Genomic DNA, 72,089 nt, shown 5'->3' with positions numbered 1-72,089 from the left:
ATTTCATCCTTTTCATTCCCAATTGCATAGATTTGGGCCTTTTCTTTCCTTTTTCTGATAAGGTTGGCTAAGGGTTTGTCAATTTTGTTTATTCTTTCAAAGAACCAACTCTTGGCTTCATTGATTTTTTTTGTATTGTTTTCTTAGTCTCCATTGCATTGATTTCTGCCCTGATCTTTATAATTTCCTCCCTTGTATGAGCTTTGGGTTTGTCCTGCTCTTCTCTTTCTAGAAGCTTGAGGTTTAGCATCAGGTTGTTTAATTGGGCTCGCTCTGTTTTCCTAATATGAGTATTCACTGCTATGAATTTCCCTCATAAGACTGCTTTCATTGTGTCCTATAGATTCCGATATGTTGTGTTGTCATTGTCATTTATTTGAAGAAACTGATTTTTTAAAATTTCCTCTATGACCTATTGGTTATTCAGAAGTGTGTTGTTCAATTTCCATGTATTTATGAAATTTTTGCAGTTTCTATGGCTATTGATCTCCAATTTCATCGCACTATGGTCTGATAATATACAGGAGATAACTTCAATTCCTTTGCACTTACCTAAATATGTTCTATGAGCACGTATTTGGTCTATTTTGAGAACGACCTATGTGCAGCTGAAAAGAATGTGTATTCTGAATTTGTAGGGTGGAACACTCTGTAAACATCTGTTAAATTCATTTGTTCAAGAGTTTGATTGAGTTCTTATATTTCGTTGCTTGTATTTTGTCTAGTTGATCTATCTATTTGTGACAGTGGGGTGTTGAGGTCCCCCACTACAATTGTATTAGTGCATATATGACTTTTCATGTCCATTAATATTTGTTTTATATAGTTGGGCACACTAGTGTTTGGTGCATAGATATTTATGATTGTCATCTCTTCCTGTTGGATTTTTCCCTTTACAAGGACGTAGTGTCCTTCTTTGTTTCTTTTAATCAATGTGGGTTTGAAATTCACTTGGTCTGCGAAGAGGACTCCTGGTTTTTTTCAGGATCCAGTCACATGGATTATTGTTTTCCACCCTTTAACTTTCAGTCTATGAGTTTCTTTTTGAATTAAGTGTTTTTCTTGTATTCAGCATATTGTTGGATCTTGCTTCTTGACCCATTCCGCCAGTCTATTTCTTTTGATTAGTGAATTGAAACTGTTAATTTTGATGGTTATAACTGATACTTACTGACTTATCATTGTCATGACTTTTTCTTTTTGTTGGATTCTCCCCCTTTGCTTTTAATTTCTTGTCATGCCTGGTGGATTCATTTTGTTGGGCTTCCTTATGTTGTGGTTCTCATTGTCTTTTCCTAGGATTTTGTCTAAAATTTTTTGGAGTGCTGGTTTGATATTCATAAAGTTCCTCAGGTGGTCTTTGTCATGAAAGTATCTTATTTCTCCATCAATTTTGAAAAATAATTTTGCAGGGTACATTAATCTGGGTTGGAGGCTGTTCTCCTTTAAGGCTTGAAATGTATCACTCTACCCTCTTCTTGCCTTGAGGGTTTGCATTGAGAAGTCTGCTGTGATTCTGATGGGCTTTCCTTTGTATGTGATTTGTTTCTTTTCTCTCACTGCTTGTAAAACTTTGTTCTTCTGCTGGGTTTCTGGAATCTTAACAATTATATGCCTATATGTAGTTTTTTTTGATCAAGGCTAGTTAGAGTCCTATATGCCTCACTTACCTGTCTGTCAAGTTCTTTCCCCCTGCTTGGGAAGTTTACTGCCATTACTTCTGTGAACACTTTTTTAAATGTCATCTGCACTCTCTCCTGTTTCTTCCTTGACTCCAATCAGTCTTATGTTATTTTTCTTTGCATAGTCCAGCAGCTGCTGGATTGATTTCTCGTGGTCTCTTACAATTTTAAAGAAATTTTTCTTTTCCTGGTCACTAATTGCAATCTTATCTTCTATATCTGAAAGTCTGTCTTCTCATTGGATCATTGTGCTGCATAGACTTTCAGTGGAGTTTTTAATCTCCTGGAAATCTGTTTGCAACTGTTTTATGGATTCCATTTGTTTCCTATGTTGGGATTCCATCATGTTCCTCAGCTCCTCTATTTTTTTAATCTGTGTCCTCTAGATGTATTAATCATGTCTTGAACTATGGGCATAATCTCTGCTATTATATGAGAAATTATTTCTGAGTTCATTTTTTCCAGATCCTCTTTTGTTGCTAGTTTAGGGAGTCCATGTGGTTGAGTATCAGAATGTTCCATCTCATTTCCCTTTGGAATTGCTGTAGATGATCTGGCAGTCTGGTTCTGAGGCTTGTTTACGTGTTCTCATTTCGACGGGGGGGGGGGGAGCAAGGGGGGGGTGCTGCTGGCACCCAAGCAGCTCACCTCCTCTGTGCTGGGAGCTGTGGCACGCTGACCTGGAAGCCTCCTCTGCACTGAGTGCCATGGCACACCTACTCAGAAGCCTTCTCTGCCCTGTGAGCTGTGGCACGCTGATCCAGAAGCCTCCTCTGTGCTGGGAGCTGTGTACATGTGCTTTTCTATATGAATATGCCTAGGCTACCCAACAAAATCCTCAGGTCTTTGTTCAGGGAAAGCTTTTCTTATCAAATAACCCCAGTGCTGTCTTTACTTGCTACTAATAATAAACGTTTCTTCACTCTTTTGTCTACTGGTTGTGCTTTTGGGTTTGCATTTACTGAGATGCAAGTTTACTGTGGTCCTGTACATTTATAGTGAACAGAACCATGGCATCAATGGACAAATCACCACACAGAGGAGGGGGAGAGAAAGTAAGAGATCTGAAGAATGCAAATGCTTCGTGTTTATTTCCTTAAAAATTAGGATTGCCTGTAATGCCTTTAGGAGGATAAAAGAGAAAGCTGTGTAACAAGGAAGTTATAGAAAGGAGAACAGAAAATCTCTAAGTTGCTAACTTCACTTAAAATAGCAGAAAGAGTAGGTGTTACACAAAGGTATTTGGTGAATTGTTGCAGCACAAGCAAATAAGAGTGTCCTCTAGCCCTTCATTCCATCCCATTGGGGCTCTGACTACAAGTCAGGCTGGGAGCTGAAGTGAGATAATGTTCTCTCAGCACCAGCCCAGAAAGAGCCCAATAGGAACAACAGATTGAAGGTCCTGGATCCTGGATTCCTGCAGTGAGGCCGCTGGGGAGATATAGAGCTGACTTTGCACTGAACTTCACCAAGCCCCTTCCATAAAACCCTGCATATCTGGCTCCCAGCTAGGGATGTGCATTAAGGCAAGGGCTGTGCCTTCAAACCTAAACTTAACCCTCTAGCTTCACATGCTCTTGGTTGACTTAAAACTCACTTATTTTGGAGGTCATAAGTTATTAGTCTCCCATTAACTTTGCTGTAGATACCACCTCTCATGAGGATTATGATGATTACAGTTGCCCAGGGAACTAAAAGCCACTTTTGTTGAAAATACTGACTCTTCATTTGGGCCTGCAGATATTCTATGAATGACTGGAACAGGATGCAAAGCCTTGGCATTTCTGCCTTCATATTGTGCCTGTCTCTTGTGCTGCCTTAACCTCTGGGTCATATTTCTACTAGACAGGCAAGAGGGACTATAATACACTGATGCAGTCAGTAACTCCATCTTGCCTGTTTGATTCCTGGTTATGTTCTTCACTCTGCACTTCTGTGAGCTTGCTTATTTTTCTGAGTTGGTACCAGAAACTGACTATTGACCACAAAACTAGAATGTCCTGTCCTCAAGAATGGCATGGCAACAAAACCTGCCTGACTCAAGTTCCTAGGAGATGCTGATTTCTGCACATAGACCCTGACTTGGTCTTCATATAAATAGTCCTGCTTCCACAAAGGCTTGGAAGCATTAGTCCATCTCCTATCCAGGTTGCCAGTATCCTCAAAAAGGTCTATTCTCTTTCCTTCAATACTTGTGTCTCATACATAGGTTTTTCTATGTGAGGAGCTTCCATATTTGAGTTTGGTAATGGCTGGAGGCATGATATCCACTGTCTTGTATGGGAGCCTAGAGGTCCTGACATGGCATGACAGGGCCAAGCTGAGCTCCACTGAACCCCAAATCACTGTAGACTTCTCGGAAGGATAGTGCTGATCAATGATGTGTTCATGTCAGAGACTTACTGGTTCCATTGCAAGGGAAAATGTTTTATGCAATTGAGTGAGTCACTGTTTATTCTTCTGTACTTGTTTATGAGGTTTTAAAAAATTTATTGTTGTTGTTGTTGTTAGCTGTGTTGTGAATGGAAGCCAGGGAATCATGCATGCTAGGCAAGTGCTCTAGTGCTGAGCCACATGCTCAATCTCTCTTCTGTATGTTTTCATTGTCTGGCTGATTCTTTATGTCTCTCCCATTAGACTATCTGCTGATCAAATGCAGTGACTTTGGTATTGGCTATATAATCAGTGCTCAATGACGGTCACTGTTTGGTCCCCTTCTTTAAGATGTCACGTTTTCCAGGATGGTAGAGCTTAAAATACTAGTATAGATTCTGTACCTGTCCATACATTTCAGCAAATACCTTTTGTAGTAATAAGAAATGTATACTTGATCTTTGTCTTGAAGTCCTGGCATGGAGCTTCAGATGCTCTCAGAAACATCTTCTGCTGTTCATTGTCAGGCCCTCTCATCAGTACCTGAGCTTATGGTATGGAGACACCCTAGATAACTTCAGAGTGGGACCTGGTAGTGAAGGGGACCAATGCTGCAACTAGAAGTCAGAACTTTCAGCTGCTCCTTCAGCTCCACAGAGAGAGAGAAGGATGGGAGTTCAAGCTCCTCAGTCAGCAGTGGTCAGCACTATCATCAGTGATGCCCAATAGAACAGCCTCTAAAAGTCCCTAAGCACCACGGTCTAGAGATTTCCTGGGTTGGAGAACACAGGGTGGCATCAGTAGGGTGGGGTTCCAGGGGAGGGAACAAATGCTGCCCACTCTTCCTGCTTCATCTGGTAGCTTTTCCTTTTGGCTGTCCCTGAGTTGTGTTGCAATAGGAAACAATGTTTTCTTGAGGAAATAAGTAAAGTGTGTTCTTAAGTTCTGTGAGCCATTCTTGCAATTTATCAAACCCAAAGGGAGTCATTAGAATCCTTATGGTCATGTGAAAGAGAAGTGTGGGACCTTGCAACAGCTTTGGAAGTGAGGGCAGTGTTTGGTACTTAGCCCTTAAAACAGGACTGAAACTAACTCGAGGTAATTTAACTGAACTGTAGGATGCCCTGCTAGTGTCAGTGCTGTGGGGGGAAACCTACACATAAGTGGTAACAGAAGCATGGTGAGTAAAACAGCTCCAACCAGGACATGACGCTGATCCCACTTTGTAGAAATACCAAGAGAAGAAAAGACGTTTTCAATCTCTAAAACTTACGAGAAATTCATGTCAGGCACAGTTAAGAAAGTCATGCAAAGAAACAGAAAAAAATCAGAAGATCCATTAGAATATTGGCAAGGAATATGAACTAGCCATTCACAGAACTGAATAGCTAACAGGTATTTAAAAGAAAGCTCATAGGTACTAGAAATTAGAGATGGAAAAATTAGAATAGCAGTTCAAAACCATGAGACTCTTTTTTTTAAAGTTAGATGATATTAATTTCTACAGGGTACTAGAAGAGACAAAACTCCTCACGAACTACTGGAGATAATGTAAATGGACATGGCCTTGATAGAAAATGATTTGTAAGATATAACAATGCAAAATGAAATCAGATGTGTGTATTGCTCTAGCTCATAATTCTGTCCTGGGAACAGACCTTATGTATATTAGTGTCCAGCTCCATGAAGAGAGATATCTGGGAAGATTTCTCACTACATTGATGCTGTGGATAGCAGTAGAGAAATTCTGACCTTAGATGGACAGTAGTAAAATGTTATGTGCATGTGATGCAACATTTTGTAGCTGTCTGAAGAAATGAAGGCTACTCAGATGGTTTGCTGAAACAAAGCAAAAAAAAAGAAAAATGAGAAAATATGTTTTCTGATATTATATCTTTTAAAAATATTTAAATTAAGTATATCATACGTTAAAAAAGCATTGGATGGATTAATAATATATTTAAATAACCATTAAATTATATTCATGGGCACTATTTAAAATCATGAAAAGCAGATGTGGCATGGGTCAGCCCACCCGCATGGGCTTCCCCTGGGGTCTATGCCCATTGTACAAGCTGCCTGCCGGCCAGATGCCTGGACAATAGACAGCTAGAGTGAATATTCTGGAGACAGAGGTGTGACAGCCTAGAGTGAGTCTGTGCTGGGAGAGGCAGGAATGGGAGCTGAGCAGGTAAAACATGCAGCCCTTTCATGGAGCAGGGGCCAGTAACTCAGTTCTGTGAGGTAGGTCCTGAGGAGGATGAGAGACTCTAAGGAGGAACTGCAATGGAACATTGTGGAAAGGTACACACAGGCTCATTGTGTACATTCACAACCCAAGCACAGAGTTGCCACGACAAGCAAGTTTGCTGTTCATCTGGTGCAGAAGCTGTCTCTCTACCTTCATCTCTCTGACCCTCCTTTGCTTCTCAACTGAGAAATTTACCCATCCATTCTGTTGTTCCTTTATTCAGTAAATGTTTATTGTGAAGCCCCTACGTGCCAGGGTCCGATCTGAAGACAGAACTGTGAGGCACAGGGAACCCTATCTGTTGTCACTAGCTGGAGTTCCAAAGGTGTGTTTTGCAGCAAGCAGGTCCAGCTTCCCTACTAGGGGGCTTCAGTGGCTTCCACGTGGTGACCATCTGTATTCATCTATGGCTCCTGACAGGCAGGTGAATGCAGTCTCTTGCTTATGCAATGAGCTGCAGCAGGTGTGGGGAACCACATCACCCTGCCAAAAAGAGTGCCTGTCACCACAATGAGACCCCACGGCCAGCTTCCCAGTGACCTGCTCTCCTGCCAACAGGATCTCTTCCATCTCTGAGGTGGCCCAGTCTGTCTCTTGCCAACCTCTGGGACAGTAGCCTCTGCCCCACCTTGGCTCTATCCTACAGTGACATGGGGCCTCACGGGTGCCATTTGGAACTCACAGGCAGAAGAGCCACAGGTCACCTGTTCCTCATTCTCACAGCATCACACAGGTGTTTGCGGGAAGTCATCACTGGATGTGTTATGGGTCAGTGTTTCAGCAGAGCCACCCATTTTATAAAGTAGAAGTGAGAGTGACCCAGCTTGGGAGGATAAATCTAGGTTCAGGCACATATCAGTCTGACTTTAGGCAACAGTTCCTCAGGTGAGGGTTAGAAATCACCTGTTAGTCTGCATTTTAAGACCCAGGGTTCCCTTGTTCCTAGAAAGTTGAATTCAAGGATAGGCTTTCATCCTCACTGGCTCATTGCCAAAGGCAAGGCTGGCTCACGTGGAAATTCAGCAGCTAGTTTTGCTGGCCTCCATAGAGAGACAGGTGACACACAACCCAACAAGGGGCACCATAACATTAAAGAGCGGTAAATGCAGTGGAGAAATTCACATCTTGGGAGGGGACATAGCTGCCAGAATTTAGAGGGAGAGTGTGGTGGAACTCTGTCCCATCATTCCACTGAAATTGCTATTGCCATGGTAACCAACAATCTTCTAATCATCAGTGATGACCCTGACTTTTTAGCCCTTTTATGCTCTCTCTGCAGCATTCGACCCTGTGGAAACTCCCTCTTTCTTTAAATTCCCATAGCTATCTCAAATTCATTATCATTTCCAAATGAGTTTTAAAATCATAGCAAAACTGAGCAAAAGGCACAGAGATTTTTCATCTATCTTCTGCCTCCAGATATGCAGAGCCCCACATTGTCAATATCCCATGCCAGAGACTTGTTTGTTACAACTGATGACCCCACACGGACACCTTCTCTCTTGAGTTCCCAGGTCATATAAGGGTTCACTCTCCATGGTGTATATTCTACGGGCTTAGTCAACTGTCTGATGACATGTATCCATCATTGTAATATGCAGAATAGTTTCACTTCCCTCAAATTCCTCTACACTTTGCCTATTTACTTGTCTTTCTCCCAGTCTCTAGTAACTCCTGATCTTTTTGCTATCTCCATGGCTTTGCCTATTCTAGGATGTTATATACTTGGAATTTTATAGTATGTAGACTTCAGAGTCTGGCCTTGTTCATTTTGTACTAAGCATTTATGTTTTCTCCCTATCTGATCATTGCTTGATATCTCATTTAGCATTAAATAATATTCCATTGTCTGATGGTCCACAATTTATTTATTCATTTACCCTCTGACGGGTTTTGATAGTTATGAATAAAACTGTTGTGAATATCTGTGGCCGGGTTTTTGTGGACCTACACTTTCAGTTCCTCTGAGTAAATGCCAGGGGTACGTTTAGTTTTGTAAGAAACTGTCAAACTTTCTTCCAAAGTGGCTGTATCAACTGTTTATTCTCACTTTCTACCCCCTTTCTAAATTTTCTACTGGTTAATATCATCACTGTCCAATTAAGTTCCCAACCCAGAATTCTCCATGTCATGCTTACTTATTTTCCACAAATATTTACTGAGTATCCCTATATATCTGACATGGGGCTAGGCCCTGGGCAAAAGTTTGTCAATAAAGAGACCTAATCTCTTGTGGCAAGGAGTTCACAAAGTGTCACATTTGAGATAAACATTATGGGATCTCCTGGTTCATATTTTTAAATGGATATTTAAGTGAACATGGAAATTATTTCCTATGTTGCTACATTTTACTCTGCAATTTAGTCAATAAGCATTTATTGAGGGATCAGGGCATGTGGGATAATATTTAATGTTCAAGATATCTTCCCAAGAGACAGTTGAATTTCTGTATGTGTAATACATTCCAGAGTGGTGGTCATCAGTGAGGAAGTTTGGGGATCAGAAATGGAAGACACACTTTGCTCAACACAACATATCCACATGTGTATTGACACAAATGTTGCACATATGTTATACTTAGGCTTATATATATATGTCTAAAGTCATGTTGAAAAGTGCAAATATTGGAAATATTCTGAAGAATCTGGGAATCCATTCACAATTTTATTATTTTCTTATTTATAATCACTTATATTCCTGAACAAAGAGAAATATTAACTCCATAATGGCCTGCTTGATTACCCAGAACCTTGTCAGGCAGCTGTAAAATAAAGAGCATTCTAATTGTGAGGAGGAAGAAAAGGATCCAGGGCTTTTTCTGTATTTAATTTGTATTAAATTAGTGATATACTATATCCTTTTCAATTTGCCTTTTCTGTTCTGAGTTTCAGGCACAACTTGAAAGACTGCCTATGAAAAGTTCATGACTCTAGTGGACAAATATTCTTGCCTACCAGATATGTGATGTTAATATTTCAATTTTTTGCCCCAGTAGCTGTCTGCAGAGCCACAAAGAAATATGGACCAAAAGCCATTCCTTCCTGAATTTCATTAATTTATCTCAAGATGTCGGCATTTTTAACAAATATATATTGGGCAGTAAATTGATGACATAGACTTCAGAAAACTACAATTGTTACTGAGGATGTGGAAGAACCAGGAAAAGAAAAGTTGGTTGGACTGAAGACCAACTTTGCTCAGTTTTGAATCCAAGACACAATCTTTCTGCTATTATGGGCTAATTTAGAGCATGCAATTTTAACACGGCTTTGAGTTGGGAAGAAAAAAAAGCTAAATCATTGTAGTCAGCACAGGGTCAAGTGCAGGTATTAAGATGTTCAGGGAGTAAAATAAATGAGACAATTGCCTTTGATGGCCTTTAGAAATGACATCGTATGGTAGTAGGATGAACAGCTAGATTGAAAATTCATGTCCTAAGGAGTCACTTTAATACTTGCCAGAAATAGCTAGGTTTCTTTTCATGTCTACAGTACTATAGTCAGAAGAAGAAAGATTATCAGTTTTGAGTATTTAAGTCTTTTTATAAAATACATACAGAGTTTATATATCAATTACCTTGCTAGATGATGAAAAAAACCAGAGAATACAATACTTTGTTGAGGATTTAAAGACAAGGAAGATTTTTCTACCTTGAGGCTCACAGTGGGGTGTCTGCATTTGTAAAGATCTTTTGACTTTTTAAAGCCATCTTAAAAGTCATTAAAGTTGTTTGAAATAATTACTAGAAACTTCCCTCACTCCTCATCCCAGTATTTTTCAAGGTGCATTTTTCTAAGGCCTATAAAATTTGGGCTGGATCTTAAAAGCCAGACCATATGTTTTTTGAATTAATCTTTTTAATCTTGAAAAAAATCAGATTGACATGCAGTTATAAAAAAAGCAAAACATAGATACGACATATCCTTTATTTGCTGACTCCCATAGTAATGTGTGCAGACTCATAGTCCCCTACCTACCCCAGGACATACTCGCAGAGACAGCAAGATGTGGAACATTTCCCTCAGTGCAAAGTCCTTCCCATCACCCTTTCATAGGCACACGCACTTCCCTTCCATTCTCTGCTAATCCATTCTCCACTTCTATAATTTTGTCATTTCATAAGAGTTACATAAATGGAATCATATAGCATACAAACTTCTGGGATTTTTGTAAAAAATTATTTTTCTCACTAAGCTTCATTTTCTGGAGTTTTAGCCAGGTCACTGTGCATAGTAATACTTCACTTTTTATTGCTGAATTCCATGGTGTGGACCTGCCATGGTTCAGTGAACCATTCACCCTTTGAAGGACATCTGTATTGTTTCCAGGTTTTTATTGCATAAATAATGTTGACCTAGACACTTGTGTGCATATTATTTTGTAAGCATAAATCTTCATTTCTCTGAAATGAGTTTCCAGGTGAGCAATTACTAGGGCATATATGATTGTAGGCATAATTTTTATAAGAAACTGACAAACTTCTCCCAGAGTGGTAGTACCATTTTAACATTCCAACCAACAATGTGTGACTGCTCCTGTTACTCTATTTCCAGGCCAATGTATTTTGGTGTTTTACTATTTATTTAATTCATTTTTATGGGTGGGTAGTGATAACCTTAGTGGCTGGTGATGTCAAATATCTTTCCACATGCTTATTTGCCATTTTCCCAGTGATATGTCTCTGAAACTTTTGCCCATCTTCCTAGATTATTTGGTTTTGGACTGTTTGATCTTTGAGAGTTCGAAGTTCTAGAATCTAGATGTAGCCTTTATTGGAGATATTATTTGCAAACTATTTTCTCCCAGTCTACAGCCTGTGTTTTCAGTCTATTACCAGAGTACTTGCAGAGGAGGATTCTACAAACATTAATTAGATCTTATTTGTGAACAACATTCAGAGTTCATTTATATCCCGTTTTACATCCTTGCTGATTTTCACCTAGTTGTTTTGTACATTACTGAGAGAGAGGTGTTGAAGTCATCAGCTACATCTGTGGATTTGTCCAGTTCTCCTTGCAGCTCTCAGTTCACTTGAGTTAATTTTCACTTCTTTACAGATCAGTGGTTTGATACATATACAAAGATGATTGCTGCATCTTCTTCATGAATCAACTATTTTTCATAAGTGCATGTCTCTTTTCCTGTAATTTTCTTTTCTCTACATGCTATTTTATATATTAATGTTGCCACTTTTGTCCATATTTCACGATATATTTTCTGTTCTTTTACAGACAAAGCATAATTGGTTTTTTAAATCCACTATCAATCTGTCATTTAGTTGATGATTTTTCATTCAGCTTGAGATTGCTCTGATTCTGTCTAATGAGAGATTTTCTGTTGAAAATAGGGTGCTGTCCTATTATGCAAGGAGACTGGATCTTATTTTAGTCTTCTTGTTTATGACCTTTTCTGACACCATCTGTGGGAGAAGGGAGGTGCTGCCTCACCACTACTTGGCTCAGGCAGAAGTTGTTGCGGCTTGATCTGGGTGTGTGGAGGGAGGGCTCTTCACCACTGCTGGGCAGGGACATGCATTTGGCCCCTCACATGGTCTCACTGGTGCTATGGTGGAGTCCTCACCACTTGGTGATGGTAAAAGTCTCCATTCTCTATCAGGCCCCTCTAATACCATCCACCAGGGAGAGAAGGATTTGCAGGTACTTCTGAGTAGGAGTAGAATCCAGGCTTATGTGAGGATTGCACTGACATCGTGTTGGAAGGTAAGTGTATTAGAAGAACAGAATCAATAGAAAAATTTATGTATAATTATGCAATGGTATTAATCATGTAGGATTGCAGGAGCCCAGGCAGGGGAACCCACAATGGCCAACTTTGGATCAGAGGCAGAAGAATCCACAAGGGTTGGCTGCATGCTGGAGAGCTGGGGGAATCCAGTAGCTTCTCAGCCCAAGAAGATGGAAGCCTCAGAATAAGAGTGATCAAGGGTGCAGCATCAGTCTAAGGTCAAAGGCCTGGAAGCTCCCTGGAGAGTCACTAGTACAAATCTTCTTTGGAAGGCCAAAGAAAGTAGAGCTTGTTGTTCAAAGGCAATAGCAGTAAAGGATGTACCCACCTCAAAAGACTGCAGCTTTTCCAAAATGGGCATACTTTCTTCTTTCCCTTTTTATTCCATCCAGGCTACAAGCCTATTGGTTGGTGCTACCTACAATGGAGGTAGGTCTTCCTCTCTTAGCTTGCTGACCTGCATGTCAGTTGTTCACAGACCCACATAAAACTGTGCTTTACTGATCTGCTAGGCATTTCTTAACCCATTCAAGTTGACATTTCATGGTTAACAGTCCAGTGGAGATGTAGTGGGAGTGGTTTCAATTCCAACCAGAGCAGATGGGATCCCTATTTCCTTTTCCTTTGAAACCTCCTGTGGGGTGTTAAGACACCTTGCTGCAGCCCTGAGGCTGAAAGTTGATTATTTCTTGGCCTTTGCTGGTACCACTGGTGAGAGGACCTGTGGTGTAGCACTGGGCTTATCTAAATTCTTTCCATTGTGCCAGGCTCTCCTTTTCCTGGCCCTTCAGCTAGAGAGAACAGACCCTGTGAACACTTTCTTTGTCTGCTGTTTGGTTTTTCTGGGTTGTTCTTCAGCTCAAGGTCTGGAACACATGAAGAAAGAAAGAATCCAGAGAACTCACCATCATGTCATTCTACCTTGACCCAAAGTCCCTGGTCAGTCTGCCTTCTTCTCTTAACCTTTCAGAGTCTTCTATGTTGCTGCAGTTAATTAAGACAATTAACATAGCACAAAACTCACCTTTTAAAAGTAGACGATTCAATAGTTTTAGAATATCCACAAGGTGCAACCATCACTGCTATCTAATCTCAGAACATTTTTAGACCCCATAAAGAAGCCCTGTAACTTCAATAATCACTTCCTATTACCTCCCACCCCACCATCAGCATTATTTTGGACATTTTATGGGAATATACGAATATAATGTGCTGACTTTTGTGTCTGCTTTACTTTCATTTAATGTAATGTTTTCAAGATTGAGCTATGTTGTAGTATGAATCAGGGTTTTTGTTTTTTTGTTTTGTACCAGGATTGAACTCAGGGCCTCATGCTTTCCAAGCAGGTGCTGTGGAGGTTTCTTGCTTTTTTGTGGTACTGAAAATTAAGCCCCAGGCTTTAGCACTAAACTGTATCACCAGCCCATGTCCCTGTTTTTCTGAGTCAGGTTCTTGCCCTGGGCTGGGCTTAAAATTACAGTTCTCCTACGTCAGCCTACCAGGGTGCTGGGATTACACAAATGTGACACTGTGCTTGGCTGTGAATCAGTATTTTGTTCTTTTTATAACTAAATAATATTACCCTGTAGAAATATACCATACTTTGTACATCAATTAGACATTTCTCTCTTGCTAATATGAATCATACTGTAAAAACATTCATGCACAAGTATTTGTGTGAACATGTTTCCATTCTTTTTTATTCTACTAATAACAGTAGAGTTTCTGGCTTATACGGTAACTCTATTTTTAAAGTTCTGAGATAATGCCAAACTATCTTCTAAGGTTGTTGTGCCACTTTACACTCTTTTCAACAACGCATGAGGGCTCCAAGCATTCCACATCCTTTTCAACCCTTGTGATTACCTGTTGTTTTAATTTTACTCTTTGTTTGTTTTGCATTTCCCTTAAGACTAATGGTGGTTTTTTTTTCTATGCTCATTGGCTCATTTGGCTATATTTTCTTTGGGAAAAGGTTCATAAAACCCTTTTTCTGTTTTTAAATTGAGTTACCTTTTAATTGTTAAGTTGTAAGTCTTATTCATATATTCGGAAAAGGAGACCTTTATCAGATATATGATTTTCAACCATTTTCCATTATTCTGTGACTTATTTTTTAACTTTTTTTGTAGTTTTCTTGAATTGGTGCACCTCATTATGTATGTTTTATAGATAATGACCAGGTACTTGGTGGAGAGACAAAAGAAAGCTACATTTACTCCATTTCCCAGGAGCAAGTTTAGGCTCTAGACAATGTTATAATGTTTTTTATACAGCAGAGAGTGAAAATTAAAGGAAATTAAAATATGGAGGTAGGTCAAAATTTCCTCATAGTCACATGTCCTCATCAAAGGAGGGTGGAGGTGCCCCTGGCCTATCAGGTGGGAGATTCTTCAGCCTCCTGGAAGACTGGTCCTCTGATGACTGGCCAGACAAGGAAAACAGAGGCATTTTCATCAGAGCACAGAGGTAGCACCCTGGGACCACAGGGAAGCAACTTCAGTGGCCCTGGAGAGAAGAGACCATGTTGTACCCTTTTGTATCATTCTCCTCTCCTTGGGGCAACGACTGTAGACCTATGTGACACATAGTCCGCTGCTATGAACTCCATTGGGAAATGTAGAAGTAGGTTCTTCCAATTCTCCCTTTTAATTTAATTTAATTTAATTTAGGGAGGTTCTAGACATGGTACCCAGGGCCTTGTGCATTCTAGGTAAGCACTCTACCACTGGGCTACATACCCAGCCTCTTATTTTGTAATAGCAAACCTAAAAGAAAGCAAACAGGAGTTCTAATCCCGTATTCTTTCTATGGGGAAGTAAAATAAAAAGCATATATGTGATGGCCCCCAGTCCCATACAGGAAATCATCTCTCCATCTCTTCCACAACTCAAATGACAAAGATATGACATTATTTCACATTAGCCAAATAAAAAGCATTTTTAGCATTATTTACTGTGAATAAACTGAAATATATGGCTTCTACATCATATTAGATGGTCAGGTGGTTTGGTTTAGATCTAAAATGATCCCCAGAAATCTATATTCAGAGAAAGTCCTTCTAGAATATGATTGGATCGTGAGGGCTTTAATTCAACCTTGTCAGTGGATTAATCTATTGATGAGCTCATAATTTAATGATGTTATTAGATAGTGGTAGAAGGAGATGGGGTCTAGTTGAAGGAGTAGATCGTGAGGTGTGACCTTGGGGACTATATTTTGTGCCCAATCCCTTCCTCTCTGGCTCTTTCCATCTCCCTCTGCTTTGCAGCTGCCATGAGGTGAGCAGCTTTGCTCCACAACACTCTTCCACCGTGATGTTTCTGCCTCACCACAGGCCTGGAAACCATGGAGCCAGGTGACCATGGACTGAAACCTCTGAACCTGGGAGCCAAACCTGTCCTCCTTTAAGGTGTTTATCTTAGGTATTTCACCACAGTGATGAAAAACTGACTAACTTACCAGCCCTCCTCCCTCCCCACATATAGTTTCATACTTGAGATTTCAAAACCAATGAACTTACTCTTTTACTTTACCATGAAACAGAAAGCTCTGTGGGATGGTTAGTTTCAGGGTCAATCTGACTGGATTGAGGGTAGTCTCGAGAGCTGGTGAAGCCTCACTTCTGGGTATATTCATGAAGGTATTTCTTGAGGAGACTGTCCTGGAAGTGGTGGTCTGAGTGGGAAGATCCTCCTTCAGTGTGCATGGGCACCATCCCCTGGTGGGGGCCCAAACAGAAGTAGATGGAAGGAAAGAGATTTTTTTTTTCTGTTTCCTGAGGCCAAGCCACACTCTCCTTCCCCTTCCCTTGAACATGGGAACTCCAGGCTCCTCAGCCTTGAACTTTAGGACTCACACCAGTGGCCCTGGATTCTCAGGTCTTGGCTTCAACTAGAGTTGCACTGCCAGCTTCCCAGTCCTGAGACCTGCAGACATGGAGTGAGCCACCACACTCCTGGGGTCTCCTGGTCCCCAGGCTGCAGATGGCCAGTCATGGAACTTCTCAGCCTCTCTGAGCACATGAGCCAACTCCCCTAATAAATCCCTCCTCGTATATCTATAGCTATATCCATCTCCATATCTCTAGATCTCTATTTCTTCTCGGTTCCTTCTCTCTGGAGAACCCTGGCTTAAACACCCTGTCATTTTGATTAAAAGTGTGACATAACTGTGATAAATGTCCATGCATTAAAACCATAAATCAAACCTCTTCTAGCATTTCTTAGAAATGCAAGAACAGCGGAAAGAAAAACACTCAGAGTTGTTAACCCACTGCCCACTGCTGCTCTCAGACACACACCACATGGGCCCTGTTCTCGCCTTTCACCTCTGACCCCTCCTCTGCCCATCCCTCCAGCTGTGGGAGAAAGGGACACCCAAGCCAAGGTAGGGTGACCTCTCAGCCCCTAACCCTAGCTTGCACTCTGTGTAATTCCTGGGACCCAGGAATTCCTGCTCAGTCAGCTCCTAGAACATTTTCAGGAGCTGCGTGGGTGTGATCCCTGGTCTGCTTTCTAGAGGACAGATACTGTCCTCTAGCTTGAGCACCCCGGGACAGGGTCTGCCCCAGGGGACTGCCTTGAGGACTGTGAATGACACTTGTGAGTTTCTTCCTGGTGCAGGACAGAGTCCCAGTGGGAGATGGGTGGGAGACTGACCTTCTCACTTGGATGTCCTCCAGTGTGGAATATGAGCAGCCCATGACCTTGAACTTTCAGGTCATTAGAAAGATAGATTCATCAATATCAAAGCATGAAACATATCTAATGGTCACTTAGGTTGCCTTGTGAAATTTCAATCCATAGGAGGTTCTGACTCCTGCATTGGACTTGCCTTCATGTAATTGTAAGATCTTATACTGAACAGTGATATCTCAGTTGTCGAACAGCTTCAAGCTCAAACTTTCCACAACTCCAACAGCAAAGTTCAAAAAAATCTGCTTGGTATTTATAACTTTGCTTAATAGTCAAACCAAAAGTTTGACTTGAAAAGCCCCGTAAAGCTGTGTGAATCATGTATCATGTCTCTCCACGGACACAAAGGGGTGACACTTCAATTTAAGTGTAGTTCTCACCTGCACAACATACAATATTTGTGTTAATTTGTTAAAACATTTGTCATTGTGCATTTTTTTGTTCTTTATTTACATAAAATATCATAACCATGGCTCCAAAGAAAGTAATACCAGCAGTAAAGCTAAGAGGAAAACTGTGAGAACCACAATAGAGTTAAAGGAAGAAATCATTGCAAAACATGTTAAAGTCCTGGAAAAATGAACTTATAATTTTGGGGGCTCAGAACCAAATATTTGGTTTTCCATTGTTTCTTATAGGAATAATATGTTCAGTTCTCAAATTTTTGGTGTTCAAAACAAATTTAAGAAGTTTGAAATCACACCAAGTATCTCTTTCTAGTGTAATGGGGTAAAAATGGATATTAATTACCATAGAAAAACTGTAAAACCCACAAGTATGTGGAAATTAAATAATGTACTCCTGAATAATCAATGGGTCAAAGAAGAAATCCAAAGAGAAATTAGAAAATATCTTGAAACAAATGAAAATGAAAATCCAACATAACAGGTAATATGGAATATAGTAAAAGCAATTATAATAGAAAAATTTAAAGCAAAAAGCACCTACATTGAAAAAGGAAGATCTCAAATAAACAATTTAATTTCATACTTTAATGAACTAGAAAAAAAGGAACAAACTCAGCCCAAAATTAACAGAAGAAATGAAATAATAAAGAATACAGCAGAACTAAACTAAATAAAGAATAGAAAAACAAAAAGTCAACACAAGGCTAGGAGGTTTTTGACAAATATTTAGATAAAATAGTTAAGAAGTCATAAACAAAAGACAGTACAACGCATATAACAGATATGAAAAGTATCAGAAGAGACCAATATGAACAATTATATATCAACAAAGTGGATAACCTAGAAGAAATAAATTCCTAGAAACATACAACCTACTGAGAGAGAATTATGCAGAATTAGAAAGCCTGAAAAGACATAATTAGTGAGCAAATTGAATCAGTAATCAAAACTCTCCCAACAAAAAAAGCCAAGGATCTTTTTAGACAGAAGCATCTTGTTTCATTGACAGGTTATCTTGGAGCAGGTGACTGCTATTTATTATTATTCTACCATCAAAGAAATCTTGTATGTGTCTATTCGCATGCTTTCGGCCTCTCTCTATACTGTTCCGTCCATTGAGCTTTTGGAACTCCTATCTTCTCTTTGGGGCAATTGCAGTGCCACATCTTTTGTTCACCATCTCTGCAGTTCCAACTCCAGCCAGGCTTCTCTTGCCTCTCTGTATACTTCTCTGTCCTTGGCCTGTCAGTTTCTGTCTCTTTCTGTATGTTTCTCAGGACACAGTTGGCTTTCTCACTGCAGCTGGACAAAAGCAGTCACTCTGAGTTTCCAGTTACCTTTTCTGTGCTGCAGACTCCAATCAGGAGCTCCAGCCTAAGTACCTCCCGACTCCTCCTGGGATGGCTGATAGGTGCCACCCAAGATCGTGTCCAGGTTGGCTTAGCCTGCCCTATTCTGCAACTTCTGCCCACTGCTCCCTTGGAGGTGCACCATGAGGCCCCACTGGAAACGATCCCTTTACCTGTTCATCGAAACACCTCTCTCCCCACAACAGTTTTTCCATGGAGGAATTCCACTTGCTGTTAATTCTGTTTACCTGAATCCCACATAAGCAATTCTCCTGCTCAGATCCAATTATCTCATAACTTTTTAATGAATGAATCATGCACTAAAGGCCAAACTTTTTTAAAGCATCTGGTGAATCCTTTCAGGAAATGAGGAAAAGAGAGCTGATGATACTGGAAACATTTTCTTCAATATTCTCAAATCACCAAGCCTTTTTCCTGCAGCATGCCGTATTCATTAATATATTCCATCAATGAGCATTAAACATTATCCCCACTCTGGACAGATTCAGTGATGAGTGCAGAGGGTGCAGAAGCAAGGGTTGTCTTTGCTCCAAAGTTGCTGCCAGAGAAAGAGAGGAGCTGGATAGGCACTGTGTGGCCTCTCACCAGGGAAGCCCTACAACAGTGAGCCCAGGAGCCAGGGGACCCACGGGCAGCATGGACCACAGAGGCTGGGAGATCTAAGATGAGTTCTGAATTCTATCATGTATTTAATTCACTTGTCATTCAATCACTTATTAAATGCTTTGTTAAATCGGCTGCTTCACAATTAGTTTTTCTTTTATCAGCCACCTTCTCTGATACAAAATCCCCAGTACCAACAAAACCTTTCCTTTAGAATTCAAAACTTTGAAATTCCAGAGTTTGACACAGAAGGGAGAGAATGCAAGTCAGAGCAAATTAAGAAGAAAAGCGGCTTCCACAGCTTGCCATGATACTTCCAATGGAGCTGGACCTTCAGGCCAACTGCTTGCGTTTGGTAGGGAGTCTGGGAGCAGCGTGGTACATGCTCAGGTTGGCATGCCAATGTTTTCCAGATGCCACAGCCTGTCACTGTAAGCCCACAGTGCCCTTTTTCTGAAGAAATTATGGAGCAATTACATTCTCACAGAGGGAGTGCTCCCTCTACCTTGCTGAGTGTGCTGTGGCTCAGAACTTCCCAGGGCCACTGTGTGGGAGGAGCTTAGAGTCAACAGCCCCCAGTACTGCTGCTAATTGCCTGCATGGGTGACAGACAGTGGAGGACTTGATCCCAAGGTTCAAGGTGCCACCCTGCTCTGGCTGATGACATAGAAGGTAATGTAAAGTGACAAACACTCAGTCAGAACATCTATGCTTTCAGAATTTCAGATCTCCTGGTTTTCTTTCCGCTGCTGCTCCCAGCACTACTGAAAGACTAAGTAGTCACAGGACAGTGACCAGACCACAAGAAACAGAACTCTGATGACAACCTGCCAGGAAATAGGACTCTCCTCCCATCTATAAACAGTATCCTGGAAGCCAGCCAGCTCTAAGTGACTGACTCTGAGGAGGTCAGACTGCCATGTCTAGTGAGAACCCAGGTAATTATCAGCCCCCAAAGGACCAGGACTGATTAGAAATGACAATTTCTCTGATTTTTGTGCCCACATTCAATTTTAGGCCAATCAGGGAAAGCCAAATGTGCTGCCCTAACTCATCACATAGGAAACCATGTAGTTGGCTGTCTAAACCTCGATAAGCCAACAGCTTCTGCCCAGGTGCACAGGAGGCCTGCCTTCCTACTGTAGAGCTCTCCTGCTCCCCTGCCTGCCTCTGAGTCTCTGCTAAACCCAGATGCTGGTAGCGGACTTGGCCACAGCCAGCTCTGGATGAGACCCCTACAAGCTCTTCTAGAGCACTGCCTCCTCTGTCCCCACACTGTCACTGTTTAACTGCAGCCCTGAGCTCCAGGCTCCAGACTTTATCCTCTTAGATCTTTTGCTGAGCTAAAGGGTCAGTATCTGAGAACTAGTAATGGAAATCTAAGTTTGTTTGAAAGGAGCAAGAGAGGGTGGGATTCCTGGTTTGGAAAAAAAGTAGCATTTTCACCTTTCTAGAAAAAGTTTTTGTTGAGAGACATTAGTACCAAAGAAAGATATGAATATAGGCATATATATATATATATATATATATATTTCCTTCTCTAGGGCGAAGGATGAGTTGAGGGAAGGCAAGATCATACTGAGAGAAAAGAGGTTTACCCCCTGTTAGACAATAAGTGGGTGAGAAAGCAGAAAGGAAGGGGAAATCGACTCTAACCATAACATAACTGACGGCTCTAACTAGCAACATTTCTCTGTGAAAACTGGCCACGTGCTGGCTGGCTTGTATGTGCACTCACAGACTCACACACAGATTCTATTTTAACATCCACCAATATTCCCTTTACTTTTCTTCTTATTCATAGTCAATCCCATGATCCTTTAGAGTGGCATCTAAAATTATTATATAGAGCAAAATGTGAATATTATCAAATAGGTTATTAATACTTAGAATACTCTAGATAGGAAACTACAGTGAAGGAAGCAAAGACTAACAAAAATAATTTAAATCAACATTCTATTCTTATTCTCTTTATGAAGTAGTAGTTGTTGTCACATGGCAGTAACACTGAAATTTAGGAACCAGGAGGAAACTTGAAGTACTAAGTTTCTAAATGGGCTACATGATTTTCTTACCACATTCCACTCACCACCTGTGTTAATAAGCTTTCCATGACTGTAATAAAATACCTGACATAAAATCAGCTCATAAAAAGAAAAGGGTTGTTTGGGCTTACAATTTTGGAGGTTTCAGTTCATAATGAATGGGTTCTATTGTTCTGAGGCCTATGACAAGACACCACATCCTGGTAGGGAGTACATGGGGGAATAAAGCTGCTTATCCCATGACCAGAACAGGATGAGAAGGAAGAAGAGAAAAGCACCCCAGCCCCTTTGAGGACACACCCCTATGACTGAAGGAAGCTGTAGGTCCCACCTCTTAAAGGGCCCATTACACCCCAACAGCTTCAAGCTGGGCACCAGGACTCTGACTCATGGGCCTTTGGCAGATATTCCAGATCCAAACCACGGCACCACCCCATCTGTCTCCACCACCCTCAGTGATCTCCCATCCAGTTCTGGGTCTGTTACTGAAGTCTTAAAAATTATTCATGTTTAAAGTCTTGTTTTGAAATCCAGAAAATGAAAAATCAGTGGTGACATATGAGGGCAAGATAGTGTTTAAATCTCTCTGAGGTAAAATCACTGCTCTTGTGTTCGATGTGGATGCTCCCTGGATTCAGCACAAAACCTCTTGACAGTTCCCAAAGTCCCTCCTCACACACCTCTCCATGTGTTCTTACCTGGTCAGTCTCGTGACTCTCTGCTCCACAGTGGTGTGAACACTCAGGAAAAATCACTTAATGCAACTCAGTCCTGGTCATTTTGCCTGATGACCCTCCCCAAGTCTACTGCATGTCAGTGACTCTGTTAGTACAGAGATCCTCCATCAAGTCTTCCATCAAGTATGTGTCTCAGAAGTCTGCTCTTTGCCTCTTTTCTTCAAAATGTGACCTCACTTCCTTTGAAAATCCAAACACATCTCCACTCAGCTCTCCCAGATAAGACCCTCATTAAGGGGACTCTCCATTTCACATGTGCAATCCTTCTCTTTCTGACAAGTTCTTCTCCCCTCTCCAGCCTGTGATTGTAGATGTTGCTGTCAACTAATGAGTGACAATATCAAATTCAGTCCTCAAGGAACATAATTTCTGATCCCTTGCCTGTGTTTATAACCCTAAGAGAAGCAGGGAAAGTTTTGAAGACTGTCTTCCAGCCAGAGCCTGGACTCATGGCCTTTATCTGCGGGAAATGCAGGAAGCAGAAAGCAAGTTGAGAGGCAGCCAGGGCAGCAGGGCTGGCTTGAGGCTTCCATTGTGGCGGAGAATTATTCCTGTCTGTTCGGTGGAGCAAGAGTGTGAGGGTCTGATAGAAAGAAAAACAACACACGTTCACAAGTTCTCAATAGGGCCTTAAAGTGCAGTTTAGCTAAGTGTGACAGGGAGAGAAATGCTGAGGATTTTGTAGCCTCATCCTCTGTCCCTAACTGGTCTTTCCAAGGAAACCCACCACCTGCCTCTCACTTGTCAGGTATGCTTTCTTTGAATGGAGCAAGAGAGGCAGATGCAAGAGGAGCAAGGGGGAAAGACTGAATGCATCTACATGAGGAAGGCTGTCAAGACAGACATGGAACAAATCACAGCAACAGCTCCTTGCAGCCTGTGGGAAGGCTGAGTGGCTGGCCAGAGTGAGCAGATGTGGAGAAACCAGGATTTCAGTGGGCAAGGGCAGCAGGTGCTAGCCATAGTCCACACGGTAGGCAACAGCTTGGGGAGAACAGTGCCTGCCACAGATTTCCTAGAAGTTTCTCCTGTGTTGTGATGAAGTCAGTGCCCAGCGCACCTCACATGCTCTTTGAATTGTTTACCAATGCTTTCTTAAGATTGGATTCTGCCTCACAGATGCACCATCATGCTGAGTCTACCTTCCTGGCTGGAGGAAAGAGCCCCCTTGTTTTCTGACAGACAGGCAGCCAGGATGTGGGGCCTCAGTGCCCCACAACACTTCAACTGAAATAGGCAACCTAGAACTGGTCAGGGAGTCACATCACCACAGCCAGCTCTTGGACTTGTGTTTTGAAAGGTTTGCAGAGTTAACAACCTCCAGCTGTGATAGCCCAGAGGTGAGCAGCCCCTCAAAGCAGAAGAAAGAGAGGAATCTCCTCTGTGTCCAGAAGATCAGCTTTGGGAGAAGATCTCCTGCCCCCCCCCCCCGCCATGCTGGGCATTTTGGCTGCGCCAAACCTTTCCATAGATGTGTGGCTCCAAGGCAGGAAGTCTGTGGAAATTCCCCCAGTGGTCTTCAGGCTAGATATTAGTATTTAGGAGCGATAGTGGTGCACAGTGCTGTTGAGTTTGGATACTTCACAGGAAGCGGGAAGGCTAGGCTGCCCTTGAGACCACTACCCAGTGTCCTGACTGAGACCCCTGCAGGGCAGCCATGGCAGGCCTGGGTTACACAGGTGCCCTTTGTTGGAATAAGGTCAAAAAAGTTCAACAGAGTTGCGGCTGATCACTGCAGGAACTATTTACAGTAAGGACCTAAAAATGTTATCCTTCTTTGGCAGCTGTGTGAATTTTAGATGCTGGCAAAGCCAATTTAGATGAAGACCACAATGTCTGTGTTCAGAAAACAAGAACAAGTAACAACACTGTGACCCAAATTAACAGTGTAGACCTGGGGTGGGTTAAGTGTCACATGTGTGATTAAGCAAGCTGAAGGCAAAATTTTGACAAACAAGGATTGAACAGATGATGGTAGATGCATTTTCCAGGCCTAATCAAAGCCCTTCCACCCCTGAGCCATCTGGTTTGGGTATGCCATGTTTCCAGTTCACTCTCAGATGATGGAGGACACAGTGGTCCCTAAGCCCTGAACCCCTGGTGCTTCACTTGGCTGAGAACTTGGTGAACACACCTGGTAAGAAACCAGCCCTGCTCAAGACTTGGGACAATGGGTATGACCAGCCCTGTAAAAAGCAGAGTGGTGGAACTCTACCTGTGGGGTCGTCAGCAAGGGGCCTGATGGAGATGCACATTCAGAGACCCCAAGTCACTCTTTGGGACTCAGAGGAGAGATGGGATGTCTATGGTGTGTGGATGGGGGCGGGCAGTAGAAAAATTTTAATAAGTAATTTATGCATAGGCTGGGGAGCCCTGAGGGCTCACTCAGATTTGAAATAGCACTTGATGGTTTAAACAAATAATACAACTTGCTCTGCTTTCATAAGGATGGCACTATCCATCTGATACTGGGAGGACATTCATCTGGCATTTTGTCATTATTATTGGCTTTTATTGTTGTTGATGTCTGTTTATTGCTGTTGTTATTTAGCAAGTGACAGATGATCAGCAAAAGGCCCAAAATTCCTTATGAATGAGAACATCCAATACGTATTGGGCACTTGCTTAAGGTTAGGAAGGTGACTGGGATTACAGGAAGAGTGAATTGGCACATATGAAGGTAAACTCTCTTACCTTGGCCCTAATAATAATTTGTATTGTTTTATTCAGTAATCTAACCAACTCTTAGTGAGGTTCTTCTTGTGCCAAGCTGGCAGAGACATAAAGATGAGCAGTGCAGTGTCTTTATTTTTGAAGAGAAACACCTTGAATACAAGTAATTTCAATGCTAAATCTGCTAGAATAGAGCTACTTTTGAAAAACGAGGTGTGAAAAAATTCTTTGCCTCCTCAGGCATCTCACAGGGTTTTACAGAAGAGAAAGTAGGATGTATTTTGAAGAATAGGAGTGAGATTTACTTAAGGAGAAAAAGAAAGGGAGAACATCTTATACTATCTACCAACTCTCAGCATTCCTTATTCCTTGTTGTAACCATCTCCCCTTTAAAGACAGTAATCCTAATGGCTTTACAATCAAATAAACTGTGCTCATCTATCAAGAGTTTGTCTAGGGCCAGGGATTTAGCTCAGTGCTACTGTGCCTGTTTCAAAAGTGCAAGGTCCTGAGTTCAATCTCCAGTACTTGGAAAAAAAAGAGTTTGTCTATATGTGCTTCACATTCTGCTAGATGCCTCTGGGCAGTGCAGCAAGGACAAGATTCACATTTAAGAACTGTATGATTTGTGTCTTTTGAGTATCTAATAGTCACAGAATAAAATAGTATACATTCGGTTCCCAATTTGGTACAATTTTAGAGAAAGATAGGATCCCATGGCTGCTCTGAACAAGTTATGTTTATTTTTTCCTTTGTGTATCTGATTTCTCCCCATGTTTTCTTGGCTATCTATTGTTTTTTAGTTATGATGTTTTGAAAGATAAGGGTTTTTCTTGATATTTCTATTTGAATTAGTGGGCAAGTGTGGCATAAAATGTATTGTGTTGCTGAGTGACCTCTCACTTTGCCATTTTAGACATCAAGTTCCTCCAAATTTATATCTCCATGGTGATGAGGGAGCCATCCAGTCCTTTATCCTCCAGGAAGTAGAGACAAAGGCCAAACAAATAGAAAACATAAACAAAAATAAGTCCTAGTGTTTGAAAGAGACTTTGTACAAAAATCTCTAGCAGCAGAGTTGTAAGATCTATTCATTTTGAGAATGATCTTGAAGGAAGGATCTTTAGCAAAGGAGAAAAGGAAGTTAAGTGAAAATTAACTAACAAGGATTAAAAACCACCTACAGACAGATAAAATAATCATACAAACATTCAGACAATAAGTCAGAAATAGAGCATTTTGATGGACAATGGATTGAACCAGCATGAGACCATCACAGCCCTATCAGTTTGCAATCCAAATACATAAAGGCCTATAAGCAGAGGGAATAATAGCGTTCGTATTTCTTACTATAGCCAAGACCAGAGGGTTCAGAACCATCAGCCCAGGAACTGAGTTCCTTTCTTAAACATGTGGAAACACTTGCGGGATTAGAAAACATGTATGGTGTGGGTACATAGGGATCACTCAGTACATGACATAGCATGGGAAATTATTTCTGCTGGCTTACTTGACTTGTTTTATTTTGGAAATGCCTTTAGAATCAATGAAAATGTCAGCTGCAGCACAGTTTCAGCAAGGAGAAGCTTGCCTGTGTCTGAAGAAAACACTAAAAAAAAAAAGCGTTCAAGAATTCCAGGAAAGATATGACTGTGTAGACTGGGTACCAAATCTCTGTCTCTGTCTCTGTTTCTCTCTCTCTCTTCCTCCTTCTCCTTACTTCTTTCTTTCCTTCCCTTTCTCCTCCCTCCTTGTCTCTAGTTTCTATGTTTTGAGCAATTTTAGAGTTGCAGAAAAAATGAGTAGACAATACATAGAGTTCCTCTATGCCGCCTCTAGCTTCGCCCTTCTAATTTTCCCTATTAGTGTATTAGTACGGTACATTTGTTACAATTGTGAACCAATATGAATACATTAGTCTTTAACAAAGTCTACAGTTTACATTAGGGTTCACTTTTTGTGTTGTGCATTCTATGAATCTTGGCAAATATATGATGACATGTATCCAACATTATAATATCATACAGAATAGTCTCAGGGCCCTAGTAATCTGTGTTCCACCTATTCACCCACCTCCATCTTAATTCCCAAAACCACTGACCTCTTATCATCTCCCTACGTATACTTATTTCACAACATCATATATTGGGGATTATGTAATTTATAGCTTTTTTTTCAGATTGACTTCTTTTACTTAGCATTATTGGCCATTTCTCTTATTTCTAAATTATTCCTTTGCCCAATGTATCCCAGCTTATTTTTCTAATAACTTACCAATGGTAAATAAGGCTGCTATAAATATTTTTGTGCAGGATTTTGTTTGGAAGTTAAGTTTTGGGCTTACTTGGGTAAATACCATGGGGCATAATTGCTAATTCATATGGTATGAGTATGTGTAGTTTTGTAGGAAATGTACAAATTCTCTTCCAAAGTGGCTTTAATCTTTCTACATTCCTACCTGGAATGATGTCAGTGCTTTAGATTTTGGCCATTTAAATAGGTTTGTAGTGGTATCTTCTTGTTTTAATTTGTAATTCCCCAGTGACATACATTGTTAGACATCTGTTCAAATGCTTATTTGCTATCTCTACGTCTTCTTTGTTGAGGTGTCTGTCCAATTATTTTGTTCATTTTAAAGTGGTTGTTTTCTTATTGTCGTTTTTAAAGTTCTTTGTGTATTGCACCAGTCCTTTATCAGACATGAGTTTTGCAAATATAGTTTTCATTTCATTGTTTTATAACCTTTCATAATACAAAAGTTTTTAATTATTTCAATTTATTCATTATTTCTTTAAGGGATCATACCTTTTGTGTTACATCTAAAAATGTCATTGCCCAAATAAAAGATCATCTCTTTTATCCTATTTAATTTTCTAGGAGGAGATTTGTGTGTTTGCATTTTGCATTTAACTTAATTTTTGTGAAGGGTATAAGTTAATTTTTTGCATATGGATGTCCTGTTGTTCCAGTGACATTTGTTGGAGAAAAAACCTGTTCTTTTTCCACTGTATTTCCTATATTCCTATGTCAAAATAAGTTGGTTACATTAGTATGAGTCTATTTGTGGGTTCACTATTTTGCTCTATCAATTTATTTCGTAATTCTCTTGCCAACATCCATGGTCTTGATAATTGTAGCTTTATAGGAATGCCTGAAGTAATGTCAGTCTTGGTCTCCCAAGTTTGCTTACCTCCTTCAGTACTGTGTTGGCTATTTTGGGTCTCTTGCCTTTCCATATAAACTCTAAAATTAATCCATTCATATATACATTTTGTGTGCTAATATAAGTGATATTATGTCTTTAATTTCAAATTCCAATTGTTATTATTGGTATATAGGAAAGAAAGACTTCATATATTAACTTCTAAGGCTGAAAAGTTGTTATAATAACTTAATTAGTTCCTAGAGACTTCTGTTGATTCTTTGGGACTTTTTACATAAACAACCATGCCCTCTGTGAACAAAGATCATTTATTCATTTCTTCTCAATCAGTATACATTTTCTTCTCTTGTCTTAGGGCATTGGCTAGTACTTTGTTGCTTTCCTTGGCTCTCAAGTTAATGGGAAAATGGAGCTTTTCACTGTTAAAGTGATGTTGCCTGTAGATTTTTTGTAGATATTCTTTATCAAGTTGATGAGGTTCCTTTCTATTTATAATGTACTGAGAACGTAAGATTTTTCCTCTTTAAATGGCTGCTATCAAGAAATCAACCAATAACAAATGTTGGAGGGGAAGGAAGCATTCTCCATTGTTGGTGGGAGTGTAGACTGGTGCAACCACTGTGGAAATCAGTGTGGAGATTCCTCAAAAAACTAAAACTAGTGGTTCCTTTTGACCTAGCTATACCTCTTCTTGGTATCCTCCTGAAAGAATTAAAAGCATCATACCACAGTGATGTATGCACTCCACATTTATAGCAGCATAGTGTGTAAGAGCTCAATCTCAGAAACAGCCCAAATGCCCATCAACTGATGAGTAGATAAAGAAGATATGGTTTTTTAATACATTAGGATACTACTCTGCCATAAAGAAGGATGAGCTTCAGACATTTATAGCTAAATTGATGGACCTTGAGATCGTACTCCTAAGTGAAATAAATTGAACACACATGTTTAAATACTGCATTATTTCTCTGATGTGAGAAACTGAAAGTGGAAATAAGGACTGAAATGTATAATGAATGTTGGGAAATGGGAAGAAAGTGTTCAAAAGGGAAGGGGAACAAGGGAGGAGGGAGGCAGAAAGGAAGGAAGGGACACGGAAAAAAGTGAAAATAGAAGGAAAAAATGGAAATAAAACTTTCGTATATAGGCAGAGGAAGGGGCTTCAGGGGGGAATGGGATAAAATAAAATTTATTTTTAAAAAGACTTTTCCTTTTTACCTAATTGATGTGGTTGATAACTTTAATTGCATTTTTCAAATGTTGAACTAATTTTGCATTCCTGAAACAAATCCTAATTGGTTATGGTATATAATACTTTTTATACATTGTTGGATTGGACTTGCTAATATTTTGATAAAGATTCTAAATTTATGTCCATGTAATACTTAGTCTTCAGTTTTTTGTTCTTGTAATGTCTTTGGTTTGGGTTCAGTAGTACCTTGGTTCATGAACTTAATTCATCCATGATTCTGGGGAAAGTGGCCAGGTTGGGGAGTATGTGAAAGGAAGCAAAATTTTGCTGAATACTTCTGTTCAGGAGCCAAATTGTTCACAAACAGAAGTGTTCATGAACTGAAGTATTACTGCAGTGCCAAATAAGTTAACTTTCCCTTTGCTTCTATATTCTAGAAGAGATTATAGACAGTTGGTATGATTTCTTTCTAAAGTATTTGGTAGAGTTCATTAGTGAATCTATATGTGACTTGGGCTTTTTGTTGGAAGATAATTATTGACTTTTTCTTTAAAGACATAGACCTGGTCAGATTATCTACTTTCTTTGCGTGAGCTTTTATAAGTTGTGCTTTTTAAGAAATTGGCCCATGCACCAGGCATTGTGACACACACCTGTAATCCCAGCACTTTGGAGGCTGAGGCAGAAGGATTGCCCAGAGTTTGAGGCCAGCCTTGGCTACATAGTGAGTTCAAGGCCAGCCTGCACTATAAAGTGAAAGTCTGTCTCAAAAAAAAAAAAAAGGGCTGGATATAAACTGGACATAATGGTCTTTTATCATCTTTTTAATGTCCATGAGATCAATAATTATGGCTCCTCACTCATTTCTATTATCAGTAAGTTGAGTCTTCTCTATTATTCAGATAGACTGGCTAGAAATCTATTCATTTTATTGATCTTTTTGAATAACAGTGTTTCCTTTTGGTAATTTTTCTCTCTTGTTTTCTCATTTTCAATCCCAATTCTTTTTCAATTGTCCTAGGGGATGACAGCAAGGGATGAAAAAGGAATTTGTTTTGATTAAACCACTTCCATTACTTGCCCCAGTCCCAGAGAATCTGCAGCTGTTTTAAGGGACATCCATTGACAATCTGAGGAAGGGAAAATTGAAACTATCAGAAGGAAAACATATTTCCCTGGGTGAGCAGGGGCCTCTCCAGCTTGGCCTCCGAGTGTTCCTAGCCACGAGATGGTGATGGGACACTGCATTTCTGTGGTTCCTGCTTTATGCTCCTTGTTTTCCGTCTACAAGAGAAACTCAGCACGTGGCATCCTCCTGATCCACAGTCCAGGTCTGGCCAGACCTGGGAAGTGGGGATCCTGCCCAAGTGCCCAGATCAAACATTTCCCAAATCATGTGGATGAACTTAGAAAGAAGAGTAGCATGTCACGAAGTGACAGAAGATCCCAGCTTAGATTGCAGGTGCGTGGCAAGTGTTAGAAAAGGTGGAGCTCACATAGAGCTATGCAGCCCTAATTTCCAACCCTGGTGCTATGTCTCAGGTTTGTTATTTAAATCAGAAAATGAAAATCTCACTGAATATCTTTGTGAGAGAAATACAATATCTTCCGGGAGAAGGGAAGAAACTCTGATAGAGCATGAATTCCCACCGGATATATGTGAGCCAGGAAGCTGGAAGCCTAAGAAATTCTGCTAGAGATGACTTAGCAAAGTAACAGGTACTGCCTGTGCCCTGGGAGTACTTTGTGATCGTAAAGGTACCTGCAGAAGTAAGCACTGCTCTATCTGAATCATGAAAGGGATGGAAAAGTCTGGCCCCTTTGAAAGCTTTTGGTGATACCTGTTACCATGATGAGACCATGAAGACTGTAACAGGTAGACAGCACATTCTTCATGGCTGCTGCATCATCCAGGTGGAGCCCTGTTTGAAGGATCACACAGGATGGAAATCCCGAGGACCTTGGTCAGACTGCGGCTTCTTCTGTCCTTAATGCTGAGACGCCATTTAACAGCTCCTGCTCTGAATCTGAACTCGTGTGAAAGCAAATTACACAGACTGCTTCACTAAACATTTGACCTATCTGCTGCTCCCAGTCTCTTCCCAGAGAAGATGATAGTGTGCAGCCTAGGTTTTCAAAATAATAGTTGTTATCCTAACTCATTTCCCTGGCACTTTCCCAAAGACAGCAGCCATTCCTGTTCATCTTAAATTTTATTTTCTCAGAGAAAGACAGAAGTTCATGAATAAAGATTAAATTCTTTTTTCTCTCAGTTCCCTGAGGAACTCACAAGACATCAGGCCCCAGTCAGGTACACCAGTGTCAGGAGACATCTTCTCTCTAAGGAAGAGAACTGGTTGTTTCCTTACCATTGTCTGTAATTAATCAGATGTTCATAGATTAAAATACTCTTCAGACAACAGATACGCTATGCAGCTTTCTCTGAAATATTACAATTGTAATTAAAACAATTGCTTTTCTGTTTTACAAATGAAGAATTACAGATACTTCTGGGAAAATACACATCCCACATCAAAATCTGAGAAGTTTTAAGACTATTTATGATCAATGGAGGCACAGAGTTCAAATAATTATTTCTGGTTTCTCTCTCTCTCTCTCTCTCTCACCCTCCTTGTCTCCTCTCTCTCTCTCTCTGTTTCCCTCTCTGTGTGTGCCTAGGATCTAGTTGTCACATCAAATGGAGTCTGAAGGAGGTGAGAACTGCAGACTGTTCTCTCTCTGTTTTTATCAGAGCATATTAATTTTATAAAAATTGGGTTTAATTGCGGCATTCTCATACATACATAGAATATATTTTTATTATACCCATTCTCATATTACTTTCCCTTACACTCCTTCCCCTTATTCCCTTCCTCTTATCTAATTAATAGCCATCCTTCCACTTTCATGTCATTTTTGTTGTTGTTGATGTTTTAGATTCACATATTAAGGAAAATGTGAAACTAACTGCAGACCACTTTCAACAAAAATTTCACTTCCGCATACAGCCGTGATATAAGTAATTTTCCTTTCATAATGTAAATTGCTGAGCCTGTCATAATGAAGGGGTTGTTAGCACAGCTTCGTTTTTATGAGAAAGTGAATTGCTGACATCCTTTAAGTTCCATTTTCCCTTTAAATGTTCCCATCACAATCTTACTTCCTTGGAGTCACGCAGCACAAAGGTCAACCTGTGAATCTGCCTGAACTATCCTCCAACCCAAGAGGAGTGAACCCTGAATTAATGCAGGATTAGGATGCTTTGTGCAAATCAGTGAGCTAAGCAACTTGTCTTGGCCCCACTGGGGGAGCAACACAGGCCCCTCCCCAACTTTCTCTGGCTGCCCTTAGGCCCCTGCAGAGCTCCATGGAGAACAGGAGGTCACCCCCAGCCAATCAGGGCAGGGCTGTCTTGGACCAGAAAGTATGGCAAGAAGCTTCTGGGACACCAGCTCACTCTTCAAGCTTAGTGAACATGGCACAAGTCTTCCAGGCTGTGGATCCTGTGCATTTCCATGATTTTCACTACATATTTGAAATGCAGAGCTCACATGTGGCCACCATACTTCATGTACCAGACTGCGGCATTTCTGTCTCCAAGCTTGCAGGTTGATATGGTGCCTGATAAGTTAGTTCCCATCCCACCTCTTCTGCCACCATGCACTGCATCCTCACCGCCAGCCTCCAGTTCTGCAGGAACTGTCTCCCATCACTGGAGCTGACCACTAACTCTTCTTTATAGAGCTGACTTGAAAATCATCTCCTTCATCTGTCCACCCCTCTGTTCCTTAGTAATTTATTTGGTGAAAGGGGGAAATGGTATTTGCTCCAGGTAGCTGACAAGATTGTTGCAAGGATTAAATGAGATCATGGAAGTGTGTGGTATGTGTGTTCAAGGAATGTTTCTCTTTCATCCTGTATCAATCTCACACCAATACCTGTGGAGCCGTGCTTTCTAGCACCTGCACTGGCCTAACTGATGATGAATGCAAGGAAAAACTATGCTTCAAAGAAAGACTTTGGTTTGTGGCTTTGGTTCATTTCCTGATAGAAATACATAGGAGGTGTGATCAAAATATATGGTATATGTTTAATTTTAAATTTTATTACAGTAAAAGACACTTTGCCATTATTTTTTATCATACTTATCCAATTGCTCTTGCCATTTTCTGAAGCAGGTCTGGAAGCCTCCCTCTTAGTGGTGTTACAGGTGTGATTGAAAATACAGTGAATGTTGATGCTGAGTGCCATCCCCAAAAAAGGCAGGCTCATAAAAATATCGTGGTATGCTCTTATCCAACTTATTCACCACATCTGGTACCATGCAACTTCTGGCTCGTCCCCAAAGTCAAGATGACCATGGAAGGTAAATGCTATGAGTTGTTTGGGATCATAGAGGTAGCCACTACAGCACAACTAAAGACATTCACAAAAGAAGACTTCTAGGACTGCTCCAGAAATTGGCAAGAAGGATGAGATAAGTGTATTCAAAACAAGGGCGATTGATTGTGATGTGTCTTTTACTGTAACAATTTTTTAATTTAAACATTCCCTGCATTGTTTACTCGAACCACATATCCTTGCCATGGTCTATTTTAAAATACCAATGTGAGATGCACCGGCTGGCTCAATTTCTGACAACATTTAGCAACCAGCACTCAGAAACCTGGACACACGCAACTGCAGCTCATCACTGGACGTGGCCTGGCATGAAGGTCATGAGCACTTAATAGTTCTATGCCACAGCCTTGACCTGGCTTCCTCATCCCAGGCCAACTCTACCACCCACTTGGTAAGGACCTCACATGGGGCTGCTCCCCTCTTTACATCCCTCCCATGTCCACTCTGGCTGGATGGGGAGTCAGGTGGAGGTGGCTCACAGGACACATTTTTTAATAACAGGGACTTTTGAAGCCAGATATTAAACCATTGGTAGCTTTATATTGGCCATGGTAGAAGTGTGTGCACCATGGGCGGGTGATTCTGTGAGACAGGAAAGCCACCTTCACTTGTTAGCACCAGACGGAAACGGCCTCTTTCATCCACTGCAGCTGTGTGACCCCAGGCTTTACCACTAACAAAGGAAAGAAGTTCAGTACAAAGATGTGTCTGTGATGTCCACAGAGGGCCACAATGTCCCCCACCCCACTCCAACCAATCTCTGCTCGGCTTTCCCTTGCCTTCACATGGCTGGAACAGCTCCGGCCTTCACGGTTGGAAAAGCTCCTGGACATGTTCTCTTGCAAAGTGGACCCTATTTGCCATAGAAAGGAGGATGCTCTTCTTTTCTTTAGTTTAAGACTTGCCACCTGAGCTCCCATTTTCTGCCACAGTAGTAATCTCTTTCTGGAATGATCAACATTGTAAAACTACTCCCCTCAGAACTGAATGCACCAAAGGCTCTGCAATGACTCTGTTATTCCAATAGAACAATCCCAGAGGCTCTGCTAGTCCACGTCCTAAACCAGGCATTCAGTGCTAAAGCTTATGTCTAGATGACTCCCCAAAGCCAATGCACTCATAGGTGGGGCTTTTGGGAGGTGACTGGATCATGAGTGTGTGATAATGGGCCATTCCGCGTGTGGTACTGAATTAACTCACTGACAGGTTTATAGCTGGGTGTGATGTTGGGAGGTGAAGCCTGATAGGAAGAGGTGGGTCACTGTGGGCATTGCCTGGAACAATACATATTCTCCCTCCACCTTTCACCTCTGCTCTGCTTCTTGCTACCATATCACAAACTCTTTCCTCTCTGCCACGCCCCTCTGTCACGCTGCCCTGCCTCGGAGCCAGCCAACAAAGGACTGAAACCTCTACAAACTGGGAGCCAAAGTAAACCATTCTGCCTTCTACTTAGGAGTGTCAAGTATTTTGTCCCAGCAATGAGAAGGTAACTAAGACATTCAGCCTCAGCCACTGAGTATAGACTGGAAGGTGCTTTATTTACATCCGTGCTTCCTGCTGCTTCCTGAATCTTTCTTTATTAAAGGTTTTACCTGATGTCACCTGACTACATAGGGCTAGCTATTACTTTTTTTTAGCCCAAGGACAATTATAGCTTTGAGTTGCCATGGCTGATAATAAGAAATATTAATATGAAGTTTTGGGTCTTGAGAGACACCATCACAAGTTCTGAGGTGCCACACACAATGGAAAGCACATGGCAAGAGAAGGCCAGAACTCTAAGCCAGCTTACAATTATGGAGTGCAACCCAGCCTTAGGAGCCTCGGTGTAGCCCCTCCTCAATGGGATTCTGCGTCTCTTACGCCCTCTCCAGCTCATTGGATGGGGGCAGCAGCTCCCTCCATAGGCCTTTATCCCTTTACCCCTAAACTAAATGCACCTGCTCTAGCAAAGCGGCATCTCATCACAAGCCAGGCTTGTCTTTTGGTGTGGTTAAAGAAACTGGGAAAATGGAGGAAAAGTTTAGGGGAGGATGTGTCACACTGAGAAAGTAGAGCTATGAAATGGAAATGAAAGGAGACAGGCAAAGCTACAGAATGACCAGGACTGGACTGCAGCTGCCACAAATGAGTCAAGGTCGGGGGCAGGTGAGACCCCAGTCCAGGGAGCACTACAACTGACGGTGGCCTTAGGAGAGCTTAGTAGGAGAGATTCAGGGCAGAAGGGTGGTAGGACCCTGGCAAGGCCCAGCAGTGTTTTCTTTGGATTCCTGTACCTAACAATTTTCTCTGGGCCCGCTTTAACTTTGTATGGCTCTAGGGCTGGTAAAAAAAAAAAAATTCCAAAATCATCAACGTATATGCTGTATGAGCCCCAGGCATATTTCCCTAAAGCAAACCCCAATGTTTCACCAATAGTATCCTTCTAACACTCCTTAGGGAAGCAGGCTGGGACCGCTATTGTTATTTCCATTGTGGAAACTGTGCTATGAGTGAGATAATGGAGTGGAGGGCTGGGAACTCTGCCTTACTGACCGCTCATTCCACATCACCTCCCTGTGCTTCTCCATGTGCCTCTCTGAGGCTGAGAAAGCATTTCATCTCCCTGGCAATTAAGTCCCCACCTAGACCACAAGCTGAGTGACATTTGGGAGGACACAAATGGGGGTTCTTGTATTGGGCTGCTGTGCAGCACCTTTGATCATTAGCTAGGAGCAACATCTGTCCACACCATGATACCCTTGTGGGTAAGAAGATCACTTGTGAATGTCAGTGAGATCTGTTCACCCTGAAAGGTGCAGGTGGCAGGTGGTGTCAGGGCCTGGGAAAGAGGACACTGCAGAAACCAGGGAAGGAGCGTGAGGGTGACTGTCATCCATTTACTACACCCCATGTTTGCTGGCATCTCGTGTAGATGGAATCATTCATCTACTTGTTCACTCTACATATAAGGAGCATCTACCATGAGCGAGACTCATGGATGCAACAGGCAAGGCAACAGGGTCACTAAGGTTCCAAGAACCTCAGTCTCTTTGGATGTCATGTAGTTAGGTTAATGGAGGAGTTGGAATGTGGACCAAAGGCTGACAGGCTTCCAGGTCCTCTGCCCTCTCTCGGTCTGCTGCACTCAGAGAATCCATCTACAGTAGCTCTTTTCTCCATGGAGAAATCCCGGGAGTAGGGATCTACTCTTCTGAGGGTTAGGGCTGTGCTCTGAGATGATACATCTGTGTCCTTTGAGTAACTTGACCTTGAGAAGGATTTCAGTTGCCATGTTTACCATTGCACAGCTTTGACTATCTTCTCCCACACATACACATACAGCAACAGGAGGTTTTAAGATGATCTAATACCAACATGAAAAATAGAAATGGCAGAAGCCCTCCTGCGAAGGTCACTAAAGCCAGTCTTGATATTAATAAGCAAACTCCAAGCAACACTGCTGCCTGGTCTCTGAGAAAGTGGTCTGACGTCCTCCCAGCACACAGGTGGGTGACTGCTGCATGTCCTGTGAGGCAGAAGGTTGGGGAACAGGCTCTGGGACCTACAGCCTGTGCTCAAAACCCAGTGTTTCTGCCTTTGTGACCCTGCCTGGGGCCAGCCATTAACAAGCAGGCAGCAGTAACATAGGCTGAGCACGTGGGTATAGCTCAAGCTTTGAGGCATGTCGGGTGACAGGAAGCCCTCAGTAAGCTCTATGGAATGTGTGACCACAAGGGTGGGTTCTGATGCTAACTAAATCCTGTAGGGATTTAGACCCAGCAGCACTGGCATTGTGGGCGCTAGAACACAACTGAGTGAACCTACAGCTTTGTCCTGTGCACAAGTCACACCGGTTGTGTGGGTGAGAATTTGTGTGGGTGTGCTGCCAAAAGGTTTGGGGACATTACCATGGTCACTACAGCTTTGTAAAGAAAAGCTGTTTAGCTGGGTGTGGTGCTACATGCCTTGTAATCTCAGCAGTTTTGGAAGCTGAGGCAAGAGGACTGCAAATTCAAGCCCTGCTAGCTAGCTCAGCAAGAACCTACCTCAAAATAAAAACATTTTAAATGCTGGGAATGGGGATGTAGCTCAGTGCCAAGGCAACGAGTTCAATCCCCAGTACCGCAAAATAAATAAAGAGAAGAAGGAAAGAAAGAGAGAGAGAGAGAGAGAGAGGGAGGGAGGGAGGGAGGGAGGGAGGAAGGAAGGAAGGAAGGAAGGAAGGAAGGAAGGAAGGACTTCTACAACCCCTCTAATATTTCCATATGTGTAGGGCTCCTGATTGGGTGTGGGCTCCCTTGGTCCAGAGTGTGCCCGCTAAGTCCACAGGAAAACAGAAACCACACTGGCAATAACTGTTGGGGAGGGGAGAAGCTGGCAGAGCAGGAAAGGAGGAGGATAACATTAGACAGAATAACTCTCAGATCAGCCCCTGCTGCAGGGAGGCTGCAGACTTGCAGAAACCACCAGTGCCCTTCGAACTGCCCTATACTATCTCTCCCTGACCTAGGTGCAACTTGACCTAGGTCAAAGCCTTATTTTTTGTTTTTATTGTCCCTCCTCCTTTGATTTTAACAAGGTCATAAAGCCCAATTTCTTCACCCATGAGCATGACTCAGTTCCCTAGAAAGTACACTGAAGTTTTAAGGAAGGACTTTGGACATAAAAGAAATAGGATGATGTCAAGGCAGTGTGAGCCCTGCTGAAACTCTGCCAAAGGACATGGACTCCTTTGGCCATCTGCACCAGCTCAAAAGGCCTGGGAGTTTACATACAAACCTTTGCTAAGCAATAAAGGAGAAAGGAGGGCAGTGCACGGAGTTGAGCAAACAGCACTGCAGTGAGGAGGACAGAGCCTATAAAAGCTGACGCCTCCCACACCCAGCCCCTAGCACAGAGCTGCCTCTGGCCTCCTTGCTTTGTGATTGTCCTGCCTCGCTCGCTCGAGGCACTGAGCAAGCCCGGGTTGGGGGGTGTTTCAGGCCTTGTGGATTCTGCAGCATCTGCCAAGTGGAGGCAGAAACACAACACACCAGCAGCCTTGCGCTGGGGTTAGCGCCGGCTGCACAGAGCGCTGATCCCCAGGTCTCCATTGTTCTGTGAGACGCACCCATTCTGCTGGCTGTGCTGTGAAACCACCACTTCCTCCCGCCGGGACTCACCGCGTTCACAGCATGCTTTGCAAGCACGGTATATTCTTCTCTGAAAATTCTCACAAACATGAATTAGAATTTTTACATTCCTATGTATATTATGTCTGACTCATAACTTCTGTATTTTTAAAAAGTGAAGTAGTTTAAAAAAAAAAAAAGATTCAAGAAGATTAAACTCCAAATTGGATTATAGTTAAACACTAAGTGTCAAGGTAGGGTTTTCCTGATACTGTATTGTCTTTAAAATTTGGGGGGGGGGGGTGACTCTGGAAAAGATGCTCATCCTGATTCTTGAGGCAAACAAGGTGCAGCACGCCCTCTGTCATCTGTACCGCTGTCTGAATGTCTGTGTTGTGTTCTCTCAGTGCCACCAGAGGGAGCACAGGCGACTAACGTGCCCCGTCTCCAGGGTGGGCGCCCTAGGATGCTCACACTCCACCTGGAAGGGTGTAACGTGCCTCTGTCTCAGCAGCTGTGCTGGAAACACGCAGAGTGAGCCTGGAAGGAACTAGGTCATGACTGCAGAAGAGCGGCGTCCTGTCGGAGTGTGCTCTGGTAAGGGAGATTTGGCACATTCAGAGCAGACAGTGAGCTGGGGCTTGGTCCTGGCTAAAAATAAAGAGGGCAAGGGCATCAAGAAGGCCAGGCTCAAGTAGAGCAGCCTGTTTCTACTGCTTCCTCCCTGGGGTTCAGAGAGGAGATGAGGATGCTGGGGTAGAATCAGGCAAGCACGAGCTGGGAGAGGGTGGTGTGCAAAGGGAAGGGTGAACAGGGTGTCCAGGGAAGGACCTACACCCCGCCATTGGTCCTCTTCTTTCTGAGGTGTCAGATCTAGAATGAGAAACAGTTCTAGAATGCTAACACACACACACACACACACACACACACACACACACACACACGAGGAGCTTCCTACAAGGGAAGCAGCAGGGGAACCCTTTTGTTGTTTTCTGAGGGGGTGCATGAGAAATACTGTCCGCACTCATGGTTAAGTTGATAAGTAATTTATTTCTCCCAGAAAGAAAATAGAATGTCCAAGTTACATTATTACTTTCTCATCTGTTTCCTAGGAAGGACAGCCTTGCTTTCTGAGGTGCAAATTAGATGCACAGTGCTTGTGCATTCCCCAGAGGAAAGTTGCTTCTAGGAGGCCAGTTCAGAACTACAGTACTTACAAGTTTCTTGTTTATTTTTCTTTTTCTCATAAAACTACAGAGATCATGCACTGTTTTTTAATTTGCTAAGAAAACTAAAGATTGATTATGAACAGGAAATAAATGATAAAGGATTCCTTTAGTCTGCAGAAAAGGAAACAGGTTTTCCAGCTGTAAGTCAGCAAGAACTCTGGAACCAACTTGGGTCTTGGTTTTCCCATAACATGGAAACTCTACTTGCTTTTGCTTGAGGTTAAACAATTCTAATTTAAACTTCATCTGTCATAACTGCCTTGCAATGTCTCTTTAAGTAATAATTTTTCATCTTATTCATGCATGGCTTCATTGAATTCCAGGCCAATGTCTTGAATCAGCACCTCATGTGGCCATATTACTTGCATACTATATACTTCATTCCAGACTTCCTTCTAAAACAGCACTGCCATTTTAAATTTTATTTTTATGCTATGCTCTTTGGAAAGTCCCAGAACATTTTGGACAAGAACAATTAAAGAGTATAGGCTTACATTCCCCTTTGAGTAATAAATCACTCACAGACTAATGTTTCCCTTGTAAATGAGCCCACATTTAGTTTCTAAGTTTCCACCTTTGCTTTCTGAAAGCTTATTGTATGTATGTCCTAAATGGATGGTATTTATAACTCATACTGAAGTTTTAACTAGAAAAATTTAGAATGTTATAACTTCTGATCAAATATGTGTGTGTTTAGTTATACTTGCCCACCCCAATAAGACACGCATTCTCGGTGGACTACCCCACTCATGGGATGAAAATTGATTTCTAAAAGCAGGGAGGGTTTTAAAAAAATTGGACCTTATAATAGGAAGGTGCAGCCTTACCCAACACAGACTCACTCCCTAGTATTAAATTCTTCTCATTCTAGAGAAGCTTAATTTAAATTCAAATGATTTAATTAATTTAACCTTTTATTTAAGTGTGTTATTCAATGTAAGTGAAATTTAAGTTTGCTTAAGTTTTCCTCTTTAAAGGTACAAAGATGAAAAATGAGAATGAAAATGAGAAAAAGTCAATAGAACAGCAAAGTGAGAGTGGAAAAGCAAAGGTGCCATCTGGGTGGTGATCTTGGGCACAGCCCTGTCTACCAGAAGGCTGCGAGCTGCTAGGCATCTCTGCCTACAGTGCTCTTCTCTTGCCTCTGTGTGGCAGCTGTGACTCCCCCAAACTCCACCCAGGCCTCCCTCTAACCCTAGCAGAAGGTGCCGACTCCCTAAGCCCAGGCTGCTCTGCCATTTTGGGCACCTCTGTTCCATCTGTCCCTCTATGTTCCTGACACATCGTCCTTGCTCCCATCATTCACTGGTGAAATTCTACCTAATCTTTAAGATTCTACTCAGATATCACCTCTTCACTAGCCTTACTCAATTTCCCATTTGTCACAGTCTGTAAAGAATATCCCTGTCCCTGTGCCCTTGGTGGCTCTAGGACTCCTGTCATACCCTGCTTATCTTGAGCTGTGTCAGTGCCTCTCTCCCTTCCCTATTCAAAGCCTCCCTGCAGGGAGCCTTGTGGATGGCCCAGGCCTGGAGAGACATCCACTCACTCCACCAGCCATCATGCCTGGTTTAACCGGCCTCAAAATGCTTTTAAATTCTGAAAAATACTTCAGAAAAAATAGTACCAGGAAAAAAGAAAAAAGATCACTAAACCCTTCAAAGTGCTCCCTTTGGGATTTGACATCATGAGCAACTTGAAATGTGTTTTCTCTGTAATTTGCATGTATTTGAATATGAAACTAATTTTTCAAATCAGAAATGAATACAATTTGGTTTTGTTTATAAAAAAATGGGTGCACTCAGGTAGAGTACTGTGTTCAGAACCAAGACTCCCCCCCCCCAATAAGGAGTGTGGTGGGGCCCAACTCCCTGGAAAAATAAAAGCTGTTGAAAATGTGGCACACCTCTTTGTCACTGAGGCCCTCAGGTGACAATATTGGTGATGACCACAAGAAACACGAAGACTGTGGCCATTGTTCAGGAGCAGATTTTGGGAACAAAGTGCCTGCATGAGTCAAGGCCAGGAAACCACATTTCTGCCAAGCAACCAGGTGATCTAACATGGCTGGGCTACTGCACTCTCTTTGAGTGACTCCCAGGTGAGTGATGACCCTGTGTCTTGATGACACCTTTATGGAAACCTGCCCTGTGCATGGGACATGAGTGTGCTCATCTGGAGCAATCAGGTGACCCCTAAATGTGAGCCTGTGTGGGAGTCTACTTTTCTTTTAACTCCTGGTGACTCCCACTAATGCTATGACAGCTCCCTGGCTTGATTAACACATGCAGAGAACCGTGGGCACCACAAACAGGGCATTGTTTCAATTTGAAAATAGATAAGTGGGTGTTTGTTATAAGCTCTGAGGTCCTTAGAAAATAGGGCAGCTGTGTTAATGGAAACCAGCATTGTGTTCTCTGTTACACTTGTTAGCAGCTCTGAAGGATCCAAATCTCAGTGCTCAGTTGGACTCCTAGGAATCTGCTCTTTCTAGTCAACGTGGGAACACACAGTTCCTATCCAGCTTATTCTCTCAAAAATTTTAAATATTGCCTCTGGGAACAACAATTTTGAAGAATATTATTATTCTACCTCTAAACCAAATAGTCCTTTTCATCACAATAAAATAAAAGAAACCAAAGCCAACAAGAGGCATAACACAAGCAGCCAGAATATGTGGCACTTCTAAGTTCTGATCTGTTGCTATATGGTCAGGTGGCTTTGGCTCTGTAAGGTTTTGTTTCTTCATTTACACCAACATCACCCCTTTTCACTAATTGGTGGATCGATCCTGGCAGTGGCTAAGAAGTCCATCTGAATCTGGCAAAAGCATTCGCCTCCTTTACATCCTCTTGAATAGAAGAACTCTCCAGGTGGCATCTGTGAAGCCTGTCCAGAGTCTGTCTGGCTAAGTGCTAGAAGACACCAGGCAAGTTCAGGATGGTTGAAAGCATTTGATCCCCAGGGGATCAAAGTGTGGCCAGAGGTGATATGTAAATAAGGGCCCTGGAGGTATCCTCAAACCTGAGATTCCACAGTGGCCCAGACCTCAGGGCATAAAGGAGGCAGGGGCACTGGAGGCAGAGCACCTGAAAAGCTGCTCAGATCTGATGCCAGGCTGGGAAGCAGATAGCAGACCCAGCCACCGGGATGCACGAGGTCATTTTCTCAGTCCATCTTTAATTTCTTTTGCCTCTAGTTCCATTCAGTTCTCTGAGCTTTGTTTCTTGTTTACAATTAAGTTGCTAAAATGGTTACTTCAAATTATCCCACTGCCCTTCAAGCACCAGCTTTCCCTCTAAGCTGATGATGTTCACTTGCAGTTTCCTCAATCTCAAGTTAGATAGAGGTGAGCATGTGCTCGAGTCGCCTTTCTTCAGCATGTCTCTCTGGAAGAGCACCCAGCTTCTGTTTGAATCTGTCCTTCTCAGCTGTCTGCTCTCTCTCTCCAGCCCTTCTGCCTTCTGCCCATCCTGGGCTGAAAGTCACCCTTTCTCTAACTTTTTCCTTCTCCTTTCCTCTATATCTCCAGCTGATTCTTCCTCCTTCCTCGGGGCTCCAGAATTGTGTTGCCTACTACATCTGTGTCAGGCCTGCTGGAACCTGCTAGTATTTTGTCTGTGTTCTTTCCAAGGTGGAGATCCAGGGAAGAGCAGCAAATCTTAATTTCTGCTGAGACAGTGAAATAATAAGTAAAAATTGTACAAAATGAAAGTCTTCTGTATTTTCAAAATGGACAAAAATTTAAATATTATTTTACATAAATAAAATGTAAAAAGTAAAGAAGAAAATGCTAAGCCATCTGAGCAGAATAAAAAAGAGGAGGAAAGGCATATAGTGGTTACATTACCAAAGGCACAGTCCATGAAAAAAAGAATTGCTAAGCTGGATTTCATTAAAATATTCTCTTCTTCAAATGACATTGTCGAGAGAATGAGATAACAAGACGCAGACTGGAAGAAAATACTAGCAAAACACATACCTGATAAAGAGCTGCTATCCAAAATATACAGAGTTCTTAAAACTCCAGAATAAGAGAATGAACAGCCCAATTAAGAAATAAGGCAAAGACCTTAACCAATAAAGACATATAGATAGCAAATAAGCATATGAACACATGCTTCATAATGACCAAAATTTGGAAGCAATCAAGATGTCCTTCCATAGGAGAATGGATAAATAAGCTGATACACAAGTCTCAGAATACTCAGAGTTTGTACAAGTGCTCCTATGTGGACTAACACTTGTTTCCTTACTATTCCCTTTAGACTCTGGCACATGAAGGATGTGTGCAACAGCATTTACCAAACTAAAACTAATCAACTTTAGAATTGTTTCTTGTTTACCAATTTTGTTAAACTCCTCATACAATGAGAGGTGATTCTATTCCTTTTAAAAGTGAAAGAGAACAAAAGGTTATTTCCAAATGCTTAGTACATCCTGAGAGGGATGCTTCCTGGAACTACTATCGGTAACTCTGCATTTCTCCCGATGCAGTCCACTCTAACAATGTTTTACTGATATTACTCATTAAATTCTTCAGGATACTGTCTTGGTCTGTTTTTTTGTTTGTTTTGTTTTGTTTTGTTTCTCTTATAACAGAATACCTGAGACTGGGTCATTTGTAAAGAAGAGAAATTTATTTCTCACAGTTCTCAAGGCTGGGAAGTTGAAGATCAAGGCACTGGAAGGTGTGATGTCTGGTTTCAAGATGGTGCCTTGTTACTGGGTGCTGCGGAGATGAGGAATACTCTTGCTCAACTGGCAGAAGAGAGAGAGCCCACTTCACAAATCCTTTTTATAGCAGCATTGATCCAGCCACGAGATTAAAGAGGGCAGAGCCCCTATACTTACACACCTCCTCTCAGGCCCCACCTCCCAACACTGCTACATTGGGGTTTAGGTTTCTGTTATGGTTTATATCTAGACTTCATGCACTCTCAGGCGGAGCTTTTGGGGGTGATTAGATTATGGGGTTTAAAGCTGACTTGCAGTTAGGAGGTGAGGTCTGGCGGGAAGAGGAGTGTTGCATGGACGAGTTTATCTCCTTGCCCAGCTCTGCTCTTGAAACTCTCTCTGCTTCCTGGTGGCCAGGTAGTGAGCAGCTCTCCTCTACCACACACCCTTGCCATGCTGTTCTGCCTTGGAGCCAGCCAACAGACTGAAACGTAAGTCAAAATAAACCTCTCCTCCTTTAAGTTGTGGGTGTTGGGTATTGTGTTTCAGAGATGAGAAAGTGACTAAGGTAGTTTCCAGCACAGGAACTTTTGAGGTGACAAAACTCTGAAACCACAGCTGATAGCAACTGCTTTGAGTATTTTATATACCCTATAAAGAAGTCCTTTCCTTTCTTCCTAATGAAACCCAAATTTCTAATAATGTTACCACTATCTATTCTATATCCTTAAAAGCAAATTATTACTATGACTTTTGAAGTTCTTGTACAGCCAAAGAGGCGAGCAGGATACTCAGACAGTGCAAAGCCCTGAGCCAGGACCATGGCTGTAATAGTGAAGGAACAATTTTAAAAATCCAGTTCAGGGCCAGGGATTTAGCTCAGTGGTACCACACCTGACTTGCAAGAGCAAGGTCCTGAGTTCAATCCCCAGTACCACAAAAACAATCAAACAAACAAAATCCAGTTGGCTGAGGTGGAATGATTAAGGGAGAAAGAAGTAAGAGATCAGGAATAAAGGATAGCAGAGGATCAGAACTTGATCGTAGGATTCTATTCTAATTGAGTTGTGAACCATTGCAGATTCTGAGCAGAGGAGTGACAAAGTATGGGTTTTGTTTCAAGAGGATCAAAGAGAATGTATTGCAGGGGATAAGGAGGGTAAGGAATCCTGTTCAGCAGCTATCACAACAAGGCAAGGGGGTGTGGTCCAGGGTGACAGCAGAGAGATGGAAAGAAGTTGTCAGATTCTGGAGATGTACTGTTGAAAAATTCATTGATGAGCCCCCTTCCCTTGAGTACCTTTCATCCATCTTCAACAATCTACCTGGTGAATGACTCCCCAAAATGGAACATATTCATAGCAGCTACTTCAATGTTCTCATTGCTAACTCCAACAAGTGTGTCATCTGTGTATGTGTGTGTTCTTGTACTTTTTTATCTTGGTTATTAGCCACATTTTCTTGCTTTAGTGCTAGTAATTTCTTATTATATGTTGGCCATTGTGAATGCTACTTTTCTGAGAGCTTAAATTTTGTTCTTTTGTTGTAAAAAGTGTTTGAGTTTTTCAGAAACTCTCCTCTCCTCTCCTCTCCTCTCCTCTTCTCTTTTTTTGTAAGGAAATTCTACTGGTGCCAGTGATGACAAGCCTTTTAGAGCTTTCAATGATACAAACAGCCTGCTGCAGCACACATGTGATAGGTTCACCATCACTAGTCTCTACTAGCTCTTAATCTGGGGCTGAGCATGGCATAGCCTTTGTCAGACCTCAACTGCATGCCCAAGACCTCTCCCTGCTAATAGCTCTGCATTCCCAAACCAACTGTTATGATTTATATATAGATGTCCCCCAAAACTTCATGTGCTCATAGGTGGGGGTTTGGGGAGGGGATTGGATTGTGAGGGCTTGATACTCATCAGTGGTTTGGTCTACTGATAGATTTATAGCTAAACCTGACGTTGGGAGGTGAAGTTTAATCAGAAGAGGTTAGTCACTGGGAACATGGCCTGGAAGCGTCTATCTCCTTCCCCATTTGATCACACTCAGCTTCCTCCTGCCATGTCATAAGTTCATTCTCCTCTATGCCATGTCTTGAGTTCATTCTCCTCTGTGATGCCCCTCTGCTATGCTGTCCTGCCTTGGAACCAGCAGACTATAGATTGAAACCTTTACAAACTATGAGCCCAAATAAACCTTTTCTCCTTAGAGTTGTGGATGTCTGGCAACAGGACAGTTGTGGGTGTCTCAGCAACAAGAAAGTAACTAAGACAGCTTCGTTTGAAACAGAAGGATAAACACACACACACAGAGTTTCTAAAAAATTCAGATGGGAATTTCATGGAATTTATAAATTAGTCTTGGATAACAAATCTCTTTGTTTTTTGCTCCTCATCCATGAACATAATTTACCTATTTATTTAGATCTTCTTTGTACCTCTTGATAGTTTTATCATTTTATTAATAATTTCTTATATATTTTCTGTTACATGTATTCTTTAATACTACATGATTTTGTTTTTATTGTAGATTATGATTTTTGAAAAGTAACTTTATCAGATTGTCTCTGGTGACAATATATGACACAATCAATTTGTGTATCAATATAGTTTAAGCAATATTGCATGAATCTTTTCTTTAGCTCATTATTAATCCATATATTCCCTCATATTTCTATATGAAAAACATCATTTTATTGATGAATATTGGTAATTGTGGTCTTTCTATTCCAATCATTTACTATTATAATGTTTTATTGTACTGCCTAATACAAGTGGTGATAATTGGTATTTTTATCTTATTTTGCCTAGTACATTTCCTCTTAAAAAATTCATAGAGGAAGGGAGCAGAAATTTGGCAAGGATACAGAAAGCCTGTACATCAATATCTACCTTCTGGATATAATTGACAGTTATAGAATATTCAATCCAACAATAGCAGGATACATACAAACACACACACACAATTCAAGTACACGTGGAACAGTCACAAAATAAACCATATTTAAGCAATAAAATAAATCTTCTTAAACTCTTTTTTATTAGTTACATTTGCAATACATAAAATTTACATTTGTTTTGCAGATTGGTACACACATATAACTTATCCTAATCATTTTTGATCTCCTTCCTATCCTTCCTTCTTACCTTGATCCCTTCCCCCTACTCCAAATAGTCTGCTTTTATTTTACTCTTTAATTTATTTAAAATTCAGTTTCTCACATGAGAGAAACCAGGCAATATTTAACCTTCTGTGTCTGACTTATTAATAAATGTAAAAGAATTAAAATCATACAAAGTATGTTTTCTGGCCATAACAAAATTAAACTAGAAATTTATAACAGAAAGATTATGAATAATCTCTAAATATTTTAAAATTAAACAACAAAGTACTAAATAATCCATAGTTAAAGAGAAATTGCTAAGAAAATTCGGAAAACATTTTGATATAATGAAAATGAAACACAGCATTTCAGAACCTGTAATGTAGCTAAAAAAAAACTTAGAAATTATAAAAATATGGTATTTTAGAAAAGGAAAGTGATCTCAAAAGAATTAAAGAGCAGAAATCAATAAAATTAAAGACAGAAAAGATATAAAGAGTATCAGTGAAACTTAATAAGAGGTAGATCTTTGAGATCCGATACCATAGATAATCCTCTAGCTAGAATTACCAATATTAGTAGAAAAAAAGTATCACTACAGACCCTAAAGACATTAGAAACACTAATAAAGGAATACTATAGACAACCATAAAATTTTCAACTGTATTGAAAAATACAGTGAATATATTTATTATAATAAAAGACACATTGCTATTAATCTCCCTCAAAATACTCCCCCTTCCTTCAAACTGCTGATCCCATCATTCTTGCCACTTGCTGAAGTAGTTCCGGAAGTCCTTTTTCATGAATGTCTTTATGAGGCATGTTAAAAATACTGTGATTGTTGCTGCTGATGGGAGGGCAGCTCATAAAAACATTAAGATGTGTCCTCATCCATTTTATTCGCAGGATTTGGCACTGTGAGATATCTGGTTCTTCTCCAAAATCAAAATGACCATGAAAAGTAAATATTTTGAATCAGTTCAGAACATCAAGGCTGTCACAATAGCACAACTAAAGACACAAAAGAGGACTTCCAGAACTGCTTCAGAAAGTAGTAAGAATAATAGATGTTCTCAGAGCAAGGGATAGTGTTTTGAGGAGTATTAGTGGCAATGTGTCTTTTACTCTAACAGATTTTTAATTCAATGATCATCGTTTTTTCCCACACATCACATGTCATAATATAAAAACTTATGAAGTGGAAATCATTCAAACAACTTGGCAAATGATGCTAATTATATTTTTACTGATATATCAAGGTTAGAAGAAATAAATTCTACTTTTTATTTTATGATTGTTCTGGTATTACCAAACTACTTAAAGAAGTGAAAAATGGAGACTTTCTATGTAGTATAAGAAAAGATAGAGAGTTAAAAAGGAGTATAAAAGTTATATGAAAATTTCAGGATTCTGCATTGCAAAAGTAAGTGTCCAGTGATACAGGAGCTCCCCCTATTCCTGGGGCAGATGGGGATGAGGAGTGTGAATTGATGTTATCATCTGGGCTGCCTCAGCCAGGGCTTTAACTCTGAATCCCCTAGTGCCTGCCCTGTTTTTGCCAAACCTCCTCAGTTTTTGCCAAACTTGGAAGTCTAGCCTCATATAAAATGATTCTTCAGCCTGTATTGCTAAGGCACACCCAATGTTTAAATCTGAGCATTATTTGACTTTGCCTGCCCTTATTTTTTTTCATACTGAATTTATTTAGTCTCTGCCTTCTGTGCAATTCCAAAGATGATGTTGGTGAAAAAATGAAGAAATGACTTTCAGAAGAGATTCATAACATAAAAAATAGTGTTTTACTGGATAATAATTAGTTCTTTTCTCTAACTTAGGCTTTCTTTGCTTTGCCCAGAAAGTGCTATTTGGAAATTAAATAGTGATTTAATCAATTCTCCTAAGAGTTAAGTCAACATTACTCCTCTTGAGTTACAAATGGAGAAGTGCTGAGAACATCTTGGCAATCTAATAATTATTCACATACAATGCTGTTATGTTAGGATTTTATTCCAGTCATAAATTCTCTTGTGCCATGATTAATAATGCTAGTGACATACACATTAACGGAAAACTGAACTTAACAAAAGTAGCACAAAATTAAAGTTTGGATGTTGTTAAAAGATCTCCAAATGAGGCACGCCCTACTGAGGTCACGAGTCACGTGGAACACGCCCAATCAACAATCCACTGGGCACGCCCCCTCCCCACTCCTCTGTACAGTCACCTGGTTCCACACTACAAAGACGCAGAGGACACCGGACCACCAGACCACGGTACTGAGTCCCGCCGCTCCCAGCCCAGAGATAGTGGCTTCTGAGCTGCTGTCCCACTGCTCCTGGTCCAGAGGAAGGGGCTTCCAGGCCACCATCCCTCCCGCGGCTCCCAGCCCAGAGGAAAGGGTTTTTGGGCCACCTTTCCTACCGCTGCTCATGGCCCCTGTCCCACTTCTCCCAGCTCAGAGGAAGTAATCCTTGCAGGCACCAACAGCAACCCCCCCTCATCATTCAAAATGAGAAAACAAGTAAATAAGTCTCAAAAACAGACTTCAAGATCACCTACAGCAAGCCTAAAGGGAAATGAGATGGAACACTCTGATACTCAACCACCTGGACCCACTGAACTGGCAACAAAATGGGATCTGGAAAAAATGAAATCAGAAATAATTTCTCAGATAACAGGAGAAATTGTGCCCCTAGTGCAAGACATGATTAATAAATCTAGAGAGGAGCTCAGGAACATGATGGAATCCCAACATAAGAAACAAATGGAATCCATAAAACAGATGCAAATAGATTTCCAGGACATGAAAAACTCCACTAAAAGTCTACACAGGAGAATGAGCCAATGTGAGGACAGAATTTCAGATATAGAAGATAAGATTGCAATTAATGACCAGGAAAAGAAAAATTGCTTCAAAATTATAAGGGAACATGAGAAAACAATCCAGCAGCTGCTAGATGATGCAAAGAAGAATAACATAAGACTGCTTGGAGCCAATGAAGAAACAGGAGAGAGTGCAGATGACATAAAAAAACTCTTCACAGAAATAATGGCAGAAAACTTCCCAAGCAGGGGAAAAGAACTTGACATACAGGTAAGTGAGGCATATAGGACTCCAAATAGCCTTGATCAAAAAATAATCTACACATAGGCATATAATTGTTAAGATTCCAGAAACTCAACAGAAGAACAAAGTTCTACAAGCAGTTAGAGAAAAGAAACAAATCACATACAAAGGAAAGCCTATCAGAATCACAGCAGACTTCTCAACACAAACCATCAAGGCAAGAAGAGCTTGGAGTGACATATTCCAAGCCCTAAAAGAAAACAGCCTCCAAACCAGGTTGATGTACCCTGCAAAACTATCTTTCAAAATGAATGGAGAAATAAGATACTTTTATGACAAAGACCACCTTAGGAATTTTGTGAATACCAAACCAGCACTCCAAAGAATTTTACACAATATCCTAGGAACAGACATTGAGGATCACAACCCCAGGAAGCAAAGCAGAATGAACACATCTGGCATGACAAGAAATTAAATGCAAAGGGAGACAACCTAACAAAAACAGAATGTCAAGGCAATGATAAGTCAATACGTTTCAGTTATAACCATCAATGTTAATGGTCTCAATTCACCAATCAAAAGAAATAGACTGGCAGAATGGGTCAAGAAGCAAAATCCAACAATATGCTGCATACAAGAAACACACTTAATTCAAAAGGAAACTCATAGACTGAAAGTTAAAGGGTGGAAAACAATACTCCATGCGACGGGAAACCGAAAAAAAGCAGGAGTAGCTATTCTCTTTGCAGATCAAGTAGATTTCAAACCAACACTGATTAACAGAGATGAAGAAGGACACTACATCCTTGTAAAGGGAACAATCCAACAGGAAGAGATGACAATCATAAATATCTATGCACCAAACACTAGTGCACCCAACTATATAAAACAAATACTAACGGACATGAAAAGTCATATATGCACTAATACAATTGTAGTGGGGGACCTCAACACCCCATTGTCACAAATAGATAGATCAACTAGACTAAAAATAAGTAATGAAATACTAGAACTCAATCGAACTCTTGAACAAATGAACTTAACAGATGTTTACAGAGTCTTCCAGCCCACAAAATCAGAATACACATCCTCCTCAGCTGCATATGGGTCATTCTCCAAAATAGACCACATACTCACACATAGAACATGTTTAAGTAAGTGCCAAGGAATTGAAGTTATCCCCTGTATGTTATCAGACCATAGTGCGATGAAATTGGAGATCCATAGCAAAAGAAACTCAAAAAATTTCATAAACACATGGAAATTGAACAACACACTTCTGAAGAACCAGTGAGTCACAAAGGAAATTAAAGAAGAAATCAGACAGTTCCTTCAATTAAATGACAATGACAATACAATATATTCAAATCTATAGGACACAATGAAAGCAGTCTTACAAGGGAAATTCATAGCAGTGAATATGCATATTAGGAAAACAGAAGGAGCCCAAATAAACAACCTGATGCTGAACCTCAAGCTTCTAGAAAAAGAAGAGCAGGACAACCCCAAAGCTCATACAAGGGAGGAAATTATAAAGATCAGAGGAGAAATCAATGCAATGGACACTAAGAGAACGATACAAAAAATCAATGAAGCCAAGAGTTGATTCTTCGAAAGAATCAACAAAATTGACAAATCCTTAGCCAACCTTGTCAGACAAAGGAAAGAAAAGGCCCAAATCCATGCAATTAGGAACGAAAAGGGTTTGGACCGGGGATTTAGCTCAGTGGTTTCGTCGCCTGCTGCGCAACAGTAAGGACCCAAGTTCGATCCGCGGTACCAAAAAAATAAAAAAATAAAGGAATGAAAAGGGTGAAATTACAACAGACCCAGCAGAAATCCAGAGGATCATCAATACCTACTTCCAGAACCTATACGCCAATAAGATGGAAAACACAGAAGAAATGGACAGATTCCTAGATACAAATGAATTACCAAAGTTGAATGAAGAAGACCTAAAAATTCTGAACAACCCAATATCAACCAATGAAATTGAAAATATAATTAAAAACGTATCAACTAAGAAGGGCCCAGGTCCTGATGGCTTCACTGCTGAATTCTACAAGACATTTAGAGAGGAACTGCTGCCATTACTGTTTAAACTCTTCAATGAAATTGAAAGGGAAACAATACTCCCAAATTCATTCCTGGAAGCAAGCATCATCTTGATCCCCAAAGCAGGGAAAGACCTAACCGAAAAAGAGAACTATAGGCCAATCTCACTAATGAACATAGATGCAAAAATCCTTAAGAAGATACTGGCAAACAGAATGCAGAAGATCATCAAGAAGATCATACACCCTGATCAAGTGGGATTCATCCCAGGGAGGCAGGGATGGTTCAATATACACAAATTGATACATGTAATACACTATATCAATAGAGCCAAGGACAAAAACCATATGATTATCTCCATAGACACAGAAAAAGCATTTGACAAAATCCAACATGCATTTATGATAAAAACCCTACAAAAAATTGGAATAGATGGTCTCTACCTCAAACTGATAGAAGCCATCTATGAAAAACCAACAGCCAATATCATACTAAATGGTCAAAAACTGAAATCCTTCACACTAAAATCAGGAACAAGACAAGGATGTCCACTATCACCATTCTTGTTCAATATAGTTCTGGAAACATTAGCCATGGCAATTAGACAAGAGAAAGAAATAAAAGGAATAAAGATAGGAAATGAAGAAGTCAAATTGTCATTATTTGCAGATGACATGATACTCTATATAGAAGACCCCAAGAACTCCATCAAAAGTCTTCTAGACTTAATAACCAAATTCAGTCAAGTAGCTGGTTACAAGGTCAACACACAAAAATCAATAGCTTTCCACTACACGAATGACAGACTCACTGAGAAAGAATTAGGGCAAATAATTCCTTTCACAATAGCATCTAAAAAACCTGAAATACCTAGGAATCAACCTAACAAAAGAAATCAAAGATCTTTTCTCTGAAATCTATGACACTCTGAAAAGAGAGATTGAAGATGATATCAGAAAATGGACAGACATCCCCTGCTCCTGGGTAGGAAGGATTAATAGAGTGAAAATGGCCATACTTCCAAAACTGCTATGTAGATTTAATGCAATTCCAATTGAGATCCCAGCAGCATACTTCATGGACCTTGAGAAAATAATCCAAAAATTCATTTGGAAGAAGAAGAGACCCAGAATAGCAAAAGCAATTCTAGGTAACAGAGACATGGCAGGGGATATCACAATCCCCAACCTGCAACTCTACTACAGAGCTACTGTGATAAAAACAGCATGGTACTGGCAAAGAAACAGACCTGAGGACCAGTGGAACAGATTAGAAGATGCAGAAACAATGCCAGACACACTCAGCCATCTCATCTTCAACAAAGCAGCCAAACACCCTCACTGGAGGAAAGATAGCCTCTTTAATAAATGGTGCTGGAAAAATTGGGCTTCAACTTGCCAAAGATTAAAACTAGACCTATATCACTCACCATGCACTAAACTAAAATCAAAATGCATTAAAGATCTAAATATTAAAATAGAAACTCTGAACCAGTTGGAACAGAGGTTAGGTAGAACCTTCGAAGACATCAGTGTAGGAAAAGATTTTATGAACAAATCCTCAGTTGCCCGTAAACTAGCACAAACAATCAACAAATGGGATCTCTTCTTATTAAAAGGGTTCTGCACAGCAAGAGAAACCACCAGCAGTGTGAACAGACAACCCACAATGTGGGAAAAAAATCTTCACCTGCTCTTCCTCAGACAAAGGTCTACTATCTCGAATCTATAAAGAACTTCAAAAGATCAGACCTCCCAAAGTTAAAGACCCAATCCAAAAATGGGCATCTGAAATGAACAGACATTTCTCAGACAAAGAAGTAGAAATAGCAAATAAATAAATGAAAAAATGTTCAACATCACTGGTCATTCGAGAGACGCAAATGAAAACAATGCTGAGATTCCACCTCACTCCAGAAAGAACTGCTACTATCATGAAATCAACCAATAACAAATGCTGACAGGGCTGTGGGGAAAGAGGAACCCTGCTCCACTGCTGGTGGGAGTGTAGACTGGTGCAACCACTGTGAAAATCAGTATGAAGATATCTCAAAGAACTAGGACTGGAAGTCCCATTTGACCCTGCTATTCCCCTGCTGGGGATCTTCCCCAAAGAATTAAAAGAATCATACCACAGTGATACATGTGTGCCCATGTTCATAGCAGCACAGTTTGTGATAGCTAAAACTTGGCTACAGCCCAAATGTCCATCAACTGGAGACTGAATAAAGAAAATGTGGGGTTTTTTAATAAATTGGAGTACTACTCAACCATAAAAAGTGAGAAATTAGAGACATTTATAGCTAAGTGGATGCACGTTGAAGCGATACTCTTAAGTGAAATAAATAGGACACACATGCATAAATACTGAATAGCTTCTCTGGTGTGAGAAACTGAAAGTGTAAATGAGGACTAAAATGTATAATAGGTAATGTGAAATAGGAAGAAACAGGGCAAAGGGGAAGGAAGTGGGAGGGCTAGGGGAAAGGATAGAAGGGAATGGGATTAATATGAGAAAATGGAAAAATAGGAACAAAATCTTTGTAAATAAGGAGGATTGGAGGGGTTGAAGCGAGGGCTGGGCAAGGGTGAAAAATAAGAACCAAGAGAGATTATGTAAAGGTGCAAATTTCCAACGATGAATGTCATTATATTGTATACCTAAAATGTACCAATGGTTAGAATCAATAATCGATATTGCAAAATAGGAATTAAAGGTCCAAAGTGGTAGGGGTAGTGGGAGGGGCAGGGGAAAGGAAAGAAGGAAAAGGAAAAATGATGAGAAATGGAAAAAATCGAAATAAAGTCTTTCTAAATAGGGAAGGGTGGGTGGGGTGAAGGGAGGGCTAGGAATGGGGAAAAAATAAGAACCAAGATGCATTATGTAAAGGTACAATTCCCAATGAGAAATGTAATTGTGTTGTATACTTAAAATGTACCAATAAAAGAATTTAACAAAACAAAACAAAATAAGATCTCCAAATGAATATTATAAAAATTAATGACAGCCAACACTAATTAAATTCAGAGTCTTTGATTGCTAGAACATCTTATTACAATCTGTAATGTATTTCCTAGCTGAACTTTTGCACAATTGCTCTTGATTTCTCCAATGAAATTTTGGAAAATCAAAATCATATTGTGAAATCCAAAAAATGAAATCTTTAAAAAATGATTACCTGGCAAGTCAGTTCATTTGTTTGTCCATTTCCTACCAAGAAGTCAGGACTGATTGACAACTGGAAAGAGGATAAGGAGTCATGTGGCTACCAGATAGGCAGGCCGCTGTGCTGAACCAGAGGGTAGATCCAGAAACAATACCTAAGGAGCCCAGCCACCACAGCCACATCTGTGCTTTGCCCCTCATACTGCCATGTTTCTATGCACTCTAGCCAATGTTGTCCAGCTGTTGGTTGTGCCCACTAGGCCCTTCTGGAAACACAGGAGGATGTGTGTAGCAAACCCACAGTTCCAGAGCATGCACCTCCCCCTGGATTCAGCCCTTAGCCAATGATCCTTGGGAGCTGGTCCACAAATGCTCCATTGCCTCACCCCTCGAATATGATAACTCTGAGATGCATGTTTTATGCCACTTCTCACAGTTCCCCACAGCCCAGTGTGATCACTGGCTTCATTGAATATTTTGATGGGCCATCTTCCCATCCCTCTCTTACCTCCTCACTCCCCTACTAGCCATCCCTGAATCTCCCAAGAAGCTACAGGGGCAAATTTGCTTTTCTTAGAGTCCCTCTGTTGTGATGCCATTGGGGTCCACACTTTGAAGAGAGGAGGCAGGTCCAGGTGTGTGGCTCAGTGCCCAAGACAGGACACAATGAGTGTTATTAGTGCATTTATCCTCAAATTTCTTTGCCTGTGTAGCTAAAATATTTCCAAACTCTATCACTTAGAGTAATGTTAATTTGGCACCAAAATTTTTTATTATATATAATTACAGAGCATATAATTTTAAAGTAATGTACATGTATGATTTTAAAACACAATTGTTACATTTGTATCCTGTGGAACCTAAATACCAAGTGGTTTGATACCATCACCCAACTTCTGTTTTGTTGTAAAAAAATTTCAAATCTACAGAAGAGCCAAAATAAGTTTGCACTGAACACCCTCTACCTAGATTCAACAATTAAAAGTTCTATGCCTGACATATTATATGTCTCCATCATCCTATCCATCCATTAAACTACCTTATTTTTTAAGCATTTTAAGGTAAAAACAAAAAAAATCAAATATTTCTCAAAAAAACACTCCGGCATATGAATTATTAATTAGGAGTCAATATTTTTTTGCAGATTTTTTTCTTTTGAGATAAAAATAAAATATCAATATCAGTAAAATCCAGAAATATTTTAAGTGCATCACTTGAATCTGAAACCCCAACTCTCAAAATAGAGTGGATTATCTTCACCTGGAAAAATGAATCTCCATCCCACTCCTTCAAATTTTTGTTTTGGAATTTGCACTGAATCTGTAGAATCAATTTGGGACAAACTGTATCCATTATGATGTTAACAATATTGTCTTCTCATTCATAAACTTGGTATAGTTCTCCATTACTATTGTTTTCATTTCTTTCAATAATTCTTTGAAGTCTTCAGTATAGAGAATTTACATATCATTTGTTAAGTCTGTTTATAAATAATTTCACTTTTATATTTTTGAAAATGGGGGATATTTTCAATTTTATTTTTTAGTTGTTTGCTGCTAGTATATAAAAATACATTTAAACTTGTATCCTGCAATCCAGCCTATATAACACTTAAATCATGAAAAAGTATCAAACTTTGCTAATTATTTTTACTGCATCTATTGAAATGACCATGTGGATTTTCTCTTTTATTCCATTAATATGATGAATGCTAACCCAATTTGCTATTCCTCAGATAAACTGTACGTTATCATGATGTATTATCCCTTTTTTGCATACTACTAGCTTTGACTTGCTAATTTTTCCCTTAAAGAATTTTGCAGCTCTATTCACAAGGGACATTGGGCTGATTTTCTTTTTCTCTTCTATTTTTCTTTGTGATTCTGTCATGGCTTGGCATTTGGGTTGTCCTATCTTATAAAATGAGTTGAACAATGTTACTTCCTTTATTTGTTAAAAGAGGTTTTATAAAGTTGGTATTATTTGTTCTTGAAAATTGGAACCTACTAATGAAAGTCCCTTAACCTAGAGTTTCCTTTATAGTAATGTTTCTGTCAATTCAGTTTCTCCAGAAGTATGTGCTAGACTTTTCACTTTGATAAATTATAGTTTTCAAAAAGTTTATGCACGTCACCTGCCTTGCAAGCGCAGGGCCCTGAGTTCAATCCCTGGTACCAAAAAAAAAAAAGTTTATACATTTCATCTAATATGTCAAATTGTGAACTTCAAATTGTAATACTCCTTTATCATCTTTTTAATGATAATAAGGTCTATAGTGGAATTTATTTTTCATTTCTGAGTACTTTACGTTTCTCTCCCTCTGACTCTCTCTCTCCATTTAAATCAATCTTGGTTTGTGTTTATCAATTTTTAAAATCAAAGAATTATCTTTTCCCTTTGTTAATTTCTCACTTTCTATTATATTGATTTGTGTTCTCTTTATTATTGCTGTCCTTGTAGATACTTTGCATTAAAATTGTTCTTCACTTTCTAGATTCTTAATGTGGAACTTTAAGTACATGATTTGATGTCTGTCTGCATAATATTTTTTTTAAAAAAGAGAAATCTTTGAATCTAGAGCCTTTTCTGACATGCAGAATTTTTACTTTTGTATTATCAAACAAAAAAATTGTGTTTCCATCTTGATGGTAGTCTCCCTTTAACAGACATAAGAAGGTAAAAAGGACTTTGGTTAATGAAACTTTTCAATCTACATTTAACCTATAATATAAATTGCTATTCAAATGACCAAAATGAAATTGGCTCTCTTTGATTTAAAATAGTATTTCAGAGAGAGACAGAATATGAAGAGATATAAATATACCTCCCATTCATTCATTTCACTTGACAGATGTTTGCTATTCATATATTTTATACAGTGTACTCTACTAGGCTTTTCAGGATAGAGGTTAAACATTCATGGTCTTACAAACTAGCAGAAAAGATAGGAATGAATTTGGAGAGTAAGGGTATCACGTGCAATGATTGTGCATTTGGAAAAAGCATGCCATGGTGAATAAAGATTTAGTGAAGACACTATGGAAGGTGTTTAAGGCTGAATCAGGGGGAAGACCAGATAAGTTATGAGGTGACAAAAATCCAGTAATTATAGTCACCACTGTAATTTACAGTGAAGAGAAATTTACAGTAATTACAAGTCATCACTACTTTCTTCTATCCCTTTGTGAAAATGCAAAATGAACAAAAGTTAATACTAGGCACTATCAATTTTCCCAACTGTCTTTTGAAGAGTATGCTTTTATATCAATAGAAGATGAGAATTTCTTAAATTTAACATTTGTTAAATGTTTAAGGGTTAGTGAAAGTGAACTTTTCAACATACTACCCAAAATTAGTTTTAGAATATCTATAAATACTATATGCTGTCTGTGGAGCAAAGCAATCAGAATAATTAAGCACTGATTATGTTTATATAATCAGTCAAATTCCAAAAGTAGGGTCGGTGTCTCTACTGAATCTTTCAGGCAATTAGAGAACTTATTCTCTTTGATCAACTTTAACTTTTGATATTGTGTGTAAAATTTCATAACAATAGCAACCAATTAATGATTATTTTTATTACAAGAAATGGTCAAAAATACAATGAATGTTTAATTTTTTAATACCATAAATTTCAATCATGCCTTTGCAATAAACTTGTGAAGTAAATATTATTATTATTATTTTTTTGGTACCAGGGATCGAACTCGAGTCCTTAGCTTGCGAGGCAGGTGGTGGAACCACTGAGCTAAATCCCCAGCCCAGTAAATATTATTCTTAATTTTAAGGGGAGGAGACTGAAGTCCTCTTATGGATTATATCTAGATGTCCCCCTAAAGCCTCATGTGCTCATAGATGGAGCTTTTTGAAGCTGGATGGATCTACGGTTTATGGTACTAAATTAGTCCACTGGTTGGAATTAGCATAGTTCTGGGTGTGGCTCAATAAATTTACTAAAGAGAAAAGTCCCACCCTGGGTGTGGGTGGCACCACCCAAAAGACTTGTAACCTAGATGGGACAAAAGGGAAAGGCAGGCTGCTTTGCTGCTACCCTGCCTTCTGCCTGCCATGCTATGAACTATTTGTCTTCTGTGATGCCTCTCTGCCACGCCACCCTGCCTTGGAACCAGTCAATTATGAACTGAAACCTCTACAAACTGTGAATTGAAATGAACCTTTCCACTTTTAACTTGTAAGTGTTGAGTATTTTGTCTCGGCAATGAGAAAAGTAACTAAAATAGGTATAGATGGATTAACTGAGTTTTCTAAGGTTCAACAACTGTGTTACTAAGGAAGAGGCTATGTAAAGACAACCATACCATGAGCCTAGCCAGATTAGAATTGATTTTCTAACACAGGAGGAAGTTCAGAGATGAGTCACTCAGGGGTGACGCAAGCTGCCAGTAATGCCATCTGATATTTGATCTCCATCAATTTTCAACAATGATTTAAAATTAGCTGCATGGCTTATATCTAGATGTTCCCCCAAAGCTTCATGTAGTCATAGATGGGGTTTTTTAGAGATGATTGGATCTAGGGTATGTGATGCTGGGATTGAGATTACCCCACCCTGAGTGTGGGTGACACTGCACAAAGGGTGGATAACCTAGATAAAATAAAAAGGGAGGCTTGCTTGTTGCTGCTTCACTACTTTGCTGCTTTGTTGCCTTCTACCCACCATGAACTGTTTCTCCTCTGCAATGCTCCTCTGCCTTGGAGCCAGCCAACTATGAACTGAAACCTCTGCAAACTGTGAGCTACAATAAACCTTTCCTCTTTTAACTTTGGGTGTCAAGTATTTTGTCTCAGCAATGAGAAAAGTAACTAAGACATTAACTTTAGAAATTAAAGGTGTAAAATCATTGTTAAAGTATAACTGCTGAAATTTCAGATATTTGAATCCAAATTTCCTGTCAAAGCAAAGAAAAGGAGAAGTAGAGACCTTTTAGGAAGACATGCCACAGCCAGGCATTCCCATTTTAAGCTCCCTGACCCTCAAAGTTTCAGTCTATTAATAAATTTTAAGCACCTGCTGCTTTGCATCTAAATTGTCTGTTACTGTGTCTATTTTCTCTACCTTTGGAAAGAGGAGCTGATTTTTCTAGGCATCCTGGCACCCTAAGGGCCTAACACACTGCCTATAGTGCAGCAATTCATAAATGTGCATTGTTGCACTGATGGTATTATAAAGAAGTCATATAGCATTGACACAGGATATTTTGGAGATGCTAGGGAGGTATGACTCTAGAAATATAGAGCCACTTTTACTTATTCACTGTAGTGCCAACAAAGGGGTTGTAAATCCAGTGAGTTGACATACTTTTCACACCTAAATTGTAGTTTCCTAACTCTACTACAATAGAGATGGAGAAATGTCTTGGCACTGTGATATAGCTAAATAAAATAGCATCCAGAGGCAGAGGCAAAAAAAAAAGTATACTTGTCACTTGGCTATGTTATGTCACAGAAAGAAGGTCCTTGCCAGATGCTAGAACACTGACCTTGGATTCCCAGCATCTAGTACTACACAAAAGAAATTACTGTTCTTCATAAATTACTCAGTCTCAAGTATTTTTTGATGGCCGCACAAAACAGACTAAGACAGTATGTTAATTATAACTCAATAAAGATTCCAAAAAGCAAGCTAGCATTATCTGATAATATTAACATATTAAATTTAACTTGTATTTATTCCTATTATGAGGAACAAATTATTTAGGGTAAATCTGTGTCAAATATTCCATACACAAAAACATCAAAAACCAGACACCACTGGAGTGAAAACAGATGTGTGAACACAACTGGTCTCTATAAACAGTAACCTGTGTTTGTGAATCTAGCTCTGAGGTACATAGGAACTCATCACAGGTAATGTGTTTAAATTAATGACATTGAGCTACATTTCTTCACATGATTTATTTTGGTTTTAAATCCATTTCATAGCTTCTGCTCTGACACATTGATCCTTTAGTAAGCACAAACCTAGCTGAGCTTCTCCCTTAAGTTCTTGTCTAGGCAGTTAGCATTTATTATTTCACAGAGTCAAAGACATCACAGTTTTCTGCTTGGGGAGAATTTGCCTTTCCCCCAGGCAAAGAACTATGATCAGATGCATACTTCTATTTCTTCTAATTCCCAAAACTATTATAATGCCATTTACATTTCATTTTCATCTCTTCTCCACTTACACTAGATGCAAAAAGGAAGCAATTTAAAAGCAGTCAGTGAAAAACAGAACAGCAGGAGCCCTCATTTTGGTGTGGCTTGCCTGGTGCCCTGCTGTGGGTTCATTCTTAAAGCGCTGAGTGGGGTCGGAGGGCTTGACTCTGTCTTGGAAGGGCCAATTTCATTTCCATAAGCAATAATCAATGTGCAATACCACACCCGGAGGCAAGAAACACGAAGTGTCAGACTGAAATAGGAAGTGTCTCACCCTGAGCTGATGATGCCTCCATCAGAGGTCTTAATTCTTCCCTGTCCTGGAGGGCTTTGGTGCACATGGACACACTACGTCCCTAGACACTCAAGACTCACTGTTTTGTGACTGTTTCTGGGTCTCCTGCAGGGATAGATGACATAGATGCACAATTCAGGTCACACTGTATGAAACTGTTGAGTAATTTTTCTAGAGTAACTATAAAAATAAATTAATTTTTTCCATGAAAGCCTCAAGGAAGAGCTATTAAGTTTAGAGAGTGACTCCCAGGATATTATTTTTAGAAGAGCTAGGCAATCCTTGTCATTAGGGAAAATTAATTTCATCCTTTTTTTGTGTGGTACTGGGGATCAAACCCAGAGCCTTCATATTGAATTACATCTCCAGCCATTTATTTTTTATAATTTTATTTTGAGACAAGATCCACTAAGTTGCCCAGGCTAGGATCAAACTTGCAATCCTCCTACTTTAGCCTCCCAGAGTTCTAGGATTACAGGTGTGCACCACTGTGCCAGGCTGAGGACCTCATATTAGAGTAAACTCCTATCGTTCAGGATCTGCTGGTCCCTGTGAGTGCAGAGCAGCAGGAAGAGTGCCTCAGTCATTGTCTCTGCAGCAAGCTGTCCAGCAACTGTCCAGTACTGCCCACATGGGCACCTGCCCACTCCAAAAAGCATAAGCTAGGATAGGACTGAGGAGGAGGGATCTGAAAATGTCTGAGTATGTGGCTTTTCCATACTAGAGTGTGTGTGTGTGTGTGTGAGAAAGAGAGTTTGTGTGTGTGCTGTTGGGTAGTTCCTTTAGAAGTGGCTCACAAATTAAATGTATTCCAAAGAATTAGATGAGACAAGCCAAAAACAGTGCCAAAAGTGAGGGGTGAAGGGGTAAGGCTCTGTAGAGCGAACTTGGGCTGAAAAGAGAGAAAAGGATAAAAAGAGTAAAAATAAAAGTATAGCCTTGTGTCTGGGAGACACAGTGTGGGCTACCATGAAGAGTCACAACAGCAACTCCTCCTGACATCTTTGTCCTTATATGTCATCCACATCCGTAGGATCCAGAGAGAAGTTCCACACATGGGTTTCTGCGAATTATTTGGTGCTGACCTAGGATCTTGTAATTGACAAGTCCTGGTTATTTTGCCAGCCAGCTTTGCCACCTCCTACCTCCTATACTATGTGCATGCATGGGTGTGTATTATTTCCTAGTAACCTGGACCCTCTCCCCTCTACTGCGTGGTTAGCACAGTTCTGCTGCTTCAAACCCTGTCACCTTCCACTCTTGGATTCCGTACAGGATTGGCCTTGACACACCAGTTTGCATGTGAGGACATCAGCTAAACCATCTAATTAAACCCTCTGACTTTCATTGTGAAAACTTTGTCCCTCCAGAAGGGAGGGACAAACTTTGTCTCTCTTGTACATGAGTAACTTGAAGTATGGGCTCTCTGTGAAGATAATAAGTTCAAGAAGTATTTTTTGGAGAGATGTGGGGATAGAGAGAAAGTGATTTATTTTCCCAATTTCCCTGCCTGGCTCATTCTGTTTCACAGTACCGAGAACTACAGCAAGATGATCACTGGCTCATCATGTGATCTCCAAGCCAATGCCTCATGGTTTGGATTTTTATTATGGTGGCACCTTATGTCCAGGTAGAAGTTTGTATCAGCTAGTTAAGTCTGCATAACTAACCACCACCAAAATGAGTGAGGAGAGCAGTGATAATTTCTTTAGTTCACAAATCCACAGACTGGTTTATGTGTCTGCAATTATTTCCTACCTCAACTTCAGGTAGGTGGTCCTGGCAGGCCTCCATAGAAAGACTTCCTATGCTCCATGTGGCTTCCTGCTCTAACACAGACACATTCACATGGCAACTGGACAGAGTTGAGATACAAAGAAGCTTTGAGGCCTTTGGGGACTAAATTCAGAATTGGAGACAATTCCAGTGCAGTCATAGGTGGGAGAGTAGACTCTGGATCCAAAAGGCTGCTAGTCACGTGACAATATGATATGAATGCAGGAAAAGGACAACTGGAACCAATTTCTCAGAGACCTAGTTTACTCTAAGAGAACTTATTTTAGGAAATCTTTCACTCTCAAGTATTGTAACATGACACTCGACAATCATTGATATTTTAGAGTCAGAATGGCTTCAGGAAAAGCAGATGCATATCTTCATTAAGTTTAGACTGCAGGAAGTAGAAGAAAAGAGGTCTAATGAAAGCCTAGAAGTCAGGGATGCTCTCTCTTCTCAAAAATTATCTCTTCCAACCATCTGCAGAAATGCTTTATGTTACTATATCAATGCAAAATTAATAATTTCCACTTATGCTGAATAATTTATCACTAAACTCCATTGGCCTGTGTAATACCATTGTCTGTACCAGGTCTACTCAACTGCATTTTAAACATTAAGGTTTGTGTATATTTAGTCTTCATAATTTGTTATTATCAGAGCTTGCTTGTCCTTTCCAACTTGAAATATCACAGTAAATGCTGACTGTCAGGCAAAACTCAGCCTGTGTGTACTGGGTCCTGACTATTTAAGTCCTCCTCTGTTACCTGTGCAGGGTCAGTAAAGCTTCTAAGGTAGAACTGTGAGATTAAGGAGGGAAAAACCACAAGACCAAAAACTGCGTGAAATGGACTTAAACTAAACAGTGATCTGAGCTTAAGTTTAACTGGGCATTCTGTACTGGATCTGGCAGTCTTATTTTATATGAGCAGGGAAAGTCAGAATTGGTCAAAATGCAGGCTGGAAAGTAACATCGAATTGAGGGACTATAGCGATACGAGGGAATTGACCTGAATCTGGATTATAAAAATATTATCAAAAGGACAGATCATTCTGAAAAAAATTCAGCTTTGTGTATTAGACATTGGAAAGAAAGATCTGGGTTTTTTTTGTTTGGTGTGTGTGTACATGTGGTAGGGTAGTGGGGATTGAACCCAGGGCTTCATGCATGCTAGGCAAGTACTCTACCACTGAGCCATACCCTCACCCTGAAAAGAGAGATCTTGATGGTAGTTTTGTTTCTACTATTAATTTTTATATGACTCAGAAAAATTAACATTTTTTTTCAGATATCATGACCTTGGAATACACACTTTATAGTGGAAGATAGTAGTGACCATGATAAATAAGACTACTTTCGACTCGCCAAATCAGCCTGCTGCAGACAGGCAGGTCTGCCCATGCCCTACTGAGGTCCCCAGTGGCACTGAATATGCCAAAGCAGCCCGCTGCACACAGGAAGGTCTGTGCACACCCTACCAAGATCCTGAGTTGCGCAGAAGACACTGAATCACCCCGCTGCAGACAAGCACCCACCTGGTTCCACACTACAAAGACCCAGAGGACACCAGACCACCAGACCAAGGTACTGAGTCCCGCTGTTCCCGGCCCAGAGGTAGGGGCTTCTGAGCCACCGTCCCACTGCTCCTGGTCCAGAGGAAGGGACTTCCCGGTCACCATCCCTCCCGCTGCTCCCAGACCACAGGAAAGAGCTTTTGGGCCACCTTCTGTCCCACAGCTCCTGGCCCAGAGGAAGGGGCTTCCAGGCCACCATCTGTCCCACCACTCCCGGCCCAGAGGGAGGGGCTTCTGAACTGCCATTCCACTGGTCCTGCTCCAGAGGAAGGGGCTTCCTGGCCACCAGTCCTTCCGCTTCTCCCAGGTCACAGGAAAGGGCTTTTGGATCACCATCCCTACCACTGCTCCCGGCCCCTGTCCCACCTCACCCAGCTCAGAGGAGGTAATCCGTGTAGGCGATAACAGCCCCCCACCCCAGTCAAAATGAGAAAACACATAAATAAGTCTCAAAACCAGACTTCCAGATCACCTACAACAACCCCAAAGGGAAATGAGATGGAACACTCTAATACTCAACCACCCGGACCCACTGAACTGGCAATAAAAGTGGATCTGGAAAAAATGAAATCAGAAATAATTTCTTAGATAACAGGAGAAATTGTGCCCCTAGTGCAAGACATGATTAATAAATCTAGAGGGGAACTCAGGAACATGATGGAATCCCAACATAGGAAAAAAATGGAATCCATAAAACAGATGCAAATAGATTTCCAGGACATGAAAAACTCCATTGAAAGTCTACATAGCAGAATGAGCCAATGTGAGGACAGAATTTCAGATATAGAAGATAAGATTGCAATTAATGACCAGGAAAAGAAAAATTGCTTCAAAATTATAAGGGAACATGAGAAATCAATCCAGCAGCTGCTAGATGATGCAAAGAAGAATAACAAAAGACTGATTGGGCTCAATGAAGAAACAGGAGAGAATGCAGATGACATAAAAAAACTCTGCACAAATAATGGCAGAAAACTTCCCAAGCAGGGGAAAAGAGCTTGACATACAGGTAAGTGAGGCATATAGGACTCCAAATAGCCTTGATCAAAAAAAATCTACACATAGGCATATAATTATTAAGATTCCAGAAACACAACAGAAGAACAAAGTTCTACAAGCAGTTAGAGAAAAGAAACAAATCACATACAAAGGAAAGCCTATCAGAATCACAGCAGACTTCTCAACACAAACCATCAAGGCAAGAAGAGCTTGGAGTGACATATTCCAAGCCCTAAAAGAAAACAGCCTCCAACGCAGATTGATGTACCCTGCAAAACTATCTTTCAAAATGGATGGAGAAATAAGATACTTTCCTGACAAGGAGCACCTTAGGAACTTCGTGAATACCAAACCAGCACTCCAAAGAGTTTTACACAATATCCTAGGAACAGACATTGAGGATCACAACCCCAGGAAGCAAAGCAGAATGAACCCATCTGGCATGACAAGAAGTTAAATGGAAAGGGGGAGAACCCAACAAAAAGAAAAAGTCATGGCAATGACAAGTCCATGCATTTCAGTTAAAACCATCAATGTCAATGGGCTCAATTCACCAATCAAAAGAAATAGACTGGCAGAATGGGTCAAGAAGCAAAATCCAACAATATGCTGCATACAAGAAACACACTTAATTCAAAAGGAAACTCATAGACTGAAAGTTAAAGGATGGAAAACAATACTCCATGTGACAGGAACCTGAAAAAAAGCAGGAGTAGCTATCCTCTTGGCAGATCAAGTAGATTTCAAACCAACACTCATTAACAGAGACAAAGAAGGACACTACATCCTTGTAAAGGGAAGAATCCAAGAGGAAGAGATGACAATCATAAATATCTATGCACCAAACACTAGTGCACCCAACTATATAAAACAAATACTAACGGACATGAAAAGCCATATATGCACTAATACAATTGTAGTGGGGGACCTCAGCAACCCACTGTCACAAATAGATAGATCAACTAGACTAAAAATAAGTAATGAAATACTAGAACTCAATCGAACTCTTGAACAAATAAACTTAACAGATGTTTACAGAGTCTTCCAGCCCACAAAATCAGAATATACATTCTCCTCAGCTGCATATGGGTCATTCTCCAAAATAGACCACATACTCACACATAGAACATGTTTAAGTAAGTGCCAAGGAATTGAAGTTATCTCCTGTATATTATCAGACCATAGTGCGATGAAATTGGAGATCCATAGCAAAAGAAACTCAAAAAATTTCATAAACACATGGAAATTGAACAACACACTTCTGAAGAACCAATGCGTCACAGAGGAAATTAAAGAAGAAATCAGACAGTTCCTTCAATTCAATGAGAATGACAATACAACATATCGCAATCTATGGGACACAAAGAAAGCAGTCTTACAAGGGAAATTCATAGCAGTGAATATGCATAATAGGAAAACAGAAGGAGCCCAAATAAACAACCTGATGCTGAACCTCAAGCTTCTAGAAAAAGAAGAGCAGGACAACCCCAAAGCTCATACAAGGGAGGAAATTATAAAGATCAGAGGAGAAATCAATGCAATGGAGACTAAGAGAATGATACAAAAAATCAATGAAGCCAAGACTTGATTCTTCAAAAGAATCAACAAAATTGACAAACCTTTAGCCAATCTTGTCAGAAAAAGGAAAGAAAATGCCCAAATCCATGCAATTAGGAATGAAAAGGGTGAAATGACAACAGACTCAGCAGAAATCCAGAGGATCATCAATACCTACTTCCAGAACCTATACGCCAATAAGATGGACAACACAGAAGAAATGGACAGATTCCTAGATACATATGAATTACCAAAGTTGAATGAAGAAGACCTAAAAATTCTGAACAACCCAATATCAACCAATGAAATTGAAAATATAATTAAAAACTTAGCAACTAAGAAAAGCCCAGGTCCTGATGGCTTCACTGCTGAATTCTACAAGACATTTAGAGAGGAACTACTGCCATTACTGTTTAAACTCTTCAATGAAATTGAAAAGGAAGCAATACTCCCAAATTCATTCCTGGAAGCAAGCATCACCTTGATCCCCAAAGCAGAGAAAGACCTAACCGAAAAAGAAAACTATAGGCCAATCTCACTAATGAACATAGATGCAAAAATCCTTAATAAGATACTGGCAAACAGAATGCAGAATATCATCAAGAAGATCATACACCCTGGTCAAGTGGGATTCATCCCAGGGAGGCAGGGATGGTTCAATATACGAAAATCAATCCATGTAATACACTATGTCAGTAGAGCCAAGGACAAAAACCATATGATTATCTCCATAGATGCAGAAAAAGCATTTGACAAAATCCAACATGCATTTATGATAAAAACCCTACAAAAAATTGGAATAGATGGTCTCTACCTCAAACTGATAGAAACCATCTATGAAAAACCAACAGCCAATATCATACTAAATGGTCAAAAACTGAAATCCTTCACACTAAAATCAGGAACAAGACAAGGATGTCCACTATCACCACTCTTGTTCAATATAGTTCTGGAAACATTAGCCACACCAATTAGACAAGAGAAAGAAATAAAAGGAATAAAGATAGGAAATGAAGAAGTCAAATTGTCATTATTTGCAGATGACATGATACTCTATATAGAAGACCCCAAGAACTCCACCAAAAGTCTTCTAGACTTAATAACCAAATTCAGTCAAGTAGCTGGTTATAAGGTCAACACACAAAAATCAATAGCTTTCCTCTACACCAATGACAGACTCACTGAGAAAGAAATAGGGCAAATAATTCCTTTCACAATAGCATCTAAAAAACTTAAATACCTAGGAATCACCTAACGAAAGAAATCAAAGACCTCTTCTCTGAAAACTATGTCACTCTGAAAGGAGAGATTGAAGATGATATCAGAAAATGGACAGACATCCCCTGCTCCTGGGTAGGAAGGATTAATAGAGTGAAAATGGCCGTACTTAAAAAACTGCTATATAGATTTAATGCAATTCCAATTGAGATCCCAGCAGCATACTTCATAGACCTCAAAAAAACAATCCAAAAATTCATTTGGAAGAAGAAGAGACCCAGAATAGCAAAAGCAGTTCTAGGTAACAGAGACATGGCGGGGAGTATCACAATCCCCAACCTGCAACTCTACTACAAAGCTACTGTGATAAAAACAACATGGTACTGGAAAAGAAGCAGACTTGAGGACCAGTGGAACAGATTAAAAGATGCAGAAACAACGCCAGACACATTCAGCCATCTCATCTTTGACAAAGGAGCCAAACACCCTCACTGGAGGAAAGATAGCCTCTTTAATAAATGGTGCTGGAAAAACTGGGCTTCAACTTGCCAAAGATTAAAACTAGACCTATATCTCTCAACATGCACTAAACTAAAATCAAAATGGATGAAAGATCTAAATAGTAAAATAGAAACTCTGAACCAGTTGGAACAGAGGTTAGGTAGAACCCTTGAAGACATCGGTGTAGGAAAAGATTTTATGAACAAAACCTCAGTTGCCCGTAAACTAGTACAAACAATCAACAAATGGGATCTCTTCTTATTAAAAGGGTTCTGCACAGCAAGAGAAACCACCAGCAGTGTGAAGAGACAACCCACAATGTGGGAAAAAATCTTCACCTGCTCTTCCTCAGACAAAGGTCTACTACCTCAAATCTATAAAGAACTTAAAAAGATCAGACCTCCCAAATTTAAAGACCCAATCCGAAAATGGGCTTCTGAAATAAACAGACATTTCTCAGACAAAGAAGTAGAAATAGCAAATAAATAAATGAAAAAATGTTCACCATCACTGGTCATTCGAGAGATGCAAATGAAAACAATGCTGAGATTCCACCTCACTCCAGAAAGAATGGCTGCTATCATGAAATCAATCAATAATAAATGCTGGCAGGGCTGTGGGGAAAGAGGAACCCTGCTCCACTGCTGGTGGGAGTGTAGACTGGTGCAACCACTGTGGAAATCACTATGGAGATACCTCAAAGAACTAGGACTGGAAGTCCCATTTGACCCCACTATTCCACTGCTGGGGATCTTCCTCAAAGAATTAAAAGAATCATACCACAGTGATATATGTGCACCCATGTTCATAGCAGCACAGTTTGTGATAGCTAAAACTTGGAAACAGCCCAAATGCCCATCAACTGGAGACTGGATCAAGAAAATGTGGTTTTTAATAAAATGGAGTACTATTCAGCCATAAAAAATGAGAAATTAGAGGCATTTATAGCTAAGTGGATGCACATTGAGGCATACTCTTAAGTGAAATAAATAAGACACACATGTATAAATACTGAATAGTTTCTCTGGTGTGAGAAACTGAAAGTGTAAATAAGGACTAAATGTATAATAGGTAATGTGAAATAGGAAAAAAGGGGCAAAGGGGAAGTAAGTGGGAGGGCTAGGGGAAAGGATAGAAGGGAATGGGATTAATATGAGAAAATGGAAAAATAGGGACAAAATCTTTGTAAATAGGGAGGATTGGAGGGGTTGAAGCGAGGGCTGGGCAAGGGTGAAAAATAAGAACCAAGAGAGACTATGTAAAGGTGCAAATTTCCAATGATGAATGTCATTATATTGTATACCTAAAATGTACCAATGATTAGAATGAATAATCGATAATGTAAAATAGGAAGAAAAGGTCCAAAGTGGTAGGGGTAGTGGGAGGGGCAGGAGAAAGGAAAGAAGGGAAAGGAAAAACACTGAGAAATGGAAAAAATGGAAATAAAGTCTTTGTAAATAGGGAAGGGTGGAGGAGGTGAAGGGAGGGCTAGGAATGGGGAAAAAATAAGAACCAAGATGCATTATGCAAAGGTACAATTCCCAATGAGAAATGTAATAATTGTGTTGTATACCTACAATGTACCAATAAAAGAATTTAATACAAAAAAAAATAAGACTACTTTCTATACCCTAAACTGCTGCTTTATACAGACAAGTAGTCACACTGATGTTTGTCCTGGGTTTTACATTTTTTCCCAATGCCTGTTACATCTGTTTCATTTTTTCTCACAATGGAGAAATTATTTATATGTATTAACTTCTATAAGGTATGACTGAAATACATGGCGAGTTTAAATTTTTTTAAATTATTACAGTAAAACATACATTTCCATGAATCTCCTTTAAAATACTTCCTTTTCCCTCAAACACACTTATTGGATCATTCTTTCATTCTTTCCACTTTCTGAAACAGTTCTGGAAGTCTTCTTTCATGAGTGTCCTTACAAGGTGTGAACAAATGCTGCTGCTGAGTACCATCCAACAGAAAGGCAGGCTTGTAAAACTATCACAGTAAGTCCTCGTCAACCTTATTCACAGAATCTGGCACTTGTGACTTGTAGCTCTCCCCTAAAGTCAAAGTGCTCATGATATCAATTAAGGACATCAAGGCAGCCAAGATACTATAACTAAAAACACACTAAAGATTAGACTACTGTCTCCATCCTTCTTGCTAGCCTCCCTCAAAGTGATCAGTAAAAAGACAAGTATAGTCATGTGTTGCATTTCAGATGGACCACATATACTACAATGTTTAATGTTTTAGTTGGTGTCATC

Source organism: Heterocephalus glaber, unplaced genomic scaffold, assembly GCF_053883595.1.
Source record: "Heterocephalus glaber isolate CG9 unplaced genomic scaffold, H.glaber_assembly_v1.0 deba00001472, whole genome shotgun sequence".
In the NCBI taxonomy this organism is placed as follows: Eukaryota; Metazoa; Chordata; class Mammalia; order Rodentia; family Bathyergidae; genus Heterocephalus; species Heterocephalus glaber.
Note: the sequence above shows the minus strand (reverse complement) of the source record.